Here is a 72,089-nt window from a genome sequence, read left to right as displayed (position 1 = left end):
AATGGCAACGTATATTACTCTCAGTAACAGGCCACTTAGATTGCACACATTTGATTTCAGTTTATACAAGTTTTAAAGTTTATCATGCAGGCTTCTGACAGCTGTCATTCAGGCAGCCGAGGCTACTGCGCCCAGATTTTGACAGATTCCACAGGCAGACAACTTTTGCTGTAGATGTTTCTTTGATACTTTCAGCTTTTCAGGACATTCTAAGTTCACAATGATTTCTTGAACTAAGTGAATTGTAGCAACAAGCAAGAATTTTGGATGTTTAAGGGTGTTTTGTGCCGGCATTCTGCAGTTTCAGCAACAAAGAAAAAAGATTTAAAGCAAGATTTTTGGATTTCCTTTAGAAGAGCACTGCTTTTCCCTCTGTACTCCATTTTCACTTGTTGTGGAGCCCAGTGACATATTTCAGGAGTGAGATCCCTGTTCCACCACTGAAAAGATGCGTGGTAGATTGGGCCGCCATCTTTTTCTGTTGCAAAGCGCGATTTTCATAGGTTTTGGCGTGCACAAGGGTTTTGCGGCCATTTTGATGTTTCTGGCACCATTAGAACACAGTGATGCCGCATGGCAGAGCAAAAGTGGGTCAAGACATCCCACAGAGCCCCCCCTCATGACTTGAGTTTGACCGCCCGTCAAGGGGAAGTCGGGAGATTGGGATGTCTTTCTTTCTTTGGTCCAGGTGGAGAAAGGCGCCTGCTTCTCCCATCAGTGCTGGATCGACAGGTTCACCTTGCCGGTTCTGGATGGGAGTATGGAGCGATACTCTGGGCCCCTTGGGTCTTTCCTCCCGGTCCCCAAGTGGTCCTCCTTTGTACTTAGAATCCTTGGTTGCAGTGCTATGAGACAGAACAGAGCATGGTTAGGGAATTTTCCCCACTACTATTCATGTAGTGGGGCAGATGCATACATTTGCCATACACTTTACAATGTTCCCCGCCTGTAATTCCTAATGATTTTGACAGGTGTAATGGTTTTAACAGTTGGAATTTTCTAGGGGGCCGGAATGTCCCGCTCTGGGTTTCTGGTTGGCTCCTCTATTTGCTGCAAAGTATGCCTGGGACGGCAACGCTTCAGCTGGTTGATGTGGACCCACTTGTCTTCCCCTTCTGCCAAACTGCCCTTGGGGATGTGGATTTTGTAGGCGACTGGTGAGATTCTGTCTACAATTTCAAAAGGACCCCACCAACTGGGGAGAAATTTGTGCTGTTTGGCTTGGTTCCTTTGGAAATTGTAGAAGTAGACCCGGCCTCCTACTTGGTATTCTTTTTTAGTTGATAGAGGGTCTTCATACTGTCTGCAGATCTTTCTAGATTCTGCTGAGTATAGGCAAAAGCATATTGAAGTTGTTTTCTCTGATTCTCAACATACTCAAGAGTTCTGGAGGCATTTATCAAGGTCTGCTCAACATCCTTCGTCCAGTTATCAGCTCGAATGGGAAATTTTTGTTGCAGAAGAAGGGGTAGATCTGATGGCCATCAGTACAAGAGTTAATTGAATATCCCAACTTGGCCCAGAATCTGCCACATACATTTTTAATATGCTCACAATCATCTTGTTGTATCTCTTAACTCCACCACTAGAGGCTTTCCGGTAGGCAATGTGTAGTTTCCTTTGGACTCCAAGTATCTCCCACATCTTTGTCATCACTTTGCTAGTAAAGTGGCTACCTCGGTCTGACTCAATCCTTTGGGGTAGTCCAAAACACGAGAAGATGTGATTGATTATCAGGGCAGCTGCTGTTTCTGCCTTGCAATTTGGGTCTGGGAGACATTCCACCCATTTAGTAAACAAGCATGTTATGGTCAACATGTACTTGTTCCCCCTAGAGGAGCGAATCAAGGCAGTGTCATCCCCCTCTTCTGGAGGGGAGCACGGTGTGTGAGTGATGTTGGCTGAAATTGTGCACACACAAGACACCCCTTCAAGTATTGGTCGAGGTCCTGCCCCATGTGTGGCCAGTATGCAACCTCTCGCAAGATTTCTAGTGTCGTATGAAACCCCCGATGACCGGCTGTGGCCGCATCATGGGCGTGACTTAGCATTAGGCTTCAGAATGAGGTGGGGACCACCCACTGGTCATTGCCAGCTATGGATCTCCTCACCAACAAACCGTCTTGGATTCAGAAAATTTTTGGACATTTCATCAACACTCTGAGGTCCTCTTTCCCTATGTAATCGGTATCCGTCAGGGGGAAGTTCTCAGGATCCTCAATGTGTTGATAAAACTTACCAATTATTGGATCCCCTTTTTGAGCCGTAATCAAATCAGCATCTGGGGTCTCCTTACTCCATTGTGCAGTTTAGAGTTCATTGTGAGCATTTGTCTGGGACCTAGAGATAGCATTGACCTGGATTTCCCCCAACAGGGACTCGATCTCAAGTAGGTCCCCTTGGATGGATCTGGTTTTGGCCAGCCGATCAGCTAGGTAATTTCCAGTTTTGTCTGGTCCCTCTACTTTAGAATGACCCTTGATCTTTTTCCAGTAGATGGTCATCCCATTCGAGGTGACCAGATCATCAATATTTTGTATCAATTTCCCATGTTTCAATGATTTGTTATTAGCAAATAGCATGCCTCTGGTTTCCAGTTAAATAGGTGCTCCACGAACCCGTTCCGTGCATAATCTGAGTCAGTGATTATGACCAGTTCATGGAGTTGGTGTTGGACAGCAGTGAGGATGGTTTGATGCACAGCCATCAGCTCTGCCACTTGACTACTTTGGGGAGCGATTCTGTACCCAGCGGAGGGTTCTGGGGCATCATTCACCCATGCATTCCCTACGCCGGCCACAAGTTCCTTTTCCCTGTTGTTGTCAACATGGTAGGAGCACCCATCCACATAGACAGTGGGCATTCCCTCACACTGGTCTTCTTCATAGACTTTGTGTGGGGAATTAAGGTGTGCCTCCATGTTGTCCTTGATTTTAAGACTTTCGTCCTCGAGACAGTTTTCTCTGGCACAATCATGCAAGTCAGCCAGACCTTGCGCGAGGGGACTCTTCTTGTTTTGGCCATATCTGACCTCCACAGGAAAGTCTTGCATTGACAGAATCCATGAAGTAATTCGGGAATTACTCACATTTCCGGCCCGGATTCTGTCACTCTGAAGATATTGCAAAGGTTGGTGTGGAGTCTCCACTATGATGTGTTCCCCTGGATAAACGGGCGGTAATTCTTCAATGCCCACACCGTTGCCAGGAGTGCCTTCTCAAAATCATTGAATATTTCCTCCACCGAGGATAAATTCTTACTCACATAGGAGATTACTTTATTGACCTTGTCATGCTTTTGATATAATACTGCAGTCAAGCATGTATTTGAGAACCCTGTCTCCAAGAAGAACACTGCATTTTTGACAGGATAATCTAGGCAAGGCGCTTGTGAGAGGCTCCTTTTGAGTTGTCTTACTGCCTTGGCTTGTTCTGGACTCCACTACTACTTGCCCCCCCTTCACAAGATGGATCAGGGGACTTTTGAACTCTGCCTAGTCCTCAATAAACTTTCTGCTGTAATTAGTTAGGCCAAGGAGGCTCCTTTTCATTTCTGTAGTGCTTCCACTTTCTTTTCCTGGGGACAGAGACCCTGAAGAGTTATCTCATGCCCCAAGAAATTGACACAGGTTCTGCACCACTGTGCCTTTTGAAAGGAGAGTTTTGCTCCGGCAGCCCTCAACTGTGTCAGGACATAAGGGATCTCCGCTATGTGTTCCTCCGCAGTTGAGCTTTTGACTAGAACGTCGTCTACATAGGCCAGGTTACCCCTTTCACCCAGGTCGGGCATGGCCATGTGTAGAAAAATGTTAAATTCATTGCTGGAGTTGATGTATCCGAAGGGAGTTCGGGTCCAAGTGTACTGCTGCCCCCCGAAGGTAAAGGCCAGCTTGTATTGGTCCTCCCTACTGACAGGTACAGTCCAGTACCCATTGGTCAGGTCAATTGCAGTGAATACCTGTGACCTCTGGATCTGGGCCAGCCCTTGGTCAATGTAGGGAAGAGGCCATCGGGAAGTGTGGACCCATTGGTTGAGCTCCATTAGGTCAGCACAGAGTCTCCACTGGCCGTTTGGTTTCAAAATCCCCAGCACCGGATTATTGTGGTGCTGTGGACTGGGTGAATTATCCCACGGGACTCAAGGTTCTTAATTATTTCAGTAAGGGACTCCATTGATGCGAGAGGCAAGCGATATTGACTCACAAACTCTGGAGTCATGCCAGGGTCCGTGGGAATTGTTGTGTATGGATGTCGGTGTGACCACAGTCATATGAGTCCACCACAAAGAGATCTTGAAAATCTAAGAAAAATTGTTTCAATTTTGCTTTTGCTCCAGAGTCTCACAGGCATCAGCTAGGTTGACTTTCTCTTCAACCATCTCACTTAAGCCTGGAAAGACATCCGGTTTGGATATCTCAGAGGCTTCCTCCAGCTGGGTGGAGAAGTCCCTGGTCAAAGTGCTGATTTGGAAGGTTGATTTTCAGAAATAGAGAAGACTCCCCATCACCAGTTTGTTGTCCTACTGCAATTACTGTCACGTCGGGGATTTGATTATTCTGGAAGTGAAATTCTATTTGGTCAGATTATTGTTCAACCATGTGGCATGTGCAATTTAAGCTAACATGGTTGACACTCTGTTTCAATTTTATTGGTCCGTTAGTCTGTGTCCAGAGGACCTTGTTTACACAATCTATGAGGGGAGGCAATCTACGCAGGATGTCATTCCCTAGTAAACAAGGTGTGCCCTCTGGAGTCACAACTATGACCGGGTGCTTCACCTTCTGTCGCCCAATTTTAATGTCCAAATCCGCAGTCCCCTCGATGGGAATTTACTTCCCGTCGAAGTTCTGAAGTTGACCAGGAAGAGGGGTGAAATGAATTTGGTACTTCTCCCCCCTTCCCGAATTCAGTTGATCAAAGGCCTTTTTGACAGAAGGCTGGCTTGTGATCCATTGTCCACCAGTGCCAAAATTGTACATTGCTCCTGTATTTGGACTAGGGCACAAAAAATCTTCTCTCCTTTTCCTCAAGGGGGCAAAGATAATGCACATTTTTGGCCAACTTGCTTTGGATACTGACAGAGAGGTGATTTGGGCAGGATTCTATTTGGGATCTTGGGAACCTGTAAGAAAAAGGTGACAGCTAGATATGGGGGAAGTTCTGGACTCCCCTGGTTCTGATTCTGGGCTGCACCCCATCCCCCTTTTTGGAGGCAGTCCCCAGCATGGGTTTGAACCAGGGGGTTTTCGTGCTGGTAATTCCAGGTACTGATGATGGGCGGTTTCATCTCGGTCCCCACATCTACCCAGTCTGGATTTGGATCCTTTGGGACCCATTTTTCTTTGGGAGGAGTTCCCCCATCCCTGAAGGAGAAGATCCTTTTCCCAGGATCCTCTGAGGACCCCTCTTCTTCAAACTGGAAGATTTGCACCTCCTCCACAAAATGGGTCTTTTTAGGCTCTATTTCTCCTACCCACCCTCTGCTCCTTGGGTTGCAGACTTTCGGGGGCAGGAGATTTTCGTTCTGGTTCCTGGGTTTCCAGGGGCTTTTCACAAGTGGGGAAGGAAGCTTCCTCCAAGGTTTTACACTCCCCTTCCCCTTGTGCCTCCTCCCTGGGAACCGGTGGGTTGTCGGGGTTCTTCCCCCGTCATTGTTCTGGAGCACCAGACACTGGATTGAAGGAGTTATGAACCGCCATGTTCTTCTGAGGGTTCTGCTGAGCCCTCAGCATGCGATCCAGATCCTGTTCCATGTTCTGGACCTGGCGCTCTAGTTGGGACACCCGCTCTGGCTGGTACGGGGTTCTCAGGTCTCCCCTGGGTTGATCCCGGGAAGGGCAATTATCCCTTCTCGCAAAATACCCATGGTTAGGAAAGTTTGGGTACCCCTCCACCCTTGGCCTCCCCTCTCCCGGATTGGGCTGTCTGGGCTCAGGAAGGTGGGGTAAGAAGGATGGGTTGTTTTGAGGGTTGAAGTTTGGCGGGTATCGGGGAAAGAAGTTTGGTCCGGCATTTGGGTGATTACTGCCCTCCTGGGGAAAGTGAGGAGGGAAGTTTCCTGGGTTTCCAGGTGTCTGGTTGGATCCCCCCCTTGAGCTGGAGGTGTCCACACGTAGCCCAGGATGGGTCTATTTCTCTTGTAACGTGGCTGATGAAGTCAGGGGAGTTAGGGGTCCCATTTGTGGGGTTACCCCCCTGGCTCCCTGTTTGGGATTGGCCCGAGGGCCTTCTGGGTTTGGAGTTGATTGGATTCTGCACGGGAAGGTTCTTAGGCCCCCCCATCTCCAGATCTAAAATGGGGGCAACCTTCACCTCCGCCACCTTAGCAGCAGCAGGGGTGTTGGTCGGTTTGGGGTTCTTGCTAAGATTTTTGCTTTCCAATAGCTTCTGTACTTCATAGATGTGCGTTGCTTGTTCAATGACCCAGTCTAGTGATCTTTTCTCATGAAAGTCCCTCACTAGCTGGGTCATAATATACTAAGGGAGAGCATGAAAGAAGGTGTTCACAAATTCCTTACTGTCAGTGCACACCCTTCTAGTGGTCTGAGCAAAGGCACGTTTTAATTCCTGAACAAATTCTTGTGGGGCCTGGTCTTCCCCACATTGTAAGTTGTAGGCTGCCTTGCGAGCCTCTTGAGGGTTCCTATGAATAGAAAAATGTTTCACGATGGCCGCCCTATAGGTGGACCATCTGGAATGGTTCTGATCCTCCAGCCCCGCAAAGAAGCTGGAGTACTCAGGAGAAAATGTCCACTTTCCATATAGAATACAGCTTTGGCTGTACTTCAGATGGAAAGTCTCCATCATCTGTTCACATAATTCAAGGTGCTCCCGAACCGAATATTTAGCATTTTTGTGGTAGGGCATGATGAAGCTCCTAATAGATTTTATTTGTTTCAGGAGATCCTTGAGTAAAACCCACTTGACTTTGTTGGTCTTTTTAGTTCGGGTCACCCTGGTCCACTCATCCTCTGACTCAGAGGCACTGCTATCCGAGGTGGCTGTCTGGTCTTCTAGACTCTCCCGGATTCTGCGAGCTTAGGAATGGCTGGCAGAATGTGGGGGCCTAGTTTCTTGGGTCCTGTGGTGCACAGAAGAGTCTTCTGACTCTTCCTTGCTTCAGGGATTGGTTGAGTACCCCCCACTGTCCTAGCTTGGAAGTGGTTTTTAGCATGCTCTTAGTGGGCCTAATCTCATGGAATTCCCCACCAAATTTCGCTGCTTGATCTATTGATGAGTTCTATTTCTGAGGATCCATTTCTCTGATTCTCCCCTCACTGGAGTCTCCCTGATCAGAGAAGATGGCCCTAGCACTTGGGAACCTGTACATAGATGCCCGCCCATCCATTTCTGGGAGGCGCTGACCTATTAGCCCATATTCCCCATTGAGTTGTAGTACACCATCCCCATGGCCCTTGGTTCATGTGACCCAGTGGACACGGGGGTGGCAGAGTCCATGGAATTTAAGAGATTAAATTCCCTGGTGCTAGGGTTCCTGAGGTTATGTTCAGGGGTTTCCCTCTCCCATCTGACCTCTTCTCTCTCAGCCCCTACTCCCAGATGGCATGCAATAATCTGACCCTTTTGTGCTTCTATTAAGGCCTTACTGGTCTCTATTAGTTGTTCCTGCATGGCTATTTGACTTTGGAGCATGTCATTTTTCTCACATAGAGCCTCATTGTCTCTCTATGCTTCCTGTCTGATTTGGGAGTATTTGGCCAACCTTTGCTGCAGGAGGCTCACCTCCTGAGGTCTGTCCTTACTGGCCTGGTCATTCTTTGCCAGAGCATCTTCCACCCTCCTGGTGTGCTCTAACAGCTTTTCATAGTCCATTTTGAGTTCACCCAGTCGCTGAAGGGCCAGGTGATTTTCTTCCATCTTGGTTTTTAAATGGTGTCTTCCTGGCCTAAGGGGTCCCTTTCCTGAATTAGAGTACCCCTCTGGGCAGCCAGGTTGTCCCTCTGTTTTTTGAATGCACCAGCTTTCTGGCACTCTTCATCAAACTCTGTTTGGGATTCAAAGACTTCAAGAATTCATTTATTATTTTCTTCTTTTAATTGGTCTATCTGGTCTTGTAAGATGATCTTCTGTTCTGCGCAAACTCTATTAAAAGTTAATTGTTGCGCCAGTTTTTGTTGGCTCTGTTTTAAGGAGTCCAACCTTTCTTGACACTCTTTTTGCAGTGTCAGTAATTTGGTGTCTTGCTCTACCCTCTCTTGCTGCAGGAGATCCAGATCTTCTTTTACTTTTGTCAGGTACTGTCTGGTTTCACTCTCTGAATCTTGGCTCTTTTGTAGCCTTTGCTCTCCAGAGTCCAGATCAGTTTGGGTCTTCTCTAGGGATTGTATTTATCTTTTTGCCAGGTCTAGGTTTTCGGTTGTTTTTCCTGTATTTCTCCAATGTGGAGGTACAGGTACGCCGCTATTTTGGCAATTTTACATTGCTCTTCTTTTACCCTTGGGGCCATATACAGCTCACTAAGTGCCTGGTGTAATGGACCCTGGTCCTGTCATATATCTAATTCTGTGGCAGTGGCTTGTTGTTTGATTTCTTGCAGCCAAACATTCTCATCCTGCTCAACCCATTCACCCCTGACAAACAATTTGTGCGGTAGGTGTTTTTTTGCCATATTAATTTCCACTGGGGTTGCCAATCCAGAAATATTAATCTCAAGGTTACTTTTACCTTTGCAAAACAGGCCAAACTCCTTTGAGTATTTCTATTGAAGTGTGTTTTTACAGTGTAGCACAGTGTGGTAGCCCAACAAGGTGTATGTACCCCGTCAGTTAGCACGCTGTGTTAGACTGTCACAAGTGGTATGTCTAATTCAGGATCTTGTGACGAGCCTCCAATCTGTAAGTGATTGCAATCCGGCACACACCTAAATCGATGCCTAGCATGTAATGCACAACTGAAATCCTTATTTATTTTTGTCTAAGAGTTCTTTTATTCTGAACGATGTACCACTCATATCACGTCCCTCTCCTTGAACCTGCCCCGGTCACACTGAACCCGGAATTGGCTGGTTTGCAAAGTTAAAATATTTATTTATGTATTTACAAATTAATCACACTATGTTTTAATGGGTACACAATGATCACAAATGGGGTGATGTAACACTACATAATCTCTTTAATACACAAGGAGTAATAGTGAGCAAAACAATTCAGCACAGGAATAATATTTTTTTGAGTGTGTTCAGATCAAATAGCAGTGTGGTTACTAGTTCCCCCTGCACACCCCTCAACCCCCCAATAGGCAATGTAAAGAGATAAGAGGAGAGAGAGCAGGTGTTCAAGAATGACGGAATTCAAACAAAATATCAATCCCAATTTCCCCCCAGCAACACAAGAGAAAAACAGAATTGATTGGCAAGCGGTCAGAATGGTTTTAAAGTTATCTTGAGAATGGATTGGGTAAAAACACTAAATATGGTTTAAATTTCTGAAATTGTTTAAATTCTTATGGGAGCCGCCTGGGATAGTTGCACACAAACACTAGCAATGATTTGATACTAAGAAACAATGTGAAATCTTAAAATTAAGGTCAGAAGCAATCAAAAGTTGTTTTACACGTGTCAGAATTTCCCTAAAAGAAATTTGTGGCAAACTTTTCAGTGCGCGGTAATCATGATTATGGGAGAACCGTATGGATTTGGGATGCGGTTTTAGATGCAAATTAAAGCTGTGGATGTTAGCTATAAGCGGGAAAGCTACAAGCACAAAAACTGAAGAAGTTATGGACGTTTTAGTGGAGGTCGTTTTGGGAATGGGAAACAGGAATGTACTTTTAAAAGACAAATGGGATTTCTTACACTAGATTATGACTATAGAAAAAGAAGAATGCCACACATGAATCTCCACAGTTCCTGGCCAGGTAACCCTTCACGTGGTGGATACTCATTTTCTTTCTGGGATTCACTTTAGTTACTCACAACACTAATGACTTATAATTTTAGAATACAAATAAGAGAAACTCAGCACAAGAAAAGTTCTGACAATTCAAAAATACTCCTAACAATATCAGGTTCTGAAGACAAGATATGGTGGGTTTAAGATGGAGATTAACTATGGACAGTACATATGGTAGTGACACAGTTCTATCTATAGATGCTCACTAGATATGTTTTTAAACGAAACCGTCAGGATTCTGGTCGGTCAAGGTTTCTAGTCAGGGAAGGGAATCTGGTTTTGGGATAGACAGCTGGGCACATCGGATTGGACTGGGTCTGTTCACAGCACGGCACAGGACTGGATCGGATCTGCAATGACTCTGGTCACAGTACGGCACAAGACTGCATTGGATCTTTTGGTTCTGATGATAATTATTTTCAGCAGGCAAGCAGTACAGCACGGCCCAGCTGTCTTTTGGTTCCCCTTAGGTTTCTGGGGTTGGTTCTGGTTCTGGAAATGTAATGCCTAGCTGAAAATGGTTCAGCTATGCAATGGGCCTTTCTGCTTTGCCAAGTTTCTGAAGTCTGGAGCAAGTAAGATGGATAGTTCTGCAGCAGGGTGCTCCGCCAGCATTCGGATAGTGGGTGAATCTGTCTGTTCTCTGAGTCCTGAGCTGTCTCTATTTATGCTATGAAAAAGGTGTGTTTGGGCTGGTTCATCTTAAACTCGCTCCCTTGGCAGGCGATTGGCTAGAGTCTCCTCTCTGCCTTGATAGGAGGAGAGAAACAGGGTGTCACCTTTATGGTGTGGGTTTATGAGACCTAGAGTCCACCCCTAGCCTCTTGAACACAAAATCTACTTTTGGTACAATACATATTTCCACATGTGCAACCTCTATAACAATCATATATACAGATTACATATTTTGTGTAACAGCTACTCCTCCAAGCACTGTCGCTGCGGGATCTTGTGTCTGCTTTTCAGAGAATGTTGCCCTTTTCATCCGGAACACAATGTCCAATTTAGGAGCAAATTTCTACAAATGTGCGCGTTGAACATGGGCATACGTGTATAAAGTTTCATACTTCTATCAGAAATACATTTTGTGTAATATAACATTTTCCGCCGTTTCTTCCCAGAACATGTCACAGAGTTCTGCCACTTTTTCACCCGTGTATCTAGAAATTACAATAACAATGCCGTTAATTCTATATTTTTCACAATTTTACATAGTAAGTTATCAGTCTTTTTAAAATGTGTCTTTTGTCATTTGCTAAGCAACAAATGGTTGTTTAGCTCCACCCTTTTGGTCTCTCCCTGGGACCCAGGAGCATCTCCTCCCTGTTTCTCCTAGGACATTTAAAACCCTTCACACCTCACATTTCCTTTAGCTGGAGGATGTCCATTGTCTTCTTCCCCACTGCAGACCAAATTCTTCCCCCACCCTATAATCATCACATAGGTGTGATTTCCTGGTGGAGAGAGCTGGAGGGAGAGGCCTTGCCTCTGTGAGGAAAGCAGGCATTCCAGTTTGGGTGGCTTTTAGCCAGGCTTAAATTTAAATGTTAATTCTGTTGCATTTGTATTTAGCTCAAAACAAACTTGTGATTTCAAACAAGCAGCTAGAACACTTATTCCAGATTTTAAACCATGGGCTCAAACAATGACAACATATATTAATCTCAGTAACAGGCCACTTAGATTGCACACATTTGATTTCAGTTTATATAAGATTTAAAGTTTATCATGCATGCTTCTGACAGCTGTCATTCAGGCGACCGAGGGTACTGCGCCCAGATTTTGACAGATTCCACAGGCAGGCAACTTTTGCTGTGGATGTTTCTTTGATAATTTCAGCTTTTCAGGACATTGTAAATTCACAATGATTTCTTGAACTAAGTGAATTGTAGTACCCAGCAAGAATTTTGGATGTTTAAGGTTGTTTTGTGCCGGCATTCTGCAGTTTCAGCAACAAAGAAAAGATTTCCTTTAGCAGAGCACTGCTTTTCACTCTGTACTCCATTTTCACTTGTTGTGGAGCCCAGTGACATATTTCAGGAGTGAGATTTCTGTTCCACCACTGACAACATGCGTGGTACATTGGGCCGCCATCTTTTTGTGTTGCAAAGCGCGATTTTCAGAGGTTTTGGCACACACAAGGGTTTTGCTGCCATTTTGATGTTTCTGGCACCTTTAGAACACAGTGATGCCGGATGGCAGAGCAAAAGTGGGTCAAGACATCCCACAGAACATATCCATTTTGGAGCCACGGGCCATATGAATGTATGAGAGAGAACTTGCTGTCGGCTTGACTCCCCTTTGACTCGCTGGCCCACTAATTGGGCTTGCTGTACATGACATAGCCTGCAGCCGCGATCTGTAGTGGTATATTGGGCCAAATAAACCATTCAAACCTCTTGTCCCACGAACCCCTTTATGTCAAAATTAACCAATACCTTGGAACATTGCCAGTTAATAAGCATTAGCATTCCTTGATAAGGTTTAGATTTAAAACAACTACAACAGTGTTTGGTGTTCAAAATCAAATTCGCACATGCAGTGCTTTATTTAGCTTCCCTGCACACTCGATAATGCTACCTGTTTTTAAATCACAACAGACTTTTGATACTACTTTGGGTTGATAGAACCCTTCTTCCTTCTTCACCCTCAAAGCAATACAAACTCTTTCTTCTATCAGTGTCACTTTCTCACTCTCAGGAAAGAGTTTGCATGTTTCAATTAGGAATTACACTTGGTTTCATTTAACAGAGCACTTCCCTACCTGGCCCCAACAACCCAGACTTCAATTATATTAAGCACAGTTATGCTTAAAAGCCAGGTCTTGGGAGTGGTGACAGTTAGTAATTTCATTTTTTGACAAGGACACCCCCTCCATTTAGGAAATTCTGGGGTTGACAAGGAAAATAGGTGTACTCAATTACTTTAAATGACTATAACTTGAATAAGCGCTAGGAAACAGGCCAGAGGTTTCAAACACCCAGAGCTCCCCCTGCGTCACTCTATATGCAAGTTAATTAAATTCTTATTCAGTAAAATATGCTATGGGCTACTCAGTTTGCTCCCTCCTACCCACTATTTAGGGGAAGATGGGAAGAAAAGCAGGTCCCTCTCGAACTTGGTTCTGTTGGACAAGCTACTCATGTTGGGAATCTCACTTATTTGCGCTCAAGAAAGTCAGCATTTTTTCAGGACCCTGTCTTGTAGAAGCACATGGATCTGGTCAGATCCCCCACCATACTCAAGCCACATAAATAAACAACCAAGAAAGTAGGACATTCTAAGAAAAACTTCACACATACATAGCAAGTCGTGTGGAGGGGCAACTTGAATCCAGATGAGTCATTTGTTTGAATTCTATATGTTTGCTGTCAGCCAACCTGTAAAAACCTCCTACAACTGGTGCGATGTGTAAAGCTGCTGGGAGGGAACAATGACCAGAGCTTGTCAATAACTGGATGATTTTTCAATCAAACAATTATGTTTATTTCAGAAATAAAATTAAATCCATAAAAACAACGCTACAACCACAATATAAAAATTCTGTTGATTAAAGTTAGGTCAGAGCCAACAGACTATATAGCAATCACAATAATGAAAAAGGAGGCTCCATCACTGTTAGGCAACATTTGAATGCAGTACCCTCTGGGAACACTGCAAACAACTATGACTACAGGTATAGGAAACCAAATCTTTGGTATAAGCTTGTTCTACACACTTTTGGTAGTGTGTTGAGCAGCCAGACTTATCTCAATAAGGGGAAATGTGAGCTGTAGTGGAGTTACACAAAGATTCACAGTTGCAGGTATTCATATAAACTCTTACACTCAAGGTTTCTTGCATAAACAATTAATAATGTATTTATCAGTCAGTTATAAAGCCTTCTTCAGAAGGGAGCAATAGAATAGTAACTCACAAATATACTTCAATACTGTACACTCTGAGTTTCTGAATCAGACAAGGCCCTTATGGGATGGCCCACAGACTCAAACTACACCCACAGGTGACTTCAGTAACAAGGGTGCTGGGGATATTAACAACTTATTGTTGGCATTCACAGCATTCTTAAAAAGTAAGTAAAAGGCAAAAGTTATTATAACACAAGAAATTACAAATAGTCATAAGTAGGGCAAATACTTTCAGGTAGCACTTAGAAGAGTCATTCAATTCAATAAGCTAAGACAAAGTCAATAGGCCAAAGTCTTTGTATAGGATGCAGCACTTCAGGTAAGTACATGGAAAAGTCTTTGCACAAGTTCTTAGGAGTCTTTGAGAACAAGAAGAATCAAATGTAGGGCCACAAGCTGATTAAAATTATGAGTTGCAGAATATACAAGCACTTCCACAGTAAGAGGTAAGTTCTCTCAGGCTAGTTTTATAGTACCTTAGTAAAGAAGAAAACGATGCAGCTGAAGACTCTGTTCCTGTGCAGCTCTACAGATCTTACTGTTCCTGGGCCTCAGTCGTGGGGACAGAGGGAGGATTTTGCGGGACTCCTGCCCCGCACTGGCACCGTCAAAGCTAGCAACCGGCAAACTTTACTTTCCATGGCTGTTTTGCGTTTCAGCTCCTTGTGGTACAGCAAATAGCAATAAGTGCGGTTCCTGGCTGCCAAGGTGGACTTTCCTCACATCTGAGGTCCCGCACTCAACTGAGGGGGGTCAGGCTTGGCCAGTCCTGCTTCGTGGGAATCCAGAGGATCTTCCAAAAGCTTTAGGCCAGTTTACAAGCAACGCACACAATCTGGTGTCCCTCTCCCTGGCTCTACGGTTTCCTGCAGCAACTCTGAGGAAATTCAACCAGCTCTGAGATGGGTGTCCAGGTGGCTTACTTGGGAGTTGATTGGTCCCACCAACTTAAAGGGAAAAGTTGTCCTTGCAGGGCTTCTCTGTCGATGCGAACTTGGCAATTCAGACCTGCAGCAGGGCTTCACCGGGCAAACCAACGGTCAAGGAGTTGCAACAACCGTCCTCTTCAAGCTCTTCTTCGGTTCCTTCGTCCAGTGGTAGACTCCGTCTTCCAGGCCAAGAGACTTGCCTTTTATTCAGTTCTCTCCCATTCATTCCAGCCTAGCTGCCACTCACCCAGCAGGGTGGCTGTACTTGCCGGACAGTCAGCCAGCCAATTACCAGAGAGTCTATTTGGGTCTCCTAGCGGACTAAGCAAAGGGAGTTTCTGGCACCTCCCTCACTTCCTGCCTACCCCAGACACTCTGGAGCCAGATGCGGTCTTCACTCCTGAAGCCTGCGAAAGGCGAATGAACAAAGAGACCAAACCTGGTTTGGCGCGCAGAGAAAAACTCTACAAGGACCTTTCCACAAAGAAATGGCGAAAGAATTTGTGATCTGTATTGTTTTCTGCCCAGGAGTCCATGTAGGACTCCTGGCAGTTCAACTGTTCCTGTTTTTGGTTTGATGTACAGACCCATGGGATACCGTTATGGCACCCATGGGTGGGCTTACAACCATGTGCCCCTAGTATATGTTTTTGGGCACCTGTGTGTGGCCCACAGAGCAGGGTATGGGCTGGTGGCTGCTCCATGCTGAATTTGACAGGTGCTCTGAGTATCCTCCATTTTGGGATACCCAGGCCCTGCCATTGGAATCAGTTGATTCCTGATAGGAAATAAGATGGCCCCTGTGTCCTCTTGCTTACTATTGCCTGTTACCTTGTTTTCCCAAAGTCCTGGGAAGCCCTGACTCTGTCCCTTCCCCCTGACTGGCTGTTGGGTGGATGTTCCATATATGGGGCCTCGTTACGACCCTGGCGGTACGGGGTTAACGGCGCTGTAAAAGGTTCAGGCACCAATAACCCCGTACCGCCTCATTACGAGGTCCCCTCGCGGGACCCGGTAAGTAACGCCTGGTCAAACCAGGCGTGCTTACCGGGTCCCGTGAGGGGAAGAGGGAGCAAACAACGGGCCAACTCGTAATGGCCTGTTGTTTGCTCCCTCTCCCATTCCCATTCAGCCTATGGGGGATGAAATGGGAATGGGGAAGGACCGGGTCCGGGTCCTTGGAGGGAGGAATTACCGGGCCTTCCGAACTCGGAATGGCCCGGTAATTCCTCATTCTGTGGAACCGGATCCGGACACAATTTCGGCGGCAGCCATGCCGCCAATAGCGGCATGGCTACCACCGAGGTCGTAATGAGGGCCATGGTGTTGTTGTGAAGTCCAGGCCAGACTGGCTGGAGCCTTCCAAGTGACTGTATGTTGTGGGTACACTCTGTGGGTGGGACCTGGGTAAATGGAGTGCGTGACCAATATGCACTTCTTGTTGTGGATGTCTGGTTTCTGGTGTTTGACACAATGACAGACACAGCCCTGCCCGAAACTGGTATGAATGCAGTGTGTAGGGTTGAAAGGCTGGGTACTTGTCCCAATACACATTCCTTGTTGTGAGTGTCTGAGAGGGAGGAGAATGGCCTGAATGCACTGTATGCCTGATTGGCTGACTGACCGCTGAATGCCCTTCTGAGTGATTGGTTGCCTGAGTGTGACCCAGCATAATGAATGGGAGATCAACTAGTATATCTAGGGGCCTCTCACTGCTAGAAATCGTTCAGAAGCTGAAGTTGAAACAGACGCTTAATCTCGAAGCTAAACCTGTAGAAGAAGGTTGACTGCTGTCTCCCTTCTCCGAAATCCAAAAGCCGAAAGCTGTCGAGACTGATCCAAGAGAGGACCTGTTTAGGCGCCCTTTGCCGTGATCCGTGGGACCATTGAGCACCACTAACCTTCGCCGAAGCTCCCTGGGAGTCAGACCCTCGAAAGGCTGCCGACTGGAGACAGGGACAGCCGAGAAGAACGAAGATAAGCACTGGAAATTCCATCCACCGTCGTCGACCAGGGTTCGCAGGGCTGCTGTAACCACTGGAGGCCTGTCGAAGCCATGTTGCCCAGAAGAGGGGACCGCTTGACACCGTGCCATCGTGACAGGAGCCGCACGCTCATTTGACTAAGACTTTTTGATTCACAGATGCGCTCATCCACTCCACCGCCTGCTTTATCCCGCCAGAGAAGGCCAGGCCGTCGACGTGCAGAGGAGCATCTGCCGGTGGGTTTCCCACCACCCAAAGACTGTAGAGACGCCAGATGACTCTACGCCCTTGCTGGGCCACAGTTCTTCACAAACTCTTTGTGGTCCTGACCAATCGACATCGAGGTGCCCCGCACGCTTCTTCCTTGCAGGACGTCTCTGCTTCGTCGCTGACAAGCACCGCTGAGACCGAAGCTGCCGCCTCGACGACGAGTTCACATTCTTCAAGGGATCTCGATGATCCATGGCTTCTGCTTTAAAGGGAGACACTCAAAAAGGGTCTGTCGATGACTCATCGTCAAACTCTGCTATTAAAGGTACATTGGGGTGGTAGAAACCTTATACAAGGAAATAAGACTTATAGAACAATATATGGACTGAGCTTGGGATACATCTTTATTTTACAGGTTGCCCAGGTGGAGGGATCTCCACACAGAGCTGTGTCTAACGGTAGATGCCAGTATTCTGCCTATTGTTCTAACCAACTGCTTTCCTCCTATATCTATTGTTGGTGGCCTTTATTAAGTGATTTGTACGACCTTTAACCAGAGTACAGTTGATGCACTTTAATGAAATCTGATAATAATTGTGGTACCACTTAGAAGTGTATATATTTGCCATTGTAGATTTACTGAGCACAAAGTGAGTTATTGTTATTGTGTACATAACCTTGAACTTAATTATATAAAGACTGTGTTTTTAACTAATACAGTGTGTGGACATTCCTTTGTGGGGCTTGGGGACTACACTGTACTTAAGACCCAGCCTGCATCACCTCCTGAGACACTAGGCCTTGATTGGTCGCTCATGTTTACCAATAATAAAGAATCTTGGCTGGGGTCCTCTGTGCCTCTCCTCTACCATATAGAGAGCAGAAGTACAGACCCCCCTCCAGTCATTACAGATGCCTATGGAGTTTGTTAGACTCCATAACCCAAAAAAAACACAGAGGTAATATTCACACAAAAATACATGAGAGAGTGGGAAAAAAAGGGTCACACTCTCTTCAGGTAAAAAAATCAAGTCCTTAAAAATCCAGCAAATTTGCTGGGGGTCTCTAAGGTGGAGGGAATTAGCACATTTTTGAGAATTCTCCCTAACAATCACTATTACAATTTAGGAAAGACATTTTTTTTGTTTGTTTGTGTCTACATGGTTTCTCCTATACAATGTGTGTGTTAAGTAAAGTTGCATGCACCATCCGACTCAAGGAGAGTCTGTCCCTAATAAAAAACAATACGGCTGGTTTAAATTGTCTAAACCCCATTTCATTCATTAAGAATTGGGTTCAGAGCCTTTGCTCAAATATCTGCATAACCCTGGCAAAAAAACATAAAATACAATAATTCTTCTCCCAGTTTAAACAAAAAGAGCAATACTCTTCAGAAGGATTATGTGACCAGACAGCAGCAATCGCCGGAAGCGACAAACAGTTAAATCACGTCTCTTGTGATGATGTTTCATTCCAAAAACGTATTTGCGCAAAACAAATAATCTTGTATTAAACCAGAATAAATTATCACATGGTTCCGGTTAAATGGCTTAGTTAGTTCGGTAGATTCTTGCATATCTTTAGTGTATCAGAATCTAAGCTAGTAGGTGCAGAAAAGGCATTTACTGCATTTATTTTTGCCAAATAATTTAATGTGGCTTAGCCACAGGATTGTGTTGGCTCCCTTTTTGATCATTAGGGAGGATCTTCGATATCCCAACCTCATTGGCATTCCCCCCCATGGTAAATGTGTCGCTCTGCGATGGATACAGTATGGGTGTTGAGTCTACTTGAGGTGAGAGCTGGTAATGGTTGCCATGCTAATGACCAACCAGCCGTTAACACATGCACAAGTCCATGCAATTTCCAGCCTGATGAATACATATTTGTTTCTTTGCGTGATTGGTCTGCCACCACTGATTTGGGGTTTTCTGAATGAAATGAAAGTGGCCACAATGCGTTGGTTATTGCCCTTACCTATCTCTAGATTCCCCACACCCCCCAAAGAGGGATGCCTATCAATCTTACAGCACACTTACAGTGGCTGGGCATGTACGTAGATTGGTAAAACGGGCAAAGTTATTGGCTCTGGAGAAGAAATCTAATTTCTATGTGGCTGGTGTCCTGAGCATTGAGAAATCTGTGAAGAGGGGACCCCTGATCTAGCGATCATGAAAGAATTTGGTAAATTAGTTAATGTTATTAACCCACATGTTACCCATTCCAGACCCACTGTGGAAAAACAAGCCATTGTTAAAAAATGTTGGTATGATATGGATCGCTGATCAGCCAAACAGCGGCTCTCTACTTCATTAGCCTCTGGACCCCAGTAGACACACTGCTAGTACACCCATGTAGAGCAGATCATAAGAAGATAGTTAGGGCTCATCATGAGTTGGGTGCAGTGGTAAAAAAGTGGCGGTAACGCTATTACGCTTTGAGCAGGATGTAAACCTGGTGAGTTACTGCCCATTTGTCCCCAATATCTGCCAGTTGCTCCAATGGAATGGGGTCTTCCCACCCCCGCAGCTCAGTACCTCATAAATTGCACCGGACCGAGTTGCAATAACGCTAAAAGCGTTCAGCGGTAACCAAGCGCATTTACTAAATCACACATGATGCCACCAAAGACATTTTTCAGGGTTGTATTTGGAAGGTACAAACACCATGACTATGGATATCTTGCCCCTGAATGATACCGACGAGGGTGCTTATCGCTTTGCCTCCAAGAAGTATTTGGAGTCTATAGCATCCCAAAAAAGCAGTAAAGCGCCAGGTCCCGATCGACTGGCGATTGATTTATTTAAGGACAAATCATTAGTGTGGGCACCTGTACTCTTGAAACTCTTTAATGCTTATATCAGCACACAATCGGTCCCTGAGACTTGGCATGCAACCAAAATCATTCCAATACATAAGCAAGGGTGTAAGAGACAGCCCAGGAAATTACCATCCTATTTCCATGCTGGATAGCACTGGGAAAACGTTTGCAAAAGTCATTTTAAAACACATAAAGACCTGGGATGACGATAATGAGATTATCCACTCTCTGCAAGCAGGGTTTTAGTGTGGTAAAGCCACGAATGATGCGTGTTTTTGCTTGTGTTTGCTAGTGCAGAAATACACTGTATTGATGAAGGTTAAACTAGATGTTGTCAATGTGGATTTGATGCAGTGCCTAGGGACCCGCTCTGGCAGGTCCTCAATAAAAGAAAAATGACCAACCATCTGATAACGATTGTGCGTTCCCTTTATTCATCAAATAAGGCAGTGGTGAGATAATGGATAGGAGACGAGACCACTGAGTCATTTAGAGTTTCCTTGAGGGTGAGCCTGGGGTGCCTCCTTGCTCCACCTTTGTTCACTATTTATGTGGAGGAAGTGATCCCAGCCCTGATAACTGGAAGCTTGGACCCACCAACGATGGGCAAAGAAAGATATTCTGCATTGTCCTACGCAGATTATGTAGTCCTTTTGTCAATCTCACCCCGGGGTATGAGGATTTCATTAGCTGTGGTTCTACAAAAGTGTGAAGAACTGATACTGTCGCTAAATGTTCCAAAAACTAAATGTATGGTTAATAAGCCCAATTTGTGAAAGAACAAAATGTAGAGGTTAGGGTAGGAGACAGTAGACTGAAGCAGGTCTCTTCATATGATTATTTAGGGACCAGGTTTAATGAGACCGGCCAGTGGAGGGCCCAACTTGATAGATCATGTGTTACATTCTAAAAGTACAAAGGGGCTGTGAAAGGCTGTTTTTAATGGGCATAGCACGGGAACTGCCCGAGCCCTTGAATTATATAAATAGCAAGCATATACAGCTACTTTATTCGGGGCAGAGATATGGGGCTTTTCAAGTATCAAATCAATGACGAGGATTGAAAAGAAATTCCTCAAAAGCCTCCTCATGCTACTGCAGAGTACTTATAGCACTGTATTACAACTTGACACTAATATTTCCCCTATTGCTGACGCAGCTATTTTTCATCTCCTGCTATACAGGCTTTGCCTCTATAAAAATGAAGGGCCTGTGAAGTATAGGGATGCACTTGACCATGTTAAGAGTCTCCCCTGGGGGGCAAGGGGGGATTGAGCCTGCCTTGGGTGAAGCCCATCAAGGACACACTTTTCCTTCTCAACAAATCTGCATTGTGGAAAGAGCCAGCTGGTGTGGGACAAATTGCAATTGGTAGAGTAAAGAGGTCCATTGTTTCCTACACAATATCAAAGATGGTGGAAGAGTGGTGTAAATTGAAATTAGAACCAGGTTATCCAGTTACAAAGGGACATTTTGGATATGAAGGGTTTTTGGACAAAGTTAGTCCCCCCCCCCCTTGCACGAGCGCTTTATCTGGCCTTTGGGTTGGGAACATTGAGGGGTGCCTCATTTACAAAATCATGGGATTCGTGAGGTTCAGGCAATTGCCCTCTTGGCCACCACGAGCAGAAAACCATGGCCCACTTTATGTTTCTGCGTCCCATTTAAAATGCTTGGAGTCAACAATATGTAAAGCCTCTACTAAGAGTAGCGGGGGGCGAACTATTGCAGAAACATTGGCCTATTGCAAATAATTGTAACAATTGGCCCGCCATGATTGTTATGTTGAAGTACATTCACAGGCCATGGCTAGAAAGATCAATCTTGTTAATAGTCCATGCATGCTAAAACGGGCTTCTGATGAAATATAAGGTAGTGATCTTCACTTGTGTTCACTCGTGTTCTATTGCATGAGTTATAGTTAAGTTTAAAGTTGCAAGTGGTATTGTTGTTGTTGTAAATGATTTTAGATAGGGGCTGTGAAGTATCTCTCCCCTCAGGCTTTTTGAATCAATTGTATGTTCATCCCCCAAACCATTTTATATTTTTGTTTTAATATATGTATTTTATCTGTCATTTTCACAATGCTCTTTTACAAATTCATGATGGATTTTCATGTATTGTATAACTGTTTCTGACTTCATGGGCAAAGCCGTAAAAAGTTATTATTGTTGTTGTTGGTAGGCCGGCTGTAAAATCAAATCATCCATCAAAAATTCGATCCCCAATTCACCAAAGTTTGAGGCCAACTGTGGCAGGCAAAGTATTCTTTTAATGAAAGTGTTTTCTGCCACTTGTAGGTCAGTAGTATTATAATAAAACGCTATTGAAGATCCATACTTGGCAACAGAGGCTGCCTTGCTTCTGTATGCTTGCAGTACAAGGTTGAGTGATTGGGATATAAACATTCTCAAAAAAACATCTACCCAACTGAAGCTTGGGTAAACCAAATTGTTTGCTTAAAAATGCGACACACCTCTTTGAATTTCGTTGAGAATAGAATACATAAGTATTTTAATGAACAGTCATAATTAACTACTGCTCCAAGGCTGGAGTCTAACTTTCCTAGATCAGACTGATATTGGTAGTCGACTGACATCTTATGGGTTGGTGACATCCACAAAAGGGGCTATTAGAACACTGCGTCTCTGCACCATCCACCCTCTGGGAGAGACATCAGGCAGCAACGTACCAACCCGGTCCAATGTGGCTCGGCTCCTCATAAAAAAGGATTGGGAGTTTCTCTAATTTATCACAGATTATCAAGCTAATGTTGCGCAGCATGGTCCAGTTACCAAGACGAGCAGTGTGTGCTTGAGCTCTCCAACTAGAGAAGAGATCTCCAAGTCCTAAGGGAAGTTTAGGAGATAATGTGTAGGGAGGCAATCACAGAGAAAGAGCAGCAGAAACCTGGGACAGGTGGAAGAACATGAACATGACAGTGAATCGAGGTGGAGCATGCGAAGCAAGTGGACAGAAAGGAAGAAAAGACAGGAACAAAGAAAGGCAACATGGGTGGTACGATGTCGAGTGGTGATTGGATGGTGGGATGTTGAGGATGAGGGATGGAGATGTGGGCCACCATGCAGGGGCTCTGAAAAATGGATGTGATAAGGCGCCTGGTGTAAAGAAGGTGGACATTGTATATTTTCCTTCTGCTTACCAGTTCCTCTGGGCTCATGTGAGAGACCATCTGTGTCTTAGTGTTTTGTCCCAATTTAGTGGAAATCATTGCTCTTGACCTGAGAGCACCCCTGGGAGGAAATCTCCCACCCTACTGAAGCCACCTAAAAACATATTCAATAAAACACTACATTTAAGAGACTTTTTTCAAAAGCTTTAAGTGGTGGGGCGAGGCCCTCTATCCACAAGAAGACTAGCCAGAGAAATATAGATTGAGTAGTTTATATCTGTTATCAGCAACACTGTAAAAGAAAGGGGCAAGAACGTTGCATCTCTTTATAGAAATTGCATGCATTTTCCTGATTAATGCATGAAGCTATTTTACATTTGCAGGTATGAACAGCCATTACAAACACGGAGTCCCCTGTTAATTTAAAAATAGATGTGTTTTATTGCTATAGCAAGCAGACGTGGACCCTTTACATCACCAGATCCCCCGAAGGATATGCCAGGAAGTAGAATTGGAACATGGCAGGGCACCAGTCCCCTGGGAAGACATATACACACTGCGCCTGTGCATCATTGTAATCATGCACGGTGGTGCCATTGTTGTGCTTTGTGATCGTTTATTATAACACATTGCATTTGTGTTTCTATATGTAAGGGCAACCTAGTGCTTGTTCGGGCACAGTTGCAACCTATTTTGTTGTTTTAATTGTTGTTTCGTGTTGTTTGAAAGTGGTACATATGCAACAGTTCGCAAGGGAAATATTTTCTTACTTGATACATGGGGGGTCATGGGGCAGTGTTGGGTCTTTTTTGTTTCTTCTTGTTTTGCTACTCGGTTGCCCTTACTGTCATAAATCTGCAGACTCTCGCATTGCTTTTAAGTCAAACTATCCTAAGGGAACTCACACCATGAACCACACTAAACATCCCTTTTTTCAATCCTTTACTTCGGGATGCTTCCCTGCTATCTGAACCAATCATACCCATCTCGTGCCCTACCCACGTTCTCTAAAACATTCGACAGTTCTATCCTGACTGGGGAATTGCTATGCAAAATATATATATTTTTTAATTAAAGAAAAGCACTCAAGAGGTAGCACATGGGTGTGTTAACCCCTATACATAGTCCAATTAGGAAAAAAAACTGAAAACATCAGGCGCATAACCACAGCTCTATCAGTTCAAAGGTTTAATCATTGCGGCCTCCTTTTAAACAAAACATGGAATAACTGTGATGTTAACAAAATGATGCTCATATTGCATATTTCACCGTTTTTTGTAAGTCTCCCAGCAGCATATAAATGAGTTTTGAGAAATTGTATTAGAAATCAATCATTCTGTGTGTCACCTGCCAAACATTATAAAACAAGAAGGGAAGTTCAGACTGTGATTTTTTTCATGCTATTTATTACCTTTGCCCTTTTCATCTACTTATAATAAATGTGAATTATGAAACTGGAAAGATAGAACGCGATAGCTTAATTTTGAACATGAAATCTCTTTCAGGTGCATGCAAATAGTACTGTCCGAAATTGATGGAAATATTAAATGCAAAGTCTGTAATAAGAATACAGATTGGCATCATTTGCATGAATTAGCCAATTGCACCTTCAACCTATTTATCGAAATGTGCATGTCACTTTTTATGTTCATTTTATTATTGCCTGCGGAACATTTCTATGGTATCTGACACTCATAATTGGTCCTTACTAAACCATCAAAAAACTGCACAACTATATGCGTCCAGCACATCATATGCCAAACTAGCATTCATTCTCTTGTTCTCTCTCTGTCTGTCTCCTGTTATCTCTCTCTCACTTTCTGCACTCTCTTTCTCTGTCTCATTCGGTCTCTGTCTCTCTCCCTGCCTCTGTCTCTCTCAGTCTCACTCTATGGCTCTTTCTTTTACAATGTGGGTGAGAGTCACATTGTCAGGTGTGTGTTTACTAGAGCCACACCACCCATTACCGACAGCTTTGACAAACAGAGATAAGATACAGAATCGCCATTTTGATTCAGCACAATCACGCAAACATGATCTAAACAGCAGTTTTGTTTTAATACTACAGAATAAAGCATAAATGATTAATTTCACAATTGTTCATGTTGTGCGAATAGCATCGGTCTAGTTTGTTTGTCCAATCACATCATTTAGTAAAAGGAATTGATGTCCTCAAGTCCTAAGGGAATCCATAAATTATGTTTTCTTATTCTTATTATCCACTAGCAAAAGTACCCGTTCTCTGAACCGGTTCTGTAGGCAGACACAATAACACTATCATTAATTGTTGAAAATGAAGGATCCTGTAGGTCAATGTTCTGCCTTACCCTGGCGTGGTGCAATTCGTTGCGGTGCATTGTGGAGCAAATATCACATTCGTGCAGCCTAGGACCTTGAAAACTGGTGTTACGTGGGACTCCCAGTTATGCCAGAGCAAGACTGGGGGTCTGCAGACTTGCTGCACCCAACACCCTCCCCAGGACAAACAGAGGATTCAGTCAACAGCAAGTACAAACTGTGGTTCATTGCAAACAAAACCAATAGGGATCAGTACAAGAACACAGGAAAATTCAGAAACAGCTCAAGGCTCCATGGTGCGCAGGACAGTTTTCTATCACTCTGGTGTCATCACTCAGGCCCTTCCCAGAAAACCCTATCACAATGAGGGATTGGTTATCAAGAGTCACTATTACCTCTGATGGATCCTAACTAGCTGCTACATTGTTGTAGACTAGTGGGCTTACCATTAGTTCCTGCCCCTTGCCAACCACACCTGGGATTCTTAGCTACGATTGGTTAGAGCTGATGCCCCCAGGCATGGGACTCAATCAGGTTCTCAACTCGCTGTGCACCTCTTCAAGGTAATGTGAATGATTATGCGTTGTATTGTAGCTTGTGTATATAACCTTTGCCTATGAGAATATTCTCCTTGCGTTGCAACACTTGTTGTAGTCTGCGTCTGGTTTGCTGGGATCAGCTCCCCTTTCTCACCGTGGATGACTGTCCATTGTCTCGTCTGGCTGCATCATGTGCAGCTCAGAATTATGAGGATTTTATTCTGCTTTTCTGCAGCTGGTCCCCTTGTCGTTTGGAGATTGGAATGTCCTCGTATCTCTGACCTTGGCTGTGAGTCTGTCTTCGCAAGTCTTGCTCTCTGTGCAGCCTGAGTCAGCTCAGCTCGTCTCATGTTCAGTGGCTGGAGGCCTGCTGTAATTTTCCTAAACCTTATAATGTTGTTTCTACACTTTCCATGTTGTGCTATGTTTCCTATGGGTTAGCAATACGTGGTTTAATCAGGTTCCATATATACTCCTGTATATCCATGCAGACATTAGCTTTAAGCATCAGCAGCTTGCTCAGGATCTCTTGTGCCTTGTGGTTCTGTGTTACTGCATTTGGCTAATGGCAAAAATAATTGAAGCATTGAAAGTATGTATATGTACCTGTCCTATAGCCATAGAACTGTGCGCTCAGGTTCTTCATGTGTACGCGTGTGTGCTTGCGTGGGGCAGTACAGGACTGCAAATGTGCTTCATGTCTAACACTGCTATGTTGTGGTATCACTAATGATGTCGGTACCATGACTTCTTGGTTCTCTGTTGAGGCTGTCCATATAGGCTTCCCTGTCCACAATCACAGGCTCTTCTCCCACACATGGAAAGATGTGCATTGTATTCGGTCTGTATTTGTGGCTGAGAGGATACCTTTCAGTGTATGTGTCAATCACTGGTGCACTTGGGATCTGTCCAAAACATGATGGGTGGCTGAGAGCATTTCTGGCCTTTTGTCTTGTCATGAACTTCAGAGGGTGGAGCGGTGGTCTCAGAGACCCTGGGACTCCCTCTTCAGTCTCCCCTATGGTTTACCTGTCGACCACATCCCAATAACATTATCCTTCAGCTCCTCTTGGTTGATATATTCATGTAATTCCTCTGAGGTGTATGTAATAATTCACATGGTCGTCAAAGGTCCATTCCATGTAACTGCACACTCCTTCCGGATTGCACCACACCCATTTTCCCTCATAGTACTTTGCATCAAATCAATTGTCCAATTCCATTGCCTCAAATGGAAATGCTGGACAGTTTGCTATTTTCTCTCTCAGCTTGTCGCTTTCCTCCACTATTTTATCCATCACTACTCCAATGTTCACATCCATCAGGACCCTCATTGAAATAGTTTCATCCACTGTCTTCTGGCACTGAGTGAGGCAATCATTACCACACACATTGTCACCCCTGCCAATATCAGTGCTCCCAATGTCACCTTCAGCTCATCTGATAGCAATGATGGCATCCATGATCACATGTATGCTATCCAGCTCTGGTCCTTTCCCATCCCCTTGGCTTCTACTTCAATTTTGGCATGCATCTGGGATGGCTGGTTTGCTGCTTCTGTCAGTGTACCTTTATCTTCACCATTGGCGGGTACGAAGGTGCAACAGGAACTCCCGATTTTTGTGCAAACTCCTCCTTCCATTGCTGTGATCAGATCCAGAACATATTGATTCTGGAGCACCGTCAACCTTACTGCTTGGAGATCTTCTTTTATTGCGTTGAACCCATTGACTGTGGAGTTTATCATCACCATCTGCTCCCAAAGGGTAATATGCTGCCATTTTGCATTCATATATGCCTGTACAGATGGTATTACTGATGCAAAGAACAATTGTGTCCTGCTGAACAGTCTGTGTTCTGCTGCCACTTCATCCTGTGCTGTTTCTGATGCTTCTGAGAAGTAATTGCCTCCTCTCTTTACTCTACACAATTCAGTGGACTTTTCACTCCTGCTTATTTGTTATTCTTCCACAGACCTCTTCTTCATTTTATTGGTGTCCATCTGCGGGAATTCATCGAGCTTCACATCTTTTTGTGGCATGACCAATTACGGCATATTGATGTGTCCCAACGAGCAAACTCCTCCCCAGTTGAGTGGCAGCTTCTCTTTTGCCTTGGATCTGCATGCCCAGTAGTGATCCATTAGTACTACAATTCCTATCTTTGCATGCTTTTCTACGCTTCTGCATCCTGTATTCTCCCCAACTTCTACTTCGCCGTTGCTCTGGAGACAGAGTGCTGGCACTTTTAGGGCTATTATAGGCATTGGCCCAGCTTCATATTTCACCCAAGTGAGCAATTTTGCGCTCGTATCCTACTCCTTCAAGCATTTGCCATTTTCTTCTTGTACCTTGTTCACTAGTGATTGTGCTATCATGAGCACCTTGCTTCCCACCACTCCATCCTTTCATCCGTCATTCGTGTAAACTTGACCATACACTACTATCTGTGGTCTTTCCCAGAACCCAGGTTCTCCTCCTATCTCTTTCACTCTTGTCCATGGGCATGGCAATTCCTTCAGAATTATAGTCTTTGGGCCTCATTACACGTTGTGCGGTAACGGAATACCGGTACCGGTAAAGATTTACCGGTACCGTTAATTCCCTAAGCCAATCACGACCCGGACCCACCGCTATCAGCGCACCCGTTAATTACGGTGCCACTAATAGCGGCAAGGCCGCGGGCGCGCGACCCCCAGGCCGGAATTAGCGCCATGGCGCTAATACCAGGCCATCACAAGCCATGCAGACATGGCATTAGCGGCATGGAAAACACCCAAAAAACCCTTACCGGCATGGCGCTAATAACGGCATTGAAAAGCACCCGTTAAGAGACCTGAGCAGTGTACCCATCTACCACAGGTGGACACAATCAGCACACGTGCATGCAATGGAGACAGGCAGCACAAAAGAGCACACCACACCCCTACCCACACCCCTTCCCACACCAAGATGGTCCCAATAGCAGCAGCATGACATGACGGGCTTGACTACATGATAGCAGTGCAGCACCAACAACAACAGCCCACACCAGAGGTGACCCGTAACAGGTACCCATTCCTCACACCATACAGCCGATGCCAGCTATCCACTGAGGAGGTGGCTCCCAACCCCTGTACGGAACCCACAGAACCAGCAGGAAGAGGACAACAATATTGCACATCCCCGTACCTGCGTCGTGATAGAGCTGGCAGTCAGCCTTCCAATGACAGTGCTCCGCTGCCTAAGCAGCCTGTGTGAGGCACTCCTGTACAGCCGTGTCAAAGTGGCAAAGATAACCAAGGCATGTGTAGAGCATCAAAAAATGTGCATATGATGGAATGTGCCAATGCCACCTGAAATTGACATGCAACCACCAGAAGAGCATGATGGGGATGGGGATGAGTACGGGTGGAATGCCCCGGCAGGACATGCAAGAGGCAATGCCAAGGAGGCACACGATGTGCGTCAGCCTCTGATTCTGAAATCTCATCAGGCACAAAGGTGAAAAAGCATGGACGGAGATGGATATTGTTGCCCTGGTGCATGTTTGGAGTCCAACAAAGGACCCTGTCCAAGATAAATGACACATACGCAATGCTGGAGACCACGCTTGGGTTTCAACTTCAGAACAGTGTGTATTTAACAGAATGTGATAAGAAGTGCAACACCCCAACACACCCAAATGCACCCTTACCCCCTCCCCCCAAAACACCCAAATGCACCCTTACCCCCCTCCCCCCCAACACACCCAAATGCACCCTTACCCCCCTCCCCCCAAATCACCCAGGTGAGTCTTATGGTGTCTATAATGTTTCCTGCACCACATGTGCCACCTGGTCCTTGGTGGAGCTAAGCATCAGGGCCTCCACCAACATTGGGTTGCTGTGATGTGGGGCGCCTCATGTTGCGCAGTGAGCGGCGCAGGGGGCTGGTCTGCTGGAAACTCGCTGAGGAGGAGGTTCCCGCTCGATCCTGTGTTGGGGGTTGGTGATGCTGCTCCATGATGTCCCCAATACGTAAAATGGCCTGGCGGAGTTGGCCCATCTCCTGGCATATCCTGTCAGTGCAGGCCTCAATGGCCTCCTTTGTTTGCCCTGCATATTTTTGGAGGTCATCCCTTAGACGGCCTGTCTCGGCCACATGCTGGGCGACCAGAGCAGTAATGTCTTCCTGCCTCCGGGTGATGGTTGTAAGGTCTGCCAGGGTGGTAGGTGCTGCTGGGCTGGACGGTGCGCCCTGGGCCGTGCTCCCGGTATACGGTGAGGACAGCTGAGGGCTTCATGCACCTTCTACAGTGTGGGTGTCATGTGCTCCCTGGGTAGCAGATCCGGACGTTGCCCTTGGACTACCCTCAATGGACCATGTTGGGCTGGGGTCATGGATGAGTTGTAGGACGTCGATTGCGTCCTCCTCGTCAGTGGCCGGTGCAGTGGCTGCTGCCTCCCCAGTGGAGCTGGTGGCTGCGGAGTGCGTGCCCTCCGTGCTCATCTCAGCAATGATGGGGCACACTTGCGTGGATTCAGCTACAACAGGAGCCGTGCCCTCAGGCTGTGATGCAATGGTGCTCCTGCTGCCCTTGGCCTTCTGCAGATGGACTGTCCTCCCAGTTCCCCTGGAGGTGGTGGCGGTGTCACCTCTCTCATGCATTCTGGCTTTTTTGGCTGCTGGAGGAGTACGTGCTGCAGTGCTTGTGTCTCCAGTGTCTGTCGGTGATCCTGTGGAGGACATAAATAGGGTACATCATTGTTAATGGGTCTAGGTGCCTCATGCAGAATGTTCACGTCATGCTGCTCTATGCATTGGGGCCTATTCATCAGTGATTCTTGTAATGGGGATGTCGGGTTGGTCATGCATTGATGGGTCAGTATTGCACGTGTATATGGTGATGCATGCATGTATGTGTGTGGCAGGATCAATGGCCTGGTCATCGACACATGTTTGGGGTACCCCCTCACCCTTCACTGTGCATTGTTTGACGTATACACTCACCTCCATCAGATGAGATGGCCACACCATGCTCCATGTCTCCGATCCCCTCTATGGCTTCGACTCCGATTGTGGAGGCACATGTCTCCTCCCACTCCTTCATCTTCAGAGGTGATTCTGCGCCTCCTCCTGTGGCCATTGCAAGGTTGCGGTTGACTGATAGGATATTCCGCACATGTAGCCGGAGGTCGTCCCACCTCTTGCGGCAGTCCTTCACACTGCGGGTGGTAGTGCCCACCGCACTAACTTTGCGGGCAACTTCGTCCCAGATGGCATTTTTCCTGATGATCGCCTCCCGGCGCATATCATTGGCGAATACGACTTCGGCATTGGCTGCAAGTGTGCTAGTCAGCATTATGAGCTCCTCTGGTGTGAATTTCTCTTTCCGCTGTCGATCAGAGGTTTTTTTCAGGGCCTTTGACATCTTCAGGCAGTCCTGGATGGTTTTTGGTCAGAGTTCTCCGGAAAGATGTCCTGGATGCAGAGGATGGCAATGGATTGTGTTTTTAAAGATGGTCGCCGTTCTCTTTCCCGTTCCTGTGCGATGACGCTATTTCCGGTTCCGCTTTTTAACGGTGTCCGCTAATAGCGGTGACCGCTATTAGCATGTTGCGTGAGGGAGGAGGTGCTATCAGCACTGTGGCCTAGGCCGGTAATGGGCATTTTGTGGACTTTTGCGGCATGGCGGTAATGTCATTAACGGCATGGCGCTATGCTCGTGTCCGCAAACTCGTAATGGGACGCTATTAGCGGTCTTCTGCGAGGGCGGAGACGCTAATAGCGCCATGCCGTAAAATTCCGATTTTTACCGCACAACGTGTAATGAGGCCCTTTGTCTCTCCCTTCTGGGGCCCATCAGTAACATAGAGTATTGCTTTGTCTAACTGCCAATAATTGTTCATCATGTGTAATGTCTTTATGTAATTGTCTTCGTATGGGAATGTTGCTCGAGACATCCACCTTAATGTTGCTGTCTTCCCTTGAAATCTTCCTTGAGTTGTTACCATTGACAGGTAAATCAGGCATTGAGCTCTTGCTGCTGGTTTTTCAGTTGCTATGAAAGTTCTGGAAGCACTCATGGCATAGGGGATTAATGAGCAGACATAACAGCTCTCCCCGGTGGTTTCCTTTCCTACTTTTGGCATTTGCTTGTACCACATGTTGTGAGACACTCGAGCAGTGTCAGTGAGATAGAGGTTGACCCCTTTCATGGATGTGTCAGCACTGCACTTACCTCTCCTTATCGTGCTTGCAGTGCTCTCCTGTCCACCTGGCATGGTTGTTCCACCTGCTGTGGTTGGTGTATTGTTAGAAGAGGATACAGTGGTAGCACTAGCACCAAGGGAAATTCACGAAAATATGAATGCAAATACCCTGCTTGGAATAAAGAGACACAACAATATAATCATATTCTTTGTTATTTCACCCTTCTTTACCTGTGCTGCTTGATCCTTGTGCAGCCTAAAGATAGAGTTGCCCGAATGAACTGCACGAAAATATGCGTTATTTTGTTAGTATCTCCTTAATTCTTTAAACCCTGTGGACCATATAGTCATTCAACGCAAACATGTACATCTGCTCCCCCACTGCCCTTACTGCTGGGTCTCTAAATGTGGCGAGAACAGGAGGGTTGCCTTGTTCGAGTTGTGGTTAAGCTTTGGCCAAATATTCCACAAATGCAAGATAATACACTCTGGGTGATCATGCTCAGAACTACTGGGTCTTCTCACATTGTGGACAAATTGGTTTGAGAAGGTCTATGGTGATAGTCACCGGGTAACATGAACAATCATCAATTATTGCAGTCGGCTTTCTCACAGAATGTATGTAGTGAATAAAATGACAAACAAACAGTGTATCCTCACTCTAGGTCTATTAGTAGTCCATTCCCTAGCTCAGCTGCCCTTGAGCGAGTAACCATTGGGTGTCCTCTACTCAGCAGTGTAAGTTCAGAATTGTTTATTTGCTCTTCTTGCTGCTGATCCTTGGCCCTGTTGAACTTATTACCAGGTGATGCTGCTGCTTGGTAGGGCTTGACATCTGAGAGGTGGTTCTACACCATTTTTCTTTCAAGTTTGACAGCTCGGTCTGCCACCTATTCCATGGTTTGGGGACCAGTGAACCTTGGTGCGCCCCACCTTCTGGTGAAATTGCATAGCCAGACCAAGTCTCCAACGTTAACCTGTCTCTTAATCTAAGAGTCCTTTGGTTTATTGTCACTGTTGCTTTCTACACTGTCTTCTGGCCCCCCGTTGTTGTCGTATCTGGCGAGAGATAAAAGAGGCACTAGCAATTAAGGAAGTAATGTAATCATACATTTCCTGACCTAAAACATCTGAACTACTCTCACAGTCTTTCATAGCTCTAGTGGGAGGAGCCAGCAGGAGTCGCATGTGTCATCCTGTCACCACCTCGTGGGGTGTTAAATGGTGGTCGGAACCAGGTTTGTTGCACAATGCAAACCGTATGAGGGGTAAGCATTGGGGCCAGTTCTTCTTTGTGCTCTGCTTTGCTTTAGCTATTGCCTCCTTAAGGAGGCTATTCGAGTGTTCACACATCCCATTTGCTTGCGGGTGATACACACAGGAGAATTTAGGTTAAATGCCCAGCAAGGTGCTTATGTGCTTGAACATCTCATTGGAGAAGTGGCGGCCATTGTCAGACTGCAGGACCTCACACGAGCCCCATTTTGGGAATGCCTCCCAGACCAAAAACTGCTGCTGAGAGAGTCAGAATACAAACAGGGGCCTGCCTCAATCCATCTTGAGAATGGGCATACAACCACTATCATGCACCGTATCCTTGACATACTTGGATTATGTCAACATAATCAACATGTAAATGCTGCAATGGGCCTACTGGCCTAGGTATGGCTCCTCTCACAACACTCAATGTATGTTCTGCTGTAAACTGCTTGCATGTGAAACAGTTGTTTACAAATTCAGCCATGTGTTCCGCCAAATTAGGACAGACCCATGTTTCTCCAATACAGGTGGCAATTACCTCAGTTCGCGTGTGTGTTGGATAGCGTAACTGTGTCAGTGCAGTGTTCAATAATGCTAGTGGCATCACCACTTTCCCTATGTTATTCTGCTGCCATAGGGCATCTGTTGGAGATACTGTACATTCCCTTCTAGTCCACAATTATTTCTCATCCCTGGGTGCAGCTCCCTGCAACTCCATAATCTGTGTTTCTGGCAGTGCATTGTACCCTACCTTCAAAACCATGTTTCTTGCATAATCTCAGGCATTTGATGCTGTCTACATTCCTAGTAGATCCCCAAATATGCTGTGCATTTTCCATCTGAGTCTGCTGCTTCATTTCCCTTTGAGATCGGATCTTCCCCTCATGTGTGTGCCTGAATAGCTTCAATCAATTTGCCCAATAGAAGTGTGTGCTGTACTGGTGTCCCATCTGCCCTCCTGAAGCCTCTCCTCATCCATCGTGTTAGAAGAGTGTACTGTTGACATCACATAGGCAGAGTCAGAGTACACTGTCACTTCCTTTCCTCTGCTCTTCTCCAATGCTAGTATTAAGGCCACTAACTCGGCTGCCTCTGCTGAATAATGTAATGGCAGGCACGCACTTGCCACTTCCTCACTTTTTCCAACTTCTCTTACCTCACCACTGCAGTTCCTGTACACGTCAATGTACAGCATGTCTCCCCCCTCAAGTGTGTCCTCGTGTACTTGGTGAGTTTTCTCCGCAGTCATGTGCATAATCTCCTTCTTGTAAAATGCTAGGAAAATCATTAGGTTAACAAATCGGCACCTCACTATGTTTAATGATGCATTTGATAGTAGTACATCATATCCTGATGCTCTCTGTGTTGTTAGTGTGCTTGGCTTCTGTAGTATTGCGAAAAGGGCATGCTCCACGTAAAGAGTGGTAGTGCACCCCATGGTCATTCCTGCAGATTTCACTACCGTGAATGCGACAGCAGACAAAGCCTATTCGCACTGGTAGGGTCCTCTCATTACTGGGTCAAGCTTACCACTGTAATATGCTATTGGCTTGTGTCCCAAGCATGTCTTCTGTCAGTACTGCTTTCATCACTACTCCATCTGTGTGTGCACCAGAGCTGTTCATATGGCTTCCTTCAGCTCCTAAAATGCCTCAGTCATTTCTGTCGTCCAGTTTATTGCCTTGTGTCCCTTTTGTGCTTCCTTCAGAGTGCCCAATAAGGGTCTTGTGTATGTACTGTAGTCAAAGCCCCATGCTCTACAGTAATTGCACAACCCCAAGAACTGCTGCATCTCTGCCCTCTCTGGTGTGGTCTGTCAGCCTTTATTTCATCTGTCCAATGCATAGCAAGTCTTTCTGACAGTACTGTAGTATGGCCTTTTCCACCTTATATCCCTTGTCAGCTAAAACTGTCAGCATGTGTACTGAGTCTTTTCTACACTGGGCTTCTGCCGTGCTGCAAATAAAAATGTCATCTACGTACTGTAGGACCGTGCTATCCATCTGTACCTTGCCTAAATCCATCTGGATGACCCTGTTAAAAATAGATGGTGATTCGCAGTACCCCTGAGGAAGTCTTGTATGTTTCCACTTCTGGTTTCTGTACATAAAGGAAGTCATGTCTTGTGAGTCTGGATATAACGGCACTGAGAAAAATGCATTCTTCAAGACTATGACCGTGAAGCAAGCTGCTTCCACTGGAATGTTGCACAAAATTGTCACTGGATTTGAAACCCAAGGATACTCTGCTTCTACAAAGTGGCTTAGGAGGTGCAAATCCTGTATAAAATGCCACAACCCCCCTTTTGATTTTTTTACTCGGAACACTGCAGTGTCGCATGGATACTCTGAGGGTCCTCCAATGCCTCGCTCCACTAGTGCTGCAATTGTTTCATAAATGCCCTCATCTGCTTCTTTTGAGAGTGGATCATTCATCTCAAACACCATCTCACTCTTTGATATTTCATCCCTGAATAGTTCTTCATCTGTCACCGTGGTTAGTCTTCACCCTTCTGCCACCGCAATCACAGCTGCCACGGTCGTTCTGTGTCATCCATCACATGTACTGCTATCCAATCATCTCTCACAACTACTGCCTCAATTTCTATTGGCACTATTGTTCCTGCTGCCTCGTCCAATGGTATGTCAGGTCTGACTAAATACTCGTTTGGAACGTGTCACATTTTGCCTGCAATCCCTGGGAGCCATGCAATGGTAATGACAGTCCCGCACTGAAACATCTCCTCGTCCACTGGCACCCCCCTCTGTACCTTGCATCCACAATAGGCTTGAATGTTCTCCCTTACATTGAACATGTGTATTCCTGGTGCGGAGCACACTATTCCTTTGTCTGTGAATAACATTGTCATGTTTAATCTACTCATGATGTCTCGTCCAAGCATATTTATAGGTGCTTGTCGAGAGTGAAGTAAAGACAGAGACAAATTGTGTTCCCCTATAGAAAGAGAGATATCGTCGGTGAAAGGGACCATTTCCCTAGCCCCAGAGAATCCTTAAGCATTCATGGCATTGCCTGACGATCTGAATGTTCCCTCCCGAATGTAGGACATAGTCGCCCCTATATCTATAAGAAAGGAAAAAGTCTTGTCACCTATCACCACCCCTATACGAGGTTCCTCTGCATGGTTGGGTGTGATCGACAGGATGGAACACATCAAGTCCGTCTGTGGGCTGTCCGATATAGGGTATTGGGACATCCCATTCAATGAATAGGGGTTGTTCCCCACCATAGTAACCCCTTCCAGTTTTCTAATGGGGACCTTTGCATTAGTGTCCATGTGTGACACTGTGCCGTCGTTCTGCTGTATGTTGTCTTGTATCTGCAGCAATTGATGTGTGTTTCCTTGAATCTGTGGTGCTTGTAAATACTGTGGTATCGGTGCTTCCATCTACGATGTCTGCGTCATGGGCTGAGGTGCCTGCTGGTGCACACCCTGTACCTGTCCTTGCTGTAGCTGTGGTTGGTCCTGGGTATAATAGTCACCCTGGTCACCTTGATATGTCTGCTGATATTATGTTCCCCAATTCTGCTGCATCTCCCTGCTTCTGCAAGCTCTTGAAATGTGTCCTACCTGCACTCACGTCCAGCACTATGGTGGCTCTCTCCCTTGTCCCTGGAACCCCCCTGAAAAATTCCCTGGGCCCTGCTGCACCTGCTGCCCATATCCCCAAAACCCTCCTGGAAAGCCCCTTTGATTGTGATGTATCTGTGGCCCAAACCCGCAACCTCTCGATGGCTCCCCTCTTCCTCGAAACCCTTGCTGTGTGTTCTCCATCCCCATGAACCCTCTCCCCATGGCAGTAGTGTGAACTGCTGCTGCTGTGTCCCTGTTTGTTCCCGCTGTTTAGTACCGCCCCTTCCATTGCGTACTTTGTTAGTTTTTTCTCTACTAGTTTTGCTTCATCTATCTTTCTGTCCTCCTCCTTTTTCTTAAGCTTCTCTTGCCATAGCCTACAATGGTGAATGATGGCGAGCTGTATTTCTGGCCAAGCCTTTGCTTCCCTGCCTATTTACTTTCTGTTAGGATGTGGACTACACCACACTTAGGGCCTCATCACGAGTTTGGCGGTAATGCAGCGGTTTTCCCGTCAAACGTAAATAGCGCTAACACCAAGCCGCCCGGCGGCTAATCTGCCAGATCACGAGTTTTCATGCACACGCACAGGGACATGGCAGTAGCGCAAATAGCGCGCAACGGGTAGAACCCGTAAATCCGGTGCACCGTGCGCTACCACCATATTAGCGCGCGGGAAACACGTCACCGCCGGAACGGGAAACAAAGCGGTGGCCATCTTGGATATCACAATCCGTCGGATATCACAGCCCCTGGAAGCCATCCACCCGATTGAACACCAAATCATGTCACAGGAGCGCACTAGGGGCAAGTCTGCCTGGAACAGGGTGAGAAAGCCCATATTTAGCAACCAGGAGCCGGCTGTACAGGTGGAGGAGGCCGAGATCCATCACGAAGAGCTGCAGCAGCGCAAATCCAGTGGCCAGCGCAGAGCACAGATTTGGCGCAACATCAGCCTAAGGGTCACTGCAGTGGGGCGCGTGCCCCGGGATGAGGAGGATTGCTGCAAGCGCCTCAACGACCGGCGTGTGAGAGTCCGCGGCATCCTCTCACAGCACAGGATTGCAAGCAGGGGCACTGGAGGAGGGCCACCACCACCCCCACCCGAACTCACACCTTGGGAGGAGAAGATGATTGCCCTGATTGACATCGCACCATCGAGGGAATTGGTGGAGCGGAGGCAGGCACTGGCATTGATCCAACTGCAGGTGAGTCCCACCCCGTACCACAAATGCAGACCATGAGTGAATTAATGTGAAGAAATGCCTGTGAGGCATTGCAGACACCCATAAGTGACCCCTTGATCAATTGAACCGTAGTGCTGCCTAGACTATCCTGCACGTGCAGTGCATCAATAGAAGGGGCAGGGGATAGACATCCATAGCCATGGGACAGCTACGTAGAGTGTGAGTGTGCAAGAATACACCCCCAGGACCCTGAGCACAGTGCACCCCAACTCCGCATATAATCTTGTCACACAAACATTCCCATGCAGTGTACCTCCACACTCACACCAAGCACCACATGTCGACTGAACAAAATGCAAATTGAATGCATGATTGATACTGTCTTCAATCCCACTTGATGGCATGAACTGCATGATACTAATGTAGGTTGCCTTGAACTCAAACCACACCCTATGTACCCCACAGGCACACGTCAAACTCCACGGGATGAAGATGATGGGGAGCAGGCCACACCATCACTGCGCCCGAGGCAGCGAGCCTCCACCAGCACTATCACCCCACAAAGGGGCCGCACGGAAGGGAACCGACGCAGGCCACCTCCCACTCCACCACAACGCAGCCCTACCAGACTGCTGCAGCACCCACATGCCCGCAGGGAGTCCACGGCCAGCTCGCCCCAAGCCACCAGGCATAGCCCTGATGCAGAGGGACTCAACTGTGGATCGGAGCCCGACGTGAAAGTGACACCCCCACGTGCGCATCAGGCAGGACGTCTGCATTCACCCGGAAGCAGTGACGCTGAAGGGATGGTCACACCACAGGGGACCCCAGGGCCAGGCACACAGCAAGCACAAACCCCACGTGTGCATGTGTGTCGTGTCCGCACACCACAGCCAGACGAGGACACGCCATCATATGGCAGCCCTGAAGACCGGCACTCAGAGCCTGGCAGCCCAATCCCACCCGGCAACATGTCCCCTAGCAGCCCCTCACCCCCAACAGCGCACAAGTGGCAGGCCGGCACCTTCATCACTGGGGCAGCAGTGATGGGCCGACTTGACGTGATTGAGGCCAAACAGGCCAAAGTTGAATCTATGGCCAAGGTGCACAGCCGGCACATCAAGGCTATCAGTGCATCCATACGCCATGGATGCAAGTACATAGCGTGTGACAATGCGCGCACACGCAGAGTGGTAGAACAATGCACCACAGCCCTGACAAGGTTTGGACAAAGGGTGAGGGAGTTGTGCGAGGCAGTGTCAACACTTGCAGAGCAGACAAGGGAGGGGAACAACCTTCTCCGACAGCACATGCAGGCAACGGGGTCAGTCACATCAACCTCCACTACACCCACGGAGGGATCCCTTGAGCCGTCTCCTAGGCACCATTCAATGCGCCACCTGAGGTCACACACACCAGAGGGGCCTGGTTAAGGAAAGCGTCCACGACCATCCTAGTCGGACATGGCATTGTTGTGGGTGCCCTGATAACAAACATGCACCTACCTGCACTGTTGTGGGGAGTACACTGGGGGGAGGGGGGATTGTATGCTGGGTGTTCACTGGGGGGAGGGGGGATTGTGTGCTGGGTGTTCACTGGGGGAGGGGGGATTGTGCGCTGGGTGTTCACTGGGAGTAGGGGGGATTGTGTGCTGGGTGTTCACTGGGGGAGGGGGTATTGTTACACTGAGAATAAATCGCGTTTCAAAAAGCACAAAGCATGGACAGTAGTGATTGTGAAAAAGTGCTATTTAATGTGGAAGTGACATTTGTTAAATGTAGCCGTCACCCGTTTAAAAAAACATCAATCAATCCCTGTCTGGCCAACCTCCCCTCCCTCAGCCCAACCCTTTGTGCACATGCGACACCTTCCAGCACGTCATCACCTTCACTCCCATCCTCAGGTGGCTGCACATGAGCATCAGGGGGCAGTGGCACATTCCTGCGACAGCAGATGTTGCGCAGCATGGCACATGTCAGTACACTTTTTCCAACTTTTTCTGGCGCATAAATCAATGCCCCTCCCGTACGGTCTAGGACCAGCAGTCCAAATGCCCTCTCCACGCAGATCCATTTACGAGCATGGGCAAGGTTGTATGCCCTTTCCGCTGCAGTGTGTGGATGACGTACATGGGTCATGAGCCATGTGCACTGGGGATATCCAGAATCACCTGCAGGGGAGAGAAAGCAGGTTTGGGGACAAGGTAAGTTCAGTGGGTGTACAAGGCTCAGTCATCAGTGTCATATTGCCATACTTGTCATTTGGTCAATAACATTGTGGAGTGTGTTGTGCTATGAGCAGCATTGAATCAATGAGGTACTCACAACTTGGTACGCCTCTGTTTCAGTATGTGACAGTACTCATTCACTTGTCACTGGGAAAGGGGGCCTTTCCATCTGCTTGTGCATGCGAGAAGTGGCTACCTCATGTGCCATTGCCATTCCCTTTGGCTGCAGTTGCATCTGCTGGTTGTCACTATTCTGTACTGTTCTCCATGCATTTCATTGGCCATTCAGGGGACATGGTTTGTGGGATGTACATTGCCATTACTCAGGCTACTTATGTGTGGTGCATTTGTGGATGTGGAGACTTTTGTGTTACATTTGCATGACTGTCGGGTGGGCAGGGTGGGATGTCTGTACTGTGTCAGTGTTGGAAGGCATAGTGCTACTGACACAGGAGGCTTTGTGGTGGTAGGCCTTCCATATGTCACTGTGCTGCCACATGTCTTTTACATCCTGAATGGGTGTCTTCTGCTGTGTTGGACATGTCCAAGATTTCATGTGCAAGGTGCTTGATTGGAAATGCTGCACTGATGGTGCTGCCTATTGACATTCTGGGATTTCATTGTGTGTGACCAGCCCTATCAGTTGTGGATTAACATGCATTATGGTATACATTTGTACTCACCCAGCAGCCATGTGTTTTTGCCTCGGTGCCTTTCCATGTACGCTGGCAGGGTACTGTTGCGCAGGACCATGGAGTCGTGGGTAGATCCTGGGTAGCGGGCACAGCAGTGGCTGAAGGTGAGGTCAGGATCACATGTCATCTGCACATTCAGGGAATGGTACTGTTTCCGGTTTCTGTAGGCTACCTCATGTGCTTGGGGTGGTACGAGTGCCACATGTGTGCAGTCCAGGGCTGCTATGACATTCGGGACTTGGGCAATGGCATGGAATTGACCCTTCAGCTGGTTCACCTGTGCCTGTGTTGCTGGCAATGCGATGTGCTCATTCACATGATTTAACAGTGTATCCAGCACCTGTCCCAGCATGGCACTGAATGTGGACTGGGCCATGCCTTGCATCATGGCAACGGTGTGTTGGTAGCTGCCAGTCCAGAGGAATTGTAGCACAGACACGAGCTTCACTAGGGGAGGTACTGCTGTGCTGATGGCTATGCGGCTGCCAATGTCATCCTGGATTGTGTCCAGCAACTGGGTGATGGTTGCCCTGTCCAGCCGATATTCAGTCACCAACTGGCCATCAGTCCGAGCCCAGGGTGTTGGCCTGACCCTGGGGATGGTTGGCCGTCTTGCTGGTGCTGCTCTCCTCCTCCTTCTCCTCATCCCCACCACCCCCTGAACTCCCAGGGCCCTGGCCTGGTTGGCAGGCCACTGTAGCTCCAGGCGCAGCAGGTAGAAGTCCACATCAAGGGTCCCGGCTCCAAATGGCAGCATGGTGTTTGGAAGTGTGTGTTGTGCATGGGTGGGTCCTTTGTAGGCCTCTGATTTGCATTGGTTTCACCTGGGCCCTTGTTGCTGTCTCCTCCCTGCTCCTACTGGTGGAATGGTAATGGGGAGGGTGTGTTGTGCATGGGTGGGTCCTTTGTAGGCCTCTGATTTGCATTGCTTTCACCTGGACCCTTATTGCTGTGGCCTGTGTTCTTTTACCTCCAGCTGTTTGCTGGGGGTATTTTTGGCGGATTGTCCGCCGCTTTTCTGGCATCTCATCTCTCACCTCCCAAAACGGCTTCTCCCTTTCCTGCAAATCAATTTGCCACACCGACGACATTATATAAGACATTACTCGACTTATCACCCCGTCTTTCTTCACTTCCTCGAGCCACTCCTCCTGGGAAACAATACCATCAGAATTAACAAACACCATCTCCATATCCATGTCTTCAACTACATCATACGACGATACTTTCAAATGCGGCAAACTGTCCGCCAAAATGTTTTCCCTTCATGGGATCACTTCCATTTTGAAACGATGACACTGCATCCTGGTGACCCATCCAGCCACCCTGCGTGAAACTTTGTCCAAACCTTTATTCTCAAAGATCACCTTGAGAGGTTTGTGATCGATCCGAATGATAAAGTCAACTACCCACACAAAGTTTTTAAACCTTTCTACAGCCCAGTAGCATGCTAAAGCTTCTTTCTCTAATACAGAGTACCACACTTCTGCACCTCTTAATCCTCGAGACGCATGCGCAACCACTTCTTCAGTTCCATTCTCGCATAACTGTGATAATACAGCACCAACACCCGTGTCACTCGCGTCCACCATAATGACTGTAGTTCTCCTTCTGTAAAAACACTGTAACGGCTGTGCCAAATTTATCTCCTCCTTTATCCTTTGAAATTCCATCTCACAACCCTCATTCCACACAAATTCAACACCTTTCTTCAACAACTTTCTCATCTCTAACACCTTGACCGCACAATTATCCACAAATTTCTGGTAGAATTCGGTCATACCAAGAAATGATCGTAATTCAACTTTATTTGCTGGGCTATTCACCTCCTTTATGGAATCCACCAAACTCCCTTTTGGTTTCACCCCTTCACTAGACACTTCATGACCTAAATATTCCACCTTGGACACACCAAACTCACATTTTTCCTCCCTTAACGTGATCCCCTTCTCGAATATCCTCAACACTGTGTCCAACACTTTGGGCCTCATTACAACTCAGGCGTTAAGGGTTAACGCCGTCGTTAACCCTTAACGCCTGATTCCGATTTTAACGGCTGCTTCTAGCAGCCGTTAAAATCCATGGCGCTAAACCGCCTTGGTGCTAATTACGCCACCGTAATTTACGGTGGCGTAATTAGCGCCTTCCCCACTCCCATTATGCCCTATGGGGCAAAAATGGGAATGGGGAAGGGTAAAATGGGAAAAGGGGATTTACCGCCCCACTCACCTTGGAATGGGGCGGTAAATCCGCCATCCACCATGGTGTAAACGTAGTTTACACCATGGTGGTAAAGTTGGCGTACTTACCGCCTGGGTCGTAATGACCCCCTTTATCATGTTCATCCACTGTCTCACCACATACCAAGACATCATCTTGAAAACAAAAGACCCCTCTCACTCCTTTCAATAACCAATCGATAACCTTTTGAAAGACTGACGAAGCTGACACCAGGCCAAATGGCATCCTCTTAAACTGGTATACGCCTTCATGGGTGATAAATGCTGTCAACTTTCGACAACCTTCCTCCAACTCCACTTTGTGGTAAGCCGACGCCATGTCCAGTTTAGTAAACACCTTACCATGCTCCACACTTGCCAACATCTCTCCCATGTTTGGCAACGGATGTCTATCAACTAGTACACACTTGTTGAGCTCACGTAAATCAATGCATAATCTCAACTCACCTGAGTCCTTTTTTACAACCACAAATGGTGACGTCCACGCCACTCCTCCTGCCTTTTCAATCACTCCCATTTGCAACAATTTCTCTAATTCTTTCTTAACACCTTCCCTAGGGCCAAGGGAACAGGTCTCAGCTTGGTAACTATAGGAACACTTCCCTTTTTAAGGATTATCTGATGCTGGACTCCTTTTATTTTACCCACCCCTTTTTAAAAAACCTTGGGATGGTTCACAACAGGTGTACACGCCACTTGCAATACTTGTTCTTCCTCATTAGGATCGAGCTTTATTTTTAGATTTCTCTGCTCTCTCCACCCTAGTAATGTGAGTCCCTTCTTAGTAACATATATTTGCCCTTCGCAGTGAATTGGAACTTTCCCACAACATAACCTAACAGTTCTATCCTGTCTTGGTTATATCTCCCAGGATTAATATCAGGTTTTAACAAATCACATACTTTACCCTTCACCTCTTTTTCAAAACACATCTCTTGAAATCAACGTGATTTTAGACTCTGAATCAGCCATCATGCACACTTCATTCCCATTCACTCTCACTGTGGCATGCGGGTGCTCACACTTATCCTCATCCTCATTATTCCACTCCACATTTATAGTGTTGGCAGTAATATTCTGCAAGGGTAATGTCACATCTTCATCAGACGATCTCGCCTCATCTTCTTCGTTGACATATAATACCCTTTGTTGATTAAACTGACCCATCTGATAGTTCTTACAACAGTTTGCAAGGTGTTCCTTTCTCTTGCATTTTGCACAAATACCTCTTCGCCCTGGGCACACTACCGATGCCACGAAATGACTGCTGCTCGCACATCGAAAACACAGTCTTTCCTCCCTTTCCTCTACTTTTTGATAAGTTCCTTGTCTTGTTTTGTCTTCCACAACTCCGCGTGTTGCTTGTCTGTCCTTCCCTTTTTTCTTACCCTTGGAGTCAACAATATTTAATATTTCCACTTTCCCTTCTTTTGGCTCATTGGTTTCTTTCCTTTGATTGATATTGATTGATATTTTATTTCTATCGCGCTCGTACACAAGTTTTTCAGAGCGCGACAAGGCAAGGGAGGGGAACAGGGGAGAACAAAACAGCGATCTTACTAGGCCCAGTGACATTGAGAACGCGCAAGTGCATGGGAGAGGGGGGAGGGGAAAAGTGCATGGAAGGGGGAGAGGTGGAAAGTGCGAAGCAAAGGAGAAACAGATAAATAAAAATAAATAAATAATAAAGGCAACAAACAGTGGTAATGCAGCCAGCAATTTGCAAGTGCCAGGTTTAAGGCAGCAGACAGGGTAGGTCTGATAAGTGCAGGAAGAAAAAGGGGGTGCTGTATGGGTACAGATACAGACCCCAGTGCAAGGGGTGGCCTGGAGGCAGTGCGGGAGGGTGGCAGGATGAGCAGGTACCTGGGCCCAAAAGACAGAGGGTGGCCAGGTGCATGGTGCCAAGAGAGAACAGATCAGCAGGGGAGAGGGGGAGCGAAGGCAGAAGAAAAGAGGAAGGTCTTGAGGTGCTTCTGGAACCGGAGATGGTTCTCCTCAAGTTTTAGAGTGGCAGGGAGGCTGTTCCAGAGGGAGGCCCCAGCCGAAGACAGAAATCTACCCCCAGCTCGTTTCTTAGAAAAACGACTGACCCTGAGTGAGTTGGAGGTAGAGGAGCGAAGAGCTTGAGAGGGGAGGTATTTGCGGAGGGATAGCTGAAGGTATTTTGGACCCAGGCCCCAGAAAGCCTTGTGGACAATGCAGAGGATTTTGAATTTAATCCTTGCATCCACTGGGAGCCAGTGCAGAGATTTCGGAGCTGGAGAGATACGATCCCAGGGCTTGAGGCCAAGGACAAGTCTCGCATTCCTGTTCTGGATTAGTTGCAGAGGGCGGAGAGTAGAGGCAGGTAGATTTAGAAAGAGGCTGTTACAATAGTCCAAGCTAGAGAGAACCAGAGCTTGAGATACCATGAGCTTCTGGGGGAAGGAGAGAAAAGGCAGAGTACCTTGCGAGTTTTACCACGCATGCCAGGGAATGCTCCACACTTCTTGCTATATCCAATACCTCGTCAAGGGTGGGTTCATCTCTCAACCATAACTCTTCATGAATTGCATTCGAATTGCAATGGTCATAAATTGGTCTCTTATATGCTCATCGAATGACCCCTGAAACTTACATGACAAGGCCAAATGCCGTAGGGCAGTCAAGTTTCTTCCACTGACTCCCCTTGACCCTGCACTCACATATGGAAATTAAAGCGCTCTAATATTGTTCTTGTCTTGGGATTGAAGTGTAAATCCAATTTGAGGAGGGCCGCATCAAATTCATTCATGGCATCACCACTTCCATCTCCAGTTGGCTGTGGAAGTGTTTCAAAGATCCTCTGCCCTTCATATCCCAAGAAATGCAATAATAAGGCAAGTTTCCTCTCATTGGAATATGAGTTGCCACCAGCCGCTTTAACGCAATGCATGAAACCTTTACGCCACTGAGCCCACAGTATTTTCGCCGGACCCGGAGTGGGCATGAAGACAAGAGGACCGTCTATACCCGGCATAGCCATCTTGGTTGACTCTTGACTACTTCACCACAACTGACAGTGATTTATCTGTCCTTGGTGGGTCAAACAAAATTAGAAATCTTTGGGCACTTTCTCACTCTGCAAGAAGATGTTCAATTCAACTATAATGCTGATGGGAACACTTCTTCTAGGTGCCTATTATTGGTGTGACTTAATATCTCTGGTCCCTTTATATATAAGTCTCTGGATAAATGTGTCTGCCCGTTCTGTGTACCTTGTAGTTTGACACTCTCAGCCTGTGCTCCATGTTATTGAAATCTGCTTCTCTTTGGATAAACTCCACACTAAATAATACTGTGACTTCTGACTTCACTCCTTCTCTTTCTTTTTGAATGTGCCCCTCTTTTGGCTGTGCCCGTCCCTCTTCTCTTCCCTTCTCCTTACATAGTTATCACCCCTACGTCTGGCCCCTTTGCCAGGTGATCGCATGCAGCACTGCTTGCTTCACTGCTCGCTTTCAGACCGTTTCGAGTGCGCCTCTTTACCGATTAATATGGTAAGGCCCGGCACTCGCAAACACAGGCTCGCGCTGGAGCTTCAGCAGCTACGGCTGCCCTTGCAAATCTTCTGGGCTGCCACTATATGTATCTAAGGATTTTCGGGGCAAGGGTCAGGCAGGGAGGGGCAGGGAGCCACTTACTTCTGATCTTGCTGTAGTTATGCGTTGGGGCAGAAATTGCCCAATTCACGTTGGCCGCTACAACGCCCGTTACAGAGCGGAGCGGCTTTACTGCTGCTGGGGGTCCGCTTCTTTTCCCATCCTCGTAGCCAATGTTAGGATGTCGACTTCACCAAACTTAGTCTTCTGTTATGTAGTTTATTCGTGAAGCCATATAGTATAAAGACCCCCAGCAGGACCAGGCATCCAGAGACAACACAGAAACTCTCCAACTGACAACAGTGGAATTCTCTCAAAGAAAACAAAAATGCTTTGACATCAATAGAACAGTAATCAAGAAATCTAAATGTGACATCAAATGATTCTACGATGCTATTGTTATATCCCACGATTCTCGAGTTTCAATGCACCCAAGTTGTTGAATCTCCTGAATATACTATAAGGTGTCTTCGTATTCCCCCATTTTCCAGGACATAATTGCCCGAATGTCTGATGAGCCTGGATTTACAGTGCTCGCCATATGGCAGCTCTGCATTTTGCAAACGTCGAACCATCGTTCACTGTGTTTTGAGTTGTAACGCTGGGGTACCCCGCCCTCTTCCGCACGTCATCAGCAGCATCCCCGAGGATCACCACTAGCAGTCCCTTTATGTCTTCCGCTGCTAGCCTCTATCCCGCTGTCATTCTTTCCATTTCATAAATTCATTTCTCAGCACTCGCGCTCAACAATGGTAGCCTACACATCATGTTCTCTTTGTCAGAGTGTTTCCATGGTATATACTGTGATCGTCTTCCTCCTTTTTTCTAGCAGGGGCATCTGTGTGAACCCTATCTCCCCATTCGCACTTCTAGTCATTCTAACCTATCTGTCTGCATTCCTAATGTCGGTGTACACGTCTATTTAGTTCAGTAATTGGTATTCGGATGTTGTTGTTCAGTCCCTTCCGAGATCCTTTCCATGGAGCATACTATAGCCGTCTCCCCCTGCCTTCGTCCTGGGAGGTCTTTGAGTCTCATTGCGTATGGTACTAGGTCATCGATGTTACATAGCTTGTCTATTGTCTAGGGTGTGCGCTCATTTTGCAGACTCCTGTGCCCCTGCACCAGTACCTGTCTCCCATGTCACCCGCTTGTCCACATTTGTCCCTGTTGATCAGGGCCTATGTTGCTCCCCCCTCTCATCCACACGGTGTCGCCCTTCGTTGTTGGACCCAGAGCCCATGTTACTGCAAAAGTCATCTACAAAGCTCTGTCTTCTCGTGGTCGTGTCCATGCAAGTTTTCATGTTCATTTCGATGCCCCCAGGTCATAGCTACTTCCTCCTCCAGACCCCTAGGCCTGGCCTGGCCGGCTCTGTGGTACTCTTGTCCCGTGTGGTCATGCTGTCTGGCTTGGTGGCCCCCTCAACTCTGTTGTTTCCCTGATTCACTGTCCACTGTGTCTTTACAGCCCTTATTGCTCACTCCTCCTCCTCCTTTCATGCACGTTCTCTCACCAATCTGTCCACCTGCAACTTCCTTTGCTCCCTCTCAAACAACTTGTGTTTTTCTTCCTCTGTACCTCCCTCTGACTCTCAATCTCTTCTAATTCTCTTATCCTTCTGTCCCACTGCTCCCGTTCCTCTCGCTGTCTTTCTCTGCACTCCCTTTCTGTCCTCTCTTCCGTTCTCTCTGCATCTGCTCCTTCTCTTCCTCTCTCCTCCTTTCCCTATCCTCTCTTTATAGTCTCTCTTCTCTTTCCCTCCTCTTTCTGTCCATTTCCTCCATTATTGCTGCCAAAACACTTGCTTCCCTGCCTCCCCTCAAGCCTTCCATTGCCTTAGTTGCCCCATCTTCCTCCCCATCTGTCTTCCCTTCCAGCTTTAAAAGAGTCTGTCCCCCGATCCATTTATTAGTGGCTATACTGCCTAGCCCTTCCTTCGCATCCTGCTGTTCTTCACCACTTGCTCCTCGCCCAGTGGTTAGCTACCCTGCGCCTCTCTGTCCCTCTTCCCTTGTGTATGGTGGTGGTTTATATTTTGGATTTGAATACCCCTCTGCTGCTCTAAATTCTCATAATGGTTACATCCCTTGCCCATCGTTGTGTCATTGGAGACTACGCTCAGAGGCACATCTGGGGGAGCAGACGTTGGGGTCTTGGGCCCCTGCACCTCCTGCTGGCTCAGCATCCCCTGATGCCTCAGTGCGCAGCCCTCGCCCTCTTGGAACATCCTCCAAAATTTGAATATTGCCATGCAGCTTGCTCACTTCTTGCTCTTATAGGTACCCTGTATGTGTGTCAGTAGTGATTGTTGCACATATTTGGAGAAGAAACTTCCACAGGGTGGCCATGGTTTAGTTAACTTCCCCTCTGTGCTTTTAGACCACTCACTCTGCAGGGCACACTCTGCATGTTCCGATCACTTCAGACCTTCCCCTTTCTATTACTCTCACCACTCCTTTCTCCTGGAGTGATCACTTCCTCCTTTCCTCCCAGATCATCCACTCTACCCCTCAGCCCAAGCCAACTCCAGCACTGTCACCTACCTTCTTGGTTATCCGACCCATGAAGCGTGTGTCAGCAGAGGCTTACGCCGCCACTTTCTCCTCCCCCACTTTGGGTGAGTCTCACCCTGACACAGCCCTTTCCATGCTGCAATCTGCTATATCTGATATTCTTGATGTCCTTGCCCCTGTCATGAGGATCCGCTTGAGTGCAACTCCTGGTACAACTCAGACCTCGTCACCCTCAAACACAAGTGCAGGGTGGCTGAGAGGAAATGGCATGCTTCTGGTACATCCTCTGAGAAACTGGCTTGCCCGCCTGCTCCAAAGGCAATACCGGCTCTCTTTCTGCACCAAGAAGAGAGCTCACATCCAAGCCTGCTTCTCTGTGGCATCTAACAACTCAGCCAAACTCTTTAAAATCTGCAAGGAACTGGCCAATCCTGCTGCAGACTCTACCTCTCCTGTCCTCTCCTAGGACCTCTGCACGGCTCTGGCTTCTCATTTCATCTCTAAAACTCAGGACATCCTGTCCTCTCTCTCTTCCTCTCCCCCCTCCCTCTACTCCCTGCTCTTCCTCTGGCCCTTCTTCGGCCACCTCTCCTCCCTCCTTCTCTGCCTTTCCCCTATTCTCCCCAGACAAAGGTTCTAGACAAGTCTGATCTATGAAAGTCTTGTCAAAACTAGTTCATCCCTGTTCCTCCAAAACCATCAAGGACTACATTGACTCCCTGGCTCCTTCTCTGGCTGACTTCTGCAACCACTCCTTCACCGCTAGAGACTTCCCATCCCCCCTGAAGCACTCCCTTGTGCACCCTCTTCTTAAGAAACCCTCTGCTGACCCATCCTGCCCGGCTAACTATCGCCTAATCTCCATCACTCCTTTCCTGGGCAAAATCTCAGTAAAGCAGGCCATCTCCCAGCTTAATCATCACACTGAATCTGTTGGTTGTCTTCATGACCATCAGTCTGGCTTCACAGTTGCCAGAAGCATGGAAACTGCTCTCCTGAACATCCTTGAAGACCTGCTCTCCAACCTTGATTCCAACACCCCATATGTCCTCATCTTACTTGATCTCTCTTCTGCGGCTGACATGGTCAATCATGCCATCCTGCTCAACCATCTCGGTGATAACCTTGGTATCACCGGTCAGGCCATGGCGTGGCTGACTTCTTTCCTCTCTGATCGACCCTACCAGGTCCAACTTAGGTCCTTTCTCTGCTCTATCTCTATCTCTACACGGGGTGTATCCCAGGGTCTAACCTCTCTCCCTGTCTGTTCAACCAATACCTGTAACTTCTTGCCAACCATATTGCCACTCTCTGCCCCAACTTTCAGTGCTATGTGGATGACACTCAGCTCATTTTCAGGCTACCTTCAGCCACCTCTTCTCCTTCTTTCATCTCTGACTGTCTGTCTGCTGTCCAGGAGTGGTGTGCCACCAATGACCTCTGCCTTAATGCCAGTAAGACTGAGATTCTCCTCATCGGCACATCCGCTCCCTCCTTTCCTGTCACTCTCTGGCCGGCCTCTCTTGGCCCTCTTCCTGCTCCCACCTGCAAGGCTAAAAACCTCGGAGTCATCTTCGACTCCACACTCTCCTTCTCTCCTCACATCTCCAACGTCTCTAAGAAGTCACACTACCAGCTGCCCCTCCTCCGAGGTATTCTTCATTTCCTATACTTCCCCCCTGAAACTCACTGTCTCCAGAGCTCTGGATCTCTCTAGGCTGGACTAAATCTGCCTGCTTCTACTCTCCGCCCTCTGCAACTCATCCAGAAAAGGACTGCAAGACTTGTCCTTGGCCTCAAGCCCAGGGATTGTAACACTCCAGGCGTGAAATCCCTGTACAGGCTCCCAGTGGCTGTGAGGATTAAGTTCAAAATCCTCTGCATTGTCCTCAATACCTTCAACTCTCTCATCCTAAATATCTCCCTTCTCGAGCTCTTCAGTCATCTTCCTCCAACTCCCTCAGGGTCAGTTGCTTCTCCAAGCAACGAGTTGATGGTAGATCTCTTTCTTCGGCTGGGGCCTCCATTTGGAATAGCCTACCTGCCTCCTTGAGGAGAACCATCTCTGGTCCCGGAAGCACCTCAAAACCTTCCTTATTGCTTCTGCTTTCTCTCCTCCTCTCCCCTACTGAACTTCTGGCTGAAACTGAAACTGCATGAAACTGCACTGTTTACCTGGCCACCCTCTGACCTTGGGCCCTGGTCCCCTCCCCCACCAGCTACACACCTGCACTGCCTCATGGGCAACCCCCACACTTGGGGACTGTTTTCTGTATCCCTACAGTCCCCTACCAGCACTTGACACCTGATTACCCTTGCACTTGCCACCAGCTGGCCTTACTTTTACTTATTGCTTTTATTTATTCTATTTATTGTTTTTATTTATTCTATTTATCCCATGTACTGCACTGTCCACTCGCCCTTTCCCCCGAACTGTTCCCCTTCTGCCTCCCCCTGCACTTGCGTAATCTGAACGACACTTGGCCTAGTATGATCGTTGTCTCCATCTTCCCTCTGTTCCCCCTCCCTCACCTTGTCGCGCCTTGAAACACTTGTGTATAGGCTCATTATAAATGCCATATCATATCATATCATATTCTATGCTATACTTGCATATTTTGTCTTTGTAGGGCAGGAGTGTCTTACACAGATGCTGTAGTGGCATGTCACCTCCCGCACTTCCCTTGATACATCTTTCTTGCTTTTACCTGACCACAAGTTGAGGGTTTCCATAATCCGCTGTTAAGGGAAAACACAATGTAATCACGATGTTGTCAATTTTCTACGAGCCAGTCTGGCTAAACAACCCGTCAGGCGTTCCCGGCACACCGCTCCCTTCACACTCGCTGCCTCCTCAGGCACACCCACAATCTTGCACATTTGCCTTCCGCGCCCGCCACTTGTTCACCTCGTCTGCCAATTCCAACCTTCTAATGCTAGCTCCTCCCCATCTTGTGCTCTCCGTGCCCTATGCACAAATCTACAGGTGACGTCACCAATTTGCTAACCATATAGTGCTACGAAATCAAATACTGTGTGCACAATGTTACACCCTGTTTCTCCAAAGCAATGCACCAACCCCAACACAAACTCCTACAGCTGTCTTCCTACCTCCAGGCAGAGTATACCACTATTCACTTGTGTTCGATCTGTACCTGCTGTGACGCTTAGCAAATAATACAATCTCCTCTCGAGACTTAAACAGTCGAATCACCTTCCGCAATCTAGGCCAGCTTCCTTTGCTAAACCTTACAGGGATACCATCATCTATGACCCGAGATAAAATGCCCAACCCACAGGAAATCCGCTATTTACATAGTTATATCATCTGTGCTTTCAAGTCAATAGTCTCGAATGTTCCCTAATCACATATAAGGACATCAACCTCTGCTCCTGTCCCTACTACTCCTACTACTTTTAACAATGCTAAACAATACTTTGTCAATACTCGATGATATTAAACAATACTCCACAATACTCAATACCCTCCCTCACACCCACAGTTGCTGTGTGACTGGGTCAATAATTACACTCTATGGTATGCTGTTGCTCAGCTGCTGTGTCCTCCACCGCTGCCACTTCCCGTCCTGGTCTGCCTGGACTCCTCGCTGGCCTCGGGCAGGATATTTTCCAAGCTGGCTCCTGACAGCTTTCCATGGGTATGCCTTCCTCGTCTTTCTCAAAATATGTGAGTGTCCTGCATCCTCTCAGGTTTGGCAGCGGAGGGGATGGCTTCGTACCAGGCTGGCGCAGTCAATCATCAGCTGTGCTACCAACTTGTTGGGTGGGACTCCCAGGTATGCCAGATTGAGACTGCGGTTCTGCATACTTGGAGGGTCCAACACCCTCCCCAGGACAAATGGAGGACTCAGTCAATGGCAAGTAAAAACTGCAGTTTATTGCAAACAAAACCAACAGGGTACAAGAACACAGTTAGATTCAGGTACAGTACCAGGCTCAACAGCACGCAGGCCAGTTTTCTATCACTCTGGCGTCATCACTCAGCCCTTCCCACAAAAACTATCGCCATGAGGGATTGGTCATCAAGAGTCTCTATTATCTATAGATGACCCCATTGGTGTTATTCTACTGGTCCTCGCATGTCAGGTGGCTGGCCTGTCTGATCCCCAAGAAACTATCTATTACATTGTTGCAGAGTGGTGGGCTTACCATTGGTTTTTGCCCCTTGCCATCCACCCCTGGGATTCTAAACTGTGATTGGTTAGAGCTGATGCCCCCAAGCCTGGGACTCGATCAAGTTCTCAGCTCACTGTGCACCTCTTCAGGGTAATGTGAACAATTATGTGTTTGTATTGTAACTTGCGGGTACCACCTTTGCCTATGAGAATATTCTCCTTGCATTGAAAAGCGTGTTGCAGTCTGCATCTGGTTTGCTGGTATCAGCTCCCCTTTCTCACTGTGAATGACTGTCCATTGTCTCACCTGGCTGTATCAAGTATTTAGAGACCAGACATTTGAGCTCTGCAGCTCATAATTATGAGGATTTCATTCTGATTTTCTGCAACTGGTCCCCTTGTCATCTGGAGATTGGAATGTCCTCGTATCTCTGACCTTGGCTGTGAGCTTGTCTTTGCACGTCTTGCTCTCTGTGCAGCCTGAGTCAGCTCAGCTCGTTTCATGTTCAGTGGCTTGAAGCCTGCTGCAATTTTCCTAAACCTTATAATGTGGTTTCAATATTGTCCATGTTGTGCTACGTTCCCTATGGGTTAGCTATACGTGGTTCGATCAAGTTCCATATATACTCCTGTATATCCATGCAGACATTAGCTTTAAGCATCAGCAAGCTCGCTCAGGATCTCTTGTGCCTTGTGGTTCTGCGTTACTGCATTTGGCTAATGGTAAAAAAATTGAAGCATTGACAGTATGTATATGTATCTGTCCTCTAGCTATAGAAATGTGTGCTCATGTTCTTCATGTGTACAAGTGCGTGTTTGTGTGGGGCAGTGCAGGACTGTAAATGTGCTTCATGTCTAACGCTGCTACATCGTGGTGTCACTAATGACGTCAGTACCATGGCTTCTTGGTGCTCAGTTGAGGCTGTCCATATAGGCTTCCCTGTCCATAATCACAGGCTCTTGTCCCACACATGGAAAGATTTGCATTGTATTTGCTGTGTATGGCTGGCTGAGAGGATACCGTTCAGTGTATTTGTCAATCGTTGGTGCACTTGGGATCTGTCCAAAATAAGATGGCTGGCTGCAAGCGTTTCTGGCCTTTCATCTTGTCAAACTTTGGAGGGCAGTGGGCAGTCTCGGGACCCCTGGGACTCCCTCTTCAGTGGTTTATGCGGTGGCCCTTGAGTTTTGTTGCCCTTCCTGGTGAACATGGTTTACGGCATTGTAAAGCTTGCTTAGAAACATAATTTTTTGTTTCCCTTGCTGGTGAACATGTTGTACGGCTTTGTCTGCAGGCACCAACGCACAAAATACCTCTGGAAAAGTAATTCCACCTGGTGTGGCAGAAATTTGGAAACTTCTGGAATGCTACTGCCATCACCTTCGCCTCTCAGGTCCATTCCATTCACCTCTCATACATGTTTTGTTCCCTTCCCGGTGAACATGGTTTATGGCTTCGTTGGCAGGCCACAAACCCACACATTTTAACTTTTGCTGAAATCCAAGCAAAAGGGTGGAGTGTCCAAATGTCATGTAGCCAGTATAGTCTGGAGAGTCCTAACATGTATCTATGCAACATTTGATGCAGATTAGTGAAACAGTGTGGAATTGCAGAAGGAATAATGCTTTGTTAAGCCACAAACAAATTTGGACTGATATCTATATATATAAAACAAAGTTGTGCTTGTTTGTGGGTTTGTATACGGCGTTGATCTTGGGGGTGTAACTCCTCATGAACGGTGAGGTCTAGCATCATGAATTCTGCATAAAATATTCTTTATCTCATTGCCAAATTAATGCAACTACTGCTTGCTCGATTGGTCACACCATTCCCGAGATAATTCATTTTGGGTTTTTTCGGCATTACGTTTTGTGGTGTTGCACACTGCATTTACAGGTCATTTGTAGAAAGTGCTCATCATCGCGCTGTCTGTGCTAAACTGGTCTTGCGTTTTTATTTGTTCGATTTTTTATAGGAGTTAGTGTGTCTTTCTTTTCATTGATTTGTTTTGCAATAAACTCAATACATGTTAATTTCACTTATTAATTAACCACCACATTTTTATTTACTTTTATGCTTACTGCAATTATTTGCAGTGTGTGTTAAGCAGTGAAAATGGCTACCAGTGCTAACAACACTGCAAATAATCAGAGTAAGCATACAAATATAATATTCATGTGAGAATTTATAATCGGAGATAAATTAACATTTGGTTTTCAATTAATTAGTGAAATGAACATGTATTGCGTTTGTCCTTTGTGGCAAACAAGTATATTTGTTCATCTTTTTAGGTGGAATATGAAAACAAATCTGAGAATGGACATCCCGTGCAAAGCTGGGTACTTAAGCTGGTATATATATATAGATGAAACAGCCAACATGTGTTTTGACACGCAGAAGTCTTTTTCATGGATAAAATATGGGTCAATTATCTTTGAAGAATGGTGTAAATGCATTTGTCAACGATAATGCAAAGAGTTGTATTGATATAGGCCATTTGCTTAGGTGAAGGAATCTGGTATTATATCAGTGGATGACTGTTATTTTCCAAATCCAACTTTGCTGAATGAAAAGCTACTTCAAGGTACATGTGAATGTCTCATAAATTTGCCATTGTTTCATCACAATGAAACATGTGGGACGCCATTAGCCCAACAGGGCCAAGTTGAATTCATCCACTCATGACTACTATTGGTAACCTTTACATTAGAGTAAGAGTACATTGTGAGACATCCAATGTCCGAATTGGAAATAACAGTCATCCACTGACATAACTACTATTCTGTTTTCTATGTGACATTGGGTATTGCCACACATCAGCCTTAGCCCTCACAGCACACTCAGTGATATAAATCTCATTTAGGTCGGGATGGACTAGCGTGTAAGTGCCCTACCTTTTGTGCTCAAAAGACAAAATACAGACATTGTGAAGGTTGGGGCTGGTCAATGATTTTATGGTTAAAAGTAGAAGGCCAGCAGAAGCGTCAGAAGTGTAATGGGGCAAGTGAATACACAGATGTTACCTATTGCCCCAGCTCAGATGAATATGCAAGTACTAAGTACTGCCGATGCCCCTCACCAATACCGTTCAGGTGAGAAACAATATCAGTTGAGGCAGCTCTATCATCCCATGAACCTAGGGGTAAAAGACTAGATAAGCTAAGGCAGGTTCCAAGAAACAATACTTTAAACAATCAGTATATACGCTTCTGCCATAAAAACATTAGCTAGGTTGTGTGACACAAGTGTGTCATATAAAGCATGAATGGTAAAAGGGTTCCAGGGTACCAAGAGAGGGACTCACTACACGGACAGGATAGATGGAAATATAGGCAGCGATAGATCCAGAATACATGGCGAGTGAGCCCAATTTATGGAAGATGTGCAGGGTGAATATAAAATGAATAGATACGAATATAGATCCCCGATATGGAGGTGACAAGCACAGAAGTTCAGCCATTTTTCTAGCGCAGAGGCTGCAGCAGGCCTCGGAGTAGCAAGGCCTCAGAAAGATGCTGAATTTAAAAATCACATTTATTGCAGAAACCTGAAGTGGTATAGCTCATTTTCATCGACAGTTGGAAATTCAATGTTTTAATTGTATGAGTATATTTTACCAATAAATCTCATCAAAATATATAGGGGGTTGGAAAAGTGTATAGAAGGGGTTGGGGGTTGGAAATAAGTAACAAAAAAATAGGGGATGGGGACTTGGGGGGAACCCCCCCAAAATAAAACAATTTAGATGATTTTTCAGTAAAAAATGCACTTAAAAAAACCCATTGAAATTACACCCATCGATGAAATGACATAGAACCCCTGAAACTGCCCAGAACAGTAGCTTGCAGCAAGTGCCAAAGTCAAAAGGCATGAAAGGGAGTAGCGGGCATGCAGAATGCAGAGATGAGATAAAAGTTCCGCAAAGACAAAGTCATAGGGCCTCATTAAAATGTTGCTGGTCCGGAAACAAGGGTGCCGGTAACTCACTGGCACCTTTGAATCCGGTCCGGCAAACTACAAGCCTGCCTGCCAGAGCCGCTGCACCCGACAGGGCTGAACCTTCTGGGCGCAGTCATGATAGGCAGACTTGTTACAGGAGCATGGGCACCGTTGCTACGGTGCCCATGCTCCCATGTCCCCACTCCCATAGAGCCCTATAGAACTCTATGGCAAGGGTTATTAACAAATGCACCAGCGCCTGACTTCCCAGCCGCCAGACTTGTAATAGCCCGGTGACACTGGGAAGTCAGGCACTGGTAAATTATTCCGGGTCCCACGGCAAGCGGCCGGTAGCACCGGCAGGTTTACCTCCAGACCCATAATGAGGCCCATAGTCTTCAAAGCTAATTGAATTAATAATAGCACCGCCATTGATGTCCAGGTGCACAAGAATAGCATGCATAAAGACTCCATAGAGAATAGATGAAGAGTGGCTCAAGAGGCCACAATGAATACAACATGCATGTTAGAATTAGCTAAAACCCCAGTAAATAAGAAGAAATTAATTTTCCAACAAGGTCCCCTAACACATGATCAAGACATGAAGAACACTAGCTATTCATTATGAGCCAAGCATAGATAAGCCACCGGCCAAACACCCTAGCACACACACAGACACAAAATGATACACAAGGCCAAGTACAAAGAAATAGATAGGGCACATGGGCTAGGAATGATGAGGAGTACTTTTAATTGGAATTATTGCAGGACCATGGACTTTTCACCTCCCACCATATGTCTCCATTATATCTTGGCGTCTTGTCAAAGTGTCCAAGGTTGGTCAGTAAGATGCCAACCAATTTAAATCTTGTTTGCCACATTGCCCAGGATGAATTGTGGCAGCCAAATAGGGGTCAATGTAGTGATGTAATGAAACCAGTATTTGCAAAGGACCGAGCCTAGGTGGAGCCATCAGATATGTCTATATGTCTTGCCCAATCCTAACACTAACACCTATCTATTCTGTATGTAGCTAAGGATACTAACCAATTATAACTCCTCATAGGTTTTGTAATCAATATTGTAGTGTGACATCATTGAAAATATGGTTTTGATATAATAATTGCTCACACCTATTGTAATATGAGAGATAGGTGTTTGCTATCCCGACAGTTATTTTGTATTTTGAATAAAGCTGGGCTTTATCATGCACTTTGAGTACGCCATTATTGAGTTTTGTTGTTTCTGTTAGTGCAACAAATTGGGCCCACCTCAACACTTGGGAGAAGAGAATGGTTCTCTAGGTGTTTCCGAACAATTGAGGGCTCCTTGCTGCATCTCCCTCGACAGCGAGGGCGGTTTGTGGAGAGTGGAGATAGCATGCATCTGAGAGGAGAGATCAACAGGTACTGTCATGCGTTCCTGCTGTGCTGGCTTGCAATGGTCCCTATGGCAAACATGGAAAAATAGCGACATTACAACATGGCGTCTGCAAGCTTCTGTTTCCGCTTCCGGTAACAGTCCGGTGACATCACCATTAGCCCTGCCGCTTTCCCTGTCGCAACTTCAGGAAATCCTGAAACTGGCGCTTGTCCTTGATTTCCCGATCCTCTGTATTTCCCGTTCTCTTGCTCCTTGTCTCTTCCTGTTATTCTTCTTACCTCTCTCTCTGCTGTCTGTTATCTTCTCTGTTATTGTGCCCTGCCGTTCTGCTGCTCCTAGCTCCCACTTCAAACCTGTCTTGCCTGGTACCATAACCCAAGCTGTTCATCCTGATCATCCACCACTAATCGATCATGGAGGAGTGTTTTTCTTCCCTTAGAGGGTTACCCTCCAGGAGGGTAAATCTCCCTCTGATTGTACACAGAAAGGAGGGGTTGAGGCTTTCAGTGGAGTTTGTCCACAATTCAACAAAGCAAAAAGTAAAGACAAAACACAGGTACGTCCCATCGATAACTGGTACTCAGGTTGACAGAAAATCCTGCCCGGTCCCCACAGGCCACCCCACTGGGCATGAGGGTGAGCAGGCAGCTAAAGGAGACTTGATGCCAAAGACCCTCAGATGATCTGTGGATGTGAAGAAACTCTGCAAGTCTAAACTAAAAATTTTGTGTTTTGTGTATTAAGTGTTTGTGTATTGTTGATATATGAGATAAGAAAGAGAGAATTTTTTCGGCAAGGGTTTAAAAAAAACAGCTGTGAGGTAAGACTCTTAAGGTGCCAAGCAAATAAGAGAATGATCCTCCGCTTGAAGGAAAGACAGCTGTGTATTTATATGTGTTAATGTATGTTGGTGCCATTTTAATTTTGTCATGGTATATCGTAGCGAAAAAGGGGTGTTTTGTTGTGTTAGTAAAGGAGCGGGTTTGTGTTGATAACAAAGACAAGTGTTTTTTTAGTTTTGTGGTGCTGCTCAGGGGGAGGATTTTAGGACACAAGGTCTCAGAGAGAGACTTGAGTGTGGTAGTATTGTAAAAAACGATTGATGAGGAGGTTAGTAAAAAATGACAAACAAAAGTGAGTGAGTGTTGAAGCACTATTATTTATTATTAGTAAATTGTGTTTTCTATTGTCATCATGGCAGATACTCCCATTATTCATTTGTGTAAGTCACTTCCCAGATACAAAGAGAAGCTTGGTCCTCATTACAAGTTTCCGGTATCCCGCTGGTAATTCCGGCGGGATCCCGGAAATCTGATGTACCGTAAAGGCACCTGATATCCTGGTATTACCAGGATATTCCAGGTGCCAGCAATGGCAGTAAATCTCCATTCCACGGAGGGGAGAGGATTGCTGAAATTTCCAATACCGGCTATTTTTGTAAGTGGGGACCTAATTTACCTGCAGCTCTTGCCTGGAGGTTAATCAGTGACACCACTGGCAAACAAGTACTTTTGCAGTGCGGGAAAAGTGGCAGTGATGGAATTAGTGCCAATGTTACCGTACTTTCCTGAACCGCAAAAGTCATACTAAGTACCAAGATTCTTAAGTACCACGTTCCATGTTTCAGGGATACGGCCGCCAATGTTTATGGCGTGGTCTCAAGACGGTACTCATTAGAATAACTCCAGATAAATGGTTAGGAGGGCAAATAATACTTAAACCTGATGCAAAAGGCATAGATGTTTGTAAGGAGAAGGGCCTCGAATGAGAAGGTAGAGAGAGATAAAAGGGTAGAGGAATAGGAAAAAGGAGAAAGAAAATAAAACGTAGAGAGAGAATGAGAAGGAAAACAAGAAGAAGGTACGAGAAAGAGAAAGGAAAAGGAGAGAGGAAGGGAGAGAGAGCTAGAGTGAGAGGGATAGACACACACACACACACAGAAGAGAAGTAGATGATATAATTTGGCAAACACAAAAACACAACAGGGTCACCCCTATTTATCCGTAGAAAGGCTAACTACTCAGAAAACGGGGTGTAATATAGTATACCATAAGCACAGAGTAGGATGCCCTGCCTTCATATGGACCTCATAATGAGGCCCACAGAAAGAAATATACATCTATGTACATGTTTTCAGGCAAATGTTGAATTTTAAAACTTCATTTCTTTTATCTACATATATACATTTAGAGCAATAATCACTTTTTCTTCAATACCCATGTATGAAAATTCTTAAACGATATCCTAATACTTAGTTATTCTTTGTTTTAAAGCACTTCTCATGTCATTTAGAAAATAATACGTGTTCACTGTTAGGTTAGAACAAAGTCAGTGTCGGAAGTGGCTGATTGTGCCCCTGAGCGACTCCCGGTTCCTCTCAGTGCGGCTTGACACATGCTTCAGAAATGTTACTAGGGCCTTTCCTCTAGTCTTCAGAAGGATCAGTGTTGTGTGGAGGTGAGTGGAGTTCCTTGCGCTGCTCAGGCTGACATCTTCTGCCCCTTCAGGGGCCACTTCTGCCTGATCTTGCTTATGACGTGGCACAGGCTGATCGTGACTGCGACTCAGAACTCATGAGAGCTGGTGAGTAAACCAGTGAGTCAACTTGCAGTGCAAATTAAGAGCTGCTCTGAATTTCAGAGACTTCCATGCTCCTGCGCTTGCAGAGAGTGGCGAGGCACAGTGCAATTGTAGCCATACCCTGTGTTGGGTGGATCTGCCTGCAGAGAGAGCAGCAAGTGCAACCGCACACTGTACTTCTTCCTGCATTCATACACTCAGGAGCTGCAGTGTGGGAGTCTGTAGAGAGAATCAGAACTAATGATTTGTGAAAAAGGGGAGGCAGCTTCCTCCATATCTGCCTTAATATTGGCGGGGTATTTGTGGTTCTGGATAGAAGGGCATTGAGGAGTCCTGAGTCTGCTGGCACCTGAAGGAAGGCGCATCTTCACTGTCAGTGAGAAAATCACTTTTGAGGTAAACGCAAACTGGTTTGGGGTTGGCACTTGATTCTTGCATCACTTCACTTCTACATTGGTCATACTCCTTATATCGGCCAATTAGACTCTGCAGAACGGTCAGTTTGTGTAAAGCAGTGGATTGTTTCACTTCCTTTAACATTTGCACTCTCTTTTCATTCGCTATTGAAAATTGTTGCAATTGGTTCATCTGGCGAAATAACGCTGAAGCAAGAGGCAAAAGATCCCATCGCAGTGCGAGCTCCTAAGAGTGCAAGGCGCGCTGCGTTGGCTAGTCCTAATTTTCGACCTATGGCCATTTGCACACCTCTCTATGTTTCGGATAACCACACAGAAGGTGTGGCAGTGGGGTTGGTGCTGAGACCCAGTGTTGAGGAGGCAGAGATGGAAGCTGCTGCATTGGTCTCTTCCCCCAATGAGGTGGACTCTGACATCAAGGTGGTTGAGGTGGCTGTGGATTCTGTTGAGAGGGATGAGTTCGAAAATACTTGGAAATGTTGAAATAGTGGACAGAATCGACATGGCTCCTACCTCCACTTCCATTTCCTCTATTACCTCCTCCTCCTCCTCTTCTGGGATTACTGTTTCCAAGAAGTGGAATTTAAGATCTTGTCCTTGTAAAACATTCAGATTCGTAGTCAATGTGTGTATTGCCAAATCACCCACAATATCACGGATTTCGAGTGATATTAACTCTGAACCTTATAATTCATATTCACATTTCAGGGAGGAGTTATCAGCTTCCATCCCAAATGTGGGATGAAAGATGATAGAAACAGTTGCATACATATTGAGGGAGGCAGTTGCGGAAACCACACAAGTATCGGACAAGGGGTATACAGGAAACCAAAGCCCTGGCACTAATAAAGTAGCTTTGGTAACTAGACTGAGAGGGTTAAAGCTGATGCTCCATCTAAATGGAATCACATTATTGTTCCTGAATTGACTAACACTGTTGAGGCAATGTTAATTCTTCTAGCATGCATAGTGAGGTCAAAATGTCCAGGTTTAGCCGTGTCCTGGGAGACCAGGAGTCCATTGCTTGAGAGAACAACATCTGATTCCCCTCATTCCTCTCTTCACGAATCTCCGCAAGACAGTGTAATTAGTGCTGACTCCACTTCAATGTTCAGAGCTTTAGAAAACGTATTGCTTCACTTGACTACGAGAATTAACGCCATTTTGAATCATCTTAAGCAACAAGATAAAACGAATACAAAAATCCTTTGCACCATAACACATGTACAGACCATCATTCAGGACCACACAATTAATCTGGAAAGGATTAGATCTGACATTATGTCACTTAGGTCCTCTCCTAGCTCGATATTGGAAGGACCTCAGCATACTACCATGGCAAGTATAGACACGGAAGCCATTCATTCTGCTGCCTGGTATACACGGGAAAAGCGTAAACCAGTTCGACAGGCCATTTTGTACTCTAATAAGAGCACTACAAACAGGGGGTCAAGGCGTGCTAATGGGTCTTGTTTAAATAGAACCATAGGACTGCCCACTTCATGTTGTAACAATATTAACTTGGGCACTTCTTCTGTAAAGCCAGTCATTAATATGACCACAAGTGGATGAAATAAGGAAGAAACGAAAAATGTGAATAGGTGGAATAAGTGTGTGGCCCAGACATCCTTCTCAGTTGATGATGAGCAGGCATCTATGGCCGAGTTTGGTGGGAATTACATACTTAATAATACTCAAACATTAGTGTCACATACATCTAAGCAGCATAATACTGTGGGAAAAAAGAAAGTGTCACATAAGAGTAGCATTGAAGTATATGATCTTGAAGATCTTTTTAGAATTCCAGACCCTCCACCAGTTGTGATTAAGTCATCTAGTGCCGATAAAAAGTCCTCTGATGTTGAGATTCAGACTGAAGCATGCACATTAAATGTTTGGATCTTGAAGGACAGATGCATAATTAATGATGATAAATGAATGACAATCTCAGATGGTAAACATGTGCATAAGGTGAAAGTGTTGAATGTAAAAAGACTCTTCTGTTCAGTCAAGCGTGATTATTTGAATCGCTCCAAACTTATGGAGCTATTCCAGTCAATCATACCACTACGATTTGTGCGTAGCGATGATGTCAAGACAGTTCACATGTGTGAGAATGAGGAGTTCGTGACTTCCTTGGTGTCTTTCAATGTGGAAAACACGATTGATTATGTGATACAACAGACAGTCGTTTTTAAGAATTGGCTATGAATGTACTGTTGTTGAAGCTAAATGGTGATTTTAATTCCGAGATTCCTAGAGACATTAATGTCCGTGGGTTTTACCTGGGAATCACTAGTTCTTCACTAGCACACAATTCACGTTTGGACTGTTTGTCCAAAAGAAATGGGTTGGGCCACATTATTCTATACTGCTAGCCTTTCCATAGTTAATGGGGTCCGCCCCTCTGATGATCCACTGCAGTTTACAAGGACCTCCATGAATAGTGCTCGTATTATTGATGTCTTTGTGTGGGAGTGAGGGGTCGTTTAGCCCCCTGCCATACGTTCAGTACAGCCTGGACCACTTGCTCCTACAATGGTGGGGGATGCCTCCATTGCCCTTATGTTAACATCAACCTTATGTTGGCATTGACATAGATGGGGCTGTTGCGCGAGACTGGTGGCATCCATTTTGTACACCCTCGACTCCATCTTTTTGGACTTGGCCTCACTACGATAATACGAAAATGTTTCTCTCCTCTTAGCAGCGCTGCGCACACCGCGCACAAGGCCCCCACCCATTCTCACTGTGTCTGAAAGTTTCGCAGCTCCATTGTCACGCTCGAGCCGGAGGCAATTTGCAACAACAACAAATGTAACATCTCGCTCTTCCTCTGAGATCACTGTCCGTGTGTGAACCGGCCTGAGCCGGGCCTTGTAGCTCATCCATCTCCACAAACCTGCCCGTGCCCCCTCACCCTCGCTGTTGGAAAATTACTTCCAGGGTAACCCTGTGTCCCTGCAAGGTATTCTCTTGATGTACCAGATATGTGACCCTGCCATGAAGCCCTCTCCAGCATTCCCCTAGCTAAAATCAGACCTCTGTCAGAGTATATTGCTTCCTGTAACTAACAAACGTCAACTTGCCCCCAGCCTCTTTGATAAATCCAGACCCACCCCAGAATTGATGTTATCATAATGGTCAAGACCCTTAACCGGTACCCCATATAAGTCCCAATAAGTAATGGTGCGATTACACGAATACAATTTATAGGTTTATGATGATTTGCTCAAAGGAGTCGTAATGACTATTGTTTAGTGCAAGTTTTATGGTAGTGTATTATGTTAGCTTAGTTAGCGGCCACCCTGCCTCACAGCGACCTGACCCTCAACCCGCCTAGACACAGACAGATGGATCTCGTGATGCTCACCCTCCCGCCAACCCAGCAGCCAACCACAGAGGAGCAGCACCTATATGCGCCTATACAACGTAAGCTTGTGTCCAATCATAATGAACTTTGCAACATTCATGTCTGACATCATTTATGATGCTTTCTGCCCTTTTAATCAATTGTAAGTTTATTGTTTGCCAGAGCGCTCTTGGGCAGCAGAGTTCTCTGGATACCATTTCTTTATAAAGAAAGACTAGCTCTTGCAGACTGTTCTCTTAGTCTCATTCCCCGTTGGGGGTGGGTCTATTTTATTTGTATTGCATGTGCTAAGACGGGGATGGGACTTTACATCTTTGCGACTAATGCTCACTCTCTGGTCATAGATGTGTGTGCCTCAAACACACTGGAGAGTGATCATTCACCAATTGTCCTCAGTCTTTATTTGGAAAGTATGTCTTTTGGCACACCTTCCGAAGGGAATCTTCAAGTAAATGATGCACTAAATAGGCTTATTTGGAATCCAACGAAAATCCAAGTTGCATCTGAAGTGGCGCACAGAGTGTTAAGTGATCTTAAAACATCGAATGGTTCATCTAAACTTCAGAATAATTTGTTGACATGTGGTTCTTTCTTGACTAAGTATGATAGTTGTCTTGACTTGATCAGGAGAAGTATACAGTCTAGGCCTGTTGGCGCTACTAGAATTACTTATAGGCCCAATACTTTCCATCGACACCTGTATGATCAGGAAATGAAAGGAAAAAAAAGGAATGTTCACAGGGACACACAACTGTGTGTCCTGGCTAGATCTGTTCCTGACCCACTCCAGTATGCATTAGGACATAAAGATATTAAGAGCAATTACTCTAAGTGGGTGAAACTACACAAGTACAAAGTGTAATGTAAACAGTGAAGAGATTAAGGGGGTAATTCATAGAATCTAGCGCACAAGTGGCGCACGTGGCTGGCGCACAGTGTGCGCGTGAGGCAGTCTGCGCCAGCCGCATGCGCGCCAAAATCCATTTCTGCGCACAGCGTATGGATTTCAACATCCATAACCAGCCGTGGCGCAGAGTAGCGCAGCGACTCTGCAGCAGCGCCAGTTACACCACCAACCCCTCCCCGTGCGCCAAGAACAGTGCACAAATCCCGTACATGGCGCACAGGCCAGTGGACCAGCATACAGCCCCCCAACCACGAAAACGTCTGTAAAACTCCCCGCGCATCCCTCCGAATACACGTACTCTGCTGCGCGTGAAGTTTCACACGCGATTGGGCCTGTGTGAGCGGGGTACGTGTATTTCTGGGGTGCATGAGAAGTTTTACATGCGATTGGCCCTGTGCGAGAGGGGTAGATGTATTACGGGGGTGCGTGGGCAGTTTTACACACGATTGGCCCTGTGCGAGTGGGGTACGTGTATTTCTGGGGTGCGCGGGAACTTTCACATGCGATTGGGCCTGTGTGAGCGGGGTACGTGTATTTCTGGGGTGTGCAGGAATTTTCACACGCGATTGGCCCTGTGCGAGCGGGGTACGTGTATTACGGGGGTGTGCGGGCAGTTTTACGCACGATTGGGCCTGTGCGAGCGGCGTACGTGTATTTCTGGGGTGCGCGGGAATTTTCACACGCGAATGGCCTTGTGCAAGTGGGGTACGTGTATTTCTGTGGTGCGTGGGAATTTTCACACGTGATTGGCCTTGTGCGAGCGGGGTACATGTATTTCTGGGGTGCGCGGGCAGTTTCACACGCGATTGGCCCTGTGCGAGGGGGGTACGTGTATTTCTGGGGTGCGCGGGAATTTCCACACGCGATTGGCCCTGTGCGAGCAGGGTACATGTATTTCTGGGGTGCGCAGGCAGTTTTACACGCAATTGGCTCTGTGCGAGCGGGGTACATGTATTTCTGGGGTGCATGGGAATTTTCACACACGATTGGCCCTGTGCGAGCGGGGTACGTGTATCACGGGGGTGCCCCAACGAATTGGCAGTTTGTGTTCTCCCAGGTGTGGCCTCTCACCCCTCCCCAGGGCCTGCAGACAGACCACAACACAGGGGAACACACTGCACCCCTGGCCATTCCCCACAGGCAGTCCATCCACCCTGGTGAAGCCCCCCAGCCAGCCCACATGTCACCACGCACAAGTGAGAACTGACTCATGTCCCCCAGCACCCACATCCACCCAGCATTGAGGTTCAGGCCCCGACTCATGTACCCCAGCACCCCCATCCACCCAGCATTGACGGGCACCTGCCAGCAGGCCTCGACTTATGTCCCCCAGCACCCCCATCCACCCAGCATTGAGGTTCAGGCCCCGACTCATGTCCCCCAGCACCCCCATCCACCCAGCATTGACGGGCACCTGCCAGCAGGCCCCGACTCATGTCCCCCAGCACCCCCATCCACCGAGCATTGACGGGCACCTGCCAGCAGGCCCTGACCCATGTCTCCCAGCACCCCCATCCACCCCGCATTAAGGCTCAGGACCCGACTCATATCCCCCGGTACCCCCATCCACGCAGCACTGAGGGTCAGGCGCCAACTCATGTCCCCCAGCACCCCCATCCACCCAGCATTGACGGGCACCTGCCAGCAGGTCCCGACTCATGTCCCCCAGCACCCCCATCCACCCAGCATTGAGGTTCAGGTCCCGACTAATGTTCCCCAGGACCCCCATCCACCCAGCATTGAGGTTCAGGCCCCGACTCAGGTTCCCACCCAACATGTCATGAAGATGCACATTCATGGGCCTCATGTCCAACAAAATTCCCACTGCACGCCACCCCAGTGTTTAGACACAATCAAGTTTCCCATCCACCCCACACTGAAAGACCTATTACTTGTCACTAACCAAAAGTTAAATATGCACATCAACACATGCCCGTCACGCACACACACTATGTGCGAGTGATTATGTAAACCCACATTGTGACATGCAGTAAACCAAAGAGCAAATACCACACATGGAAGTAAGAATTCAAAATGTATTGTGCACAAAAATGATAAAAATGATTGAAAGCATGTAAATAAACATAAACTAGAAAAAAGAGGCATGTCAAAAAACCAAAAAAACAATAATGATGCCACAATCCAAATGAATCCAAAATAAAGTTTGTCAGAAATCCTTCTCCAGCAAAGTAAATTCAAAGGAAACCAAAATCCTAATAATCCATTGATCCATGGTGAGGGTAAATGATGTAATTAAAAAAATCCACTGTCCAACTATGTACAAATATTGCAACAAGGGTCCATGAGCCCAACAAATTAAATGAAACCTATATACAAAACCCTACCTAATTTACAACTATATACAAAAACTTGGGGCATTGTCCAAGCATTCGAAAATAAAAATGAAAAGAAAGGAAACCTATCACTAACTAACTATATACAATGGCGGTGGGCAAGTCCTGCGGCTCACTCTGTGATGTTGTGGGCCAGGGCATCATCGAACTCCATGTCTATCTCCTGAGGCGGGACTCTGTCCTGGCCCGAGGTCTCGCAGGGATGCACTCATGGCCTGTTCCAACTCCCTGCGAGTTGCCTTGAGGCACTCAGCCTGCCTCAACGCCCGATGACTGGAGAACTCCGCCCTGACCATGGTGAGCCACGCCTATTCTGCCCGCCGCCGCTCTGCATCTATACGCTGGCCCAACCGCAGCCACACGGAAGACACTCCCATTCCAGGGTTCTCCTGCCCTTTGGCCGATGCCTGCCCCTCTGATGTTGATGGCCCCGAGCCATCATGGCTCCCACCTAGAGCCTGCTGCGGCTGCTGTCCATGTGCCCTGTCCGATGATGCCTACACATCCTCCATCTGCTGGTCTCTAGTTGTTGGCGTGTCCATCCCTGCTGGACCACCGACTCCCGACTGTGGCAGGGATGGGATCTCCACCAAGCTGGCTGTGTTGGTCAGGCCAGGTCCACAGGGGGCCCTGGTGGAATCTGGGCTGGAAGACGGCAGGGAGAACGACTGGCGCATAGTTTCCACAGAGGAGGAGAGGTCCGCCAGTGTGCGCGACACATGTAGGAACCCACCGACCAGGGCCCCTCCCAACAGTGCCACGTTGCCACGCAGCTCTTCGTGAAGGCGTGCATGCTCCCCCCAGGAAGCACGCACGTCATCACGAATGTCACGCGTGCGCAACGCAACACCAATCAGGACGGAGCCCATACGGTCATGGGACCCCTCGTCCGCAGGTAGTGGAGAGCCAGATGACTTGGGCCTCCCCCTACCTGCGGACGGGCCTGGGCATCCCTGCTGGTGCATGGTGCTGCAGTCACAGGTTCAGGGACAGCGACATGCACAGGCCCCTGCTCGGTGACCTGTGCTGCCTCCTGACCCTGGCCCTGGACTGCACCACTTGCACCAGTGTTACTACCCCCACCAGACCTCATGTGCGGCTTAGTAGCGGGCTCCTCCTCCTCTGTGGAGACCACCAACCTGGATGTCTCTGCACCGTCTTCTGCCATTGCAAGCCCCTGTGGGGGCTCACCTGGCCCTTCCGCTACAGCCGTAGTGGCAGACACGGCACCAGTCCCCTCGCTCCCAGATGATGGCAATTCCTGGGAGGGTGGCTGGGCCTTGCGTCGCCGCCCGGTGGAGGCATCTCCGCTGCTTGGCTCCACAGCGCTGTCTCCGCCCTCTTCTACACTCGACGTTGCATAGAGGGAGACATAGAACACAAGCATCAGGGCACTGTACAATAGTCCCCTAGAAAGGAAGCAATAACACACGAGTGGCACTGTCAAACGTCACTTCCATCATGTCCCTCCAGAACACATGGGTCAAGCACGCAACACACATGCAGGAACAGGAACGACACATGCAATGAACATCAGCATCCATGTACAAGGCCCTCCATGGACATAAATGTTGCCTTCAAACTCACATGCATCATGGCTCATACTGACCCCATGCACACACATCAGCGGAGGGTCATGCATCATGGCTCGTACACCACAGACACAGTGGATACAACGGTGACTAGACTGCATGAGTGAATCTACACATCGTCACAGAGATGTGTCATGCATCCATGGCGTTTCAAAGTCACACATACGCTTCTCAGACACACAGACATAAACACCATACATGTACATGAGAGCAGCACCCATCTCTCACCCCCCACCCATGTCCAAGAACAGGGACTGGCTTGCATTCATGTGTGCATTCCGCATGCAGCTCCCCATGTCTCATTGGAACACATGCACCATCCATGTGGTTCACGCATTACTGGTCTCACATGCACTACCATGATGTCCCGGCTCACACACATCCATACATGGCCTATGTTACACATACAGGCAAGTAGCTGACTACCAGCATACTGCAACATGCCCTGTTTCACACAGCAATGCATGGCCACTTACCGCTCGACTCCAGACGGGCCTGCATCCTGAGGATCTGGTGGTGAAGCACTGGGCGAATGTGCTCCAGGACCCTCATCTGCTTGTTGGTAAGCTGGCCCCGGTGCCCCACTGCATCCTCTGCCTCCAAGAGGCGCCGGGCCTTCCTGAGAGTCCTGGACTTGTAGTCCTCCCAGAGCTTCTGGACGTGTTTCAGGTCTCGGTGTGCCACCCCCTCCGTGTTGATGGCACCCACGATGTCCGTCCAGATCCTCCTCCGTCCTTCCTTGTCGGCGCGCGATGGTGTGAAGAGGGCATCATAATGCCCCAGGACATGCTCCACCAGGACACCAACTTCCTTCTCACTGAAGCTGGTGGCCCTCTGCCTCTCTGGCTGGGGGTCACCAGTGGTCTCTGATGGTGTTTGGCCCGTCATGGTGACCCCCGAGGCAGGCGTGGGTGGGCAACTGGGTCCTGGGGCTGGGCTGTGGAGCGATGGTATCCCAGGCGGGAGTCTTCTGTTCCAGCAAGGGTGGACACAGCAACTGAACCCCTGCAGATGGCTGACGTGCAGGCACCAAATAGGAGCGCACGTGGGCAGCAGGCAGGCAGCAGCAGATGGCAGGTGGGAGCATGCTCGGGGCTCTTGGGGGCAGGAAAATGGCCTTTTGGGCAGGAGCGTGGTCTTCCGTGTGTTTTCGGGTGGCCAGCTCGATACGGAGTGATTTGGCACGTGAAAAAAGTGCATGTCAGCGTGAAATATGGGGAAAGGCTCTTAGCGCGTAAGCGCGTCTGTGATGTTACGCGCGCGGGCGTTTCCCTCGTGACATGTGCATAGTGGTTCAGCGCCTGAAAAAACTGCATGTCCGCATGTGAATGCGTGTAATCCGAGGAAAGGGCCTACGCGCGTAAGTGACGCGACGCGCACGGGAGTTTCCCTCAGCATGGGTTAAAGGTGAGCGGGGCCAGCAGTTCTCTGTATGTGCCTTTCGTGGAGACCGACGTGTGTGTTGCTACTTCGTGTTGTTTCGCGCGCCATCATAACTTCACAGCGGATTAAGGACGTATCTCTTCTTTTGTCGGGGGTATTGGCTACGTGAGTTTTTCATCATCGCGCTAGTCTGACGGTGAGTTGCGCACCCTATTTTTCCCACTGCGGGTGCCCCTGTGTATCGCGTACCCGTTTCCGAGGTCATAGTAGCCTGCATGTCCCACGCATACGCGTTTTTCATGTTCCTGGGTGCCACCGCGTACTGCTGGAGGTTAATTCCACGCACGTAGGCTGCATGGGTTGCGTGCATGGTTTTACTGCAGTTTTGGGGTGCCTGAGCGTTTCGTGACCCGTCACTACATCACCAGGGTCTTATACAGCCTTGCAGGTGCAGGGGTGCTGTTAACATCTTGCATCCCACCCCCTTCACCCCAATTGCCCAGGACAATTGTGGTGTACACCTCCCATTGGCACTCCTCCATCTGTGTCCCGCACTACTCCATCTGTGCCATGGTTGGGAGGCCACCAAAGGTGAGGGGCGCCTCAGCTGGGCGTACTCCTCATGGCAGGCGTGTTCAGGGACATGGTCGGGGTGGCCAGGGAGTAGGGGGACTCCACGGTGTCCACGGTGGCCACAGAGGGGTAAGAGGCAGGGGTGCGCCACTTCTGCACTATGTTGTGCCATGTGTTGGTGCAGTCATACCACCATCCCCTGTGG

This window comes from Ambystoma mexicanum, chromosome 14, assembly GCF_040938575.1.
Source record: "Ambystoma mexicanum isolate Mex_15411 chromosome 14, UKY_AmexF1_1, whole genome shotgun sequence".
Taxonomy (NCBI): domain Eukaryota; kingdom Metazoa; phylum Chordata; class Amphibia; order Caudata; family Ambystomatidae; genus Ambystoma; species Ambystoma mexicanum.
Note: the sequence above shows the minus strand (reverse complement) of the source record.